The sequence below is a fragment of the Salvelinus namaycush genome, chromosome 16, assembly GCF_016432855.1.
Source record: "Salvelinus namaycush isolate Seneca chromosome 16, SaNama_1.0, whole genome shotgun sequence".
NCBI lineage: Eukaryota > Metazoa > Chordata > Actinopteri > Salmoniformes > Salmonidae > Salvelinus > Salvelinus namaycush.
In genome coordinates this window covers 26,978,986-27,051,074 of record NC_052322.1, presented here as the reverse complement: position 1 = coordinate 27,051,074, position 72,089 = coordinate 26,978,986, and the positions used below count along the sequence as shown (strand labels likewise).

Sequence of the window (72,089 nt, the reverse complement as noted above, 5' to 3'; positions counted from 1 at the left end):
GGAGGAGGAACAATGGTCTTGGGCTGTTTTTCATTGTTCGGGCTAGTGCCCTTAGCTCCAGTGAAGGCAAATCTTAATGCTTCAGCATACAATGACATTCTAGACCCACAGTTTGGGGAAGGCCCTTTCCTGTTTCAGCATGACAATGCCCCCATGTACAAAGCGAGGTCTGTACAGAAATGGTTTGTCAAGATCGATGTGGAAGAACTTGACTGGCCTGCATAGAGCCCTGACCTCAACCCTATCCAACATCTTTGGGATGATTTGAAACGTTGACTGCGAGCCAGACTTAATCACCAAACATCAGTGCCCGACCTCACTAATGCTCTTGCGGCTGAATGGAAGCAAGTCCCCGCAGCCACGTTCCAACATCTAGAGGAAAGCCTTCCCAGAAGAGTGGAGGCTGTTATAGCAGCAAAGGGGGACCAACTTCATTTTAATGCCCATGATTTTGGAATGTGATGCTCGACGAGCAGGGGTCCACATACTTTTGTAGTGTATCTGTAATTTGGAGATGGCTGCAATCTTCCTTTGCAAGATTCCTCTGATATGCGGTTTTAATAATTGTTGTAATTAAATAAACTCAATGTACACTATTATACGGTGGATTTCATCTTTTTTTGTGTACATACTAGCAACAATACTACCACCACCACTATAAATAGCCTACCACCAGTTGTAGCTACAATTACATAGAGCATACATTCATAAAATATATGACTAAAGTTGTTCAATTGTTTGTTTTGTTGATTGACTGAGCCTGTCTTTATAGGACATGTTTTGGAACACACACACACACACACACACACACACACACACACACACACACACACACACACACACACACACACACACACACACACACACACACACACACACACGTGTTAGGATCACACTGTTGAGTGGAGATAGATGCTGCATAGTGTTTCTTAACTAATGGTCATTACAGTTTTTTTTACGATTGCATACCCACTAAAATTGAACTTTTCCCACAATTAGCAAAACCTTACACTCAAGGAGCAAAACACAAGGCTAGATTTGCACAACTGTAAGCACATTGTCAGCTTCACACTATTTGCAAAACATTACACACAGTGATTTGCAAAACACTAAACACACTTGTATACATAAGACACAGAAGTATATCATGATGTCACTTCCTTGCAATTCCAAAACACTGACTGTCAAATTACCACACCTGTGAGCCAATCTGTTAAACACAGCCATCAGGTGCACAAACACATGATTGCTAAATTGTAGACACACCAATCAGGTTTAAGCACTATAAAAATGCAGCAGGTAGGTTCATCTGCCTTCAACCAAAATGGAAGGAGTCAGAAGAAGAGTGAGGGTGAGAGGAGGAGAACACAGAGGAGGAGAACACAGAGGAGGAGAACACAGAGGAGGAGAACACAGAGGAGGAGAACACAGAGGAGGAGAACACAGAAGAGGAGAACACAGAAGAGGAGAACACAGAGGAGGAGAAGAGGTAGAGGAGAAGGAGGAAGAGGCAGAGGCTGAGCCAGAGGTCGAGGAAGACCTGAAGCAGGAGGAGAACGTGCACAAAGAAGAAGAGGACCAAACTTATCAAATGACATTCGTGCAACACTAGTGGACCATGTTGTGAACCACGGATTGACGCTGAGGGAGGCTGGACTGAGAGTTCAGCCAAATCTTAGCAGATATACAGTGGCATCTGTCATAAGGACTTTTCGACAGGAAAACAGGTAAAAGAAGATCTGTCTACAGTTACAGTAATCAGCCGCTTATTGTATGTACCATATCAGCACTTGTGATACCCCTTCCTGTGACATTGTACAGTAAGTTACATGTATTATTCTCTAAATAGGATTGAGGGTCGGGAACGACAAGGAGGAAGGGGGCCCATATTCACGCAAGAACAAGAGAGAGAGATAATAAACATGGTTTTGGCCAATAATGCTATCAGGCTCAGAACTACAAGCCAACATTATCGGTGACTATGCCATTTTCAATAATGTCCATCGGGTCTCTCAGTCAACACTGGCACGCATCCTGAAAAGACATCAGGTTCAAATGAAACAACTTTATCGAGTGCCTTTTGAGCGGAATTCAGAGGGTCAAACGGCTGCGGCATGAATATGTGGAGGTTTGTATTGTTCACTTTAACACTGTGATGTTGCATACTGCACACAGGACTTTTTTACATTGACTGTATACTAGACCTATCCTGACCTACACAATCTTGTCTTTCACTGTATTTCAGGGAGTTTTGTAGATGGATGCTGAGGAAATCCTGTATGAATTCATATATATATTGATGAGGCAGGATTCAACCTCACAAAAGCAAGAAGGAGAGGCAGAAATATCATTGGCCACAGGGCTATAATCAATAATCCAGGGCAACGTGGGGGTAACATCACCCTTTGCGCTGCCATTTCACAGCATGGGGTTGTCCTCCGTCATGCCAAAATGGGCCCTTACAACACACCTCACATTCTTGCATTTTTGGACCGATTGCACCACATCGTCACAGCAGGTAATGAAATGCACCAGATGCAATACACGGTCATCTGGGACAATGTGTCATTCCACCGCTCTGCTTTGGTCCAGAACTGGTTTCAACACCATTCACAGTTGACAGTACTATACCTTCCACCATACTCTCCGTTTCTAAACCCTATCGAAGAGTTTTTCTCTGCATGGCGGTGGAAGGTTTACGATCTCCAGCCCCAGGCTCAGGTACCCCTCATTCAGGCCATGGAGGACGCCTGTGACCAAGTCGACGCCGCAGCTGTGCAAGGATGGATTCGACATTCAAGACGGTTCTTCCCGCGTTGTCTTGCTAATGACGATATTTCTTGTGATGTTGATGAAATTCTCTGGCCAGATCCAGCTAGGCGAAGAGATAATGTATAGTATGTTTACTGTAGTATTTTCGGTACAATATTGTCAGTTTTTTTCAGATTTTGTTTTATTTACTGTAATTGTAACCTGTACTGGATACAGTATTTTACGTTTGTCTGTTTGCTGAGCTAACAGTGTTATGCACACTACTGTAGTATTATGAAAACTGGGACATGTTTTGTTGTGATTCTCCATGTTGACTGATTTGGGTATAAGGAGAGAAATAAATGATATTTTCCTCAGTCTGCAGCATTGGTCTTGTGTAGTGTTTGTATAGTTGCACTTTCTCTGTGTACTTCATTTACAGTACTCTAATCACTGACAATTAGACTTGCTAAAAGTGTTTTAGGTTAGCAACAGCAGTGTAACTGGTTCAAAAAGATTGAAGTCATATGAAATGTGTGTTTCGTATGGTAACAAAATATTATTTTTATGGAGTCGTGTATAGTTTTGACAAGTGTTCCATTTTGCAAATGATCTGAAGTGTTGTGCTACTTTGGTGTAGGGTTGTGCTAATTGTGTGTCGTGTGTTGACAAACGGGGCACTGTTTTCAATTGTGCTTAAATAACTGAAAAAAACTAAAGCCAATGGCTCTTTGAAGCAGCTGCATGAACATTATTACACCGCTCTGCTCAAATATTATCACTTTTCAAATGACTCAGCAGTAAATGTCATTTTAATAAATGTATATATTTATACTTATGATAATCTGTAGGTGAATAATAAACAAAGAAAAGCATGTCAACTATTTTCAAATGAAAAGGTCAGACATCTTTGGTGCTTCTCCTGAATGTACAGTATCCTTCAAGAACAAGGGTGCCACCCTGAGTAGGAAATAGAAACGACATGATATGAGTTGTGTTTTTTAGACATGGTTTCTGGAGAGGTTGGGAGTCAGGTTGACTGACTACAGGGGCTTTAAAATCATAGAGAGGGTAGACTATTGTCTGAGTCTGTTTAGTGTGATGGATCATCCAATTGGAATGCTAGGATTTGGTATGGTCAGTAAGATACAAGTGGCTCATTGTCAAGTGCACACTTGGTCTTTGACCCTAACCTGAGAACATCAACAAAGCAATGCATCCTGGAATTAACCCCTATTTAGTCATGGATGAACACTTTCCATTTCTCTAATCAACAAGACTTAAAGTAATGTGACAGACATGGAGCGCAGGGCACCTGATATCAAGCCTTAAAACCCCCTACTGTAAGAACAGTACATTAATTTCCCAACAACACCTTAATTACGTAAGATCTGCCCATCAATACATTTATTATGATGAGATAATTATGATAAAATAAATAAATAATGATAAGATTGTTGGATACAGTCCTAATTTAATAGCTTGAATAAATATGTATTTAAGATTATATTTTGTAGTAAAAAAAACACCGGCTATTTCTGTTTCCATATTGCATAAAGACAGATTAATACAACCAAAGAAAAAACGATTTAGAATGAAAACAATTAAACCACCCACTGGCCACTGCTTTAATAATTTGAACGTTGATCCTACCTGAATACTGTATACTATGGGCCTTGATGTACTAGCATCATTTAGCGGCTAGGTGGATCTACCACATCACATCTGTTTGGATTCTGAATTATACATGTTTGATGCACAGGGACACATCAAACACATTGATGTGCTGATCAAAACCACATGCATGTCTATTGTCACTGTACACTCTCAGAGAGTACGCAGCAGGCTGGCACTGGATCTGTGTTCCTGTCCTGCCTGTGGACAGCTGAGATCCGCTCAATGTCAAGAGAAATAACAAAATAATGACAAAGCATCTCAGTCGCGCTTCTGTGTATTTCAAATTTACATCTAGAATATTTGCATACATTAATCATACAATGCATTTTGTGGAAAAATTGATATCTGGCATATTTTTCGGGTATTGCAATTCAATTATATAGCAGATGAATGTGAAACATGCTGCTGGGATTTCAGTTGGAAAACCAGGCTGATTCACAGCAAAACACAGTAGAGCTTCGGTAGATAAAGATGTAAGGAAGATAAAACAGAGCGCCTGCCAACCAGCGAGGGCGGGAGGAAGTGAGGAGGGGGGCGGGGGGAGGCAAAGAGGGAGTGGGTCTAGGGTGAGGAAATAGAGCAGAAGATTATGGGACTGACATAAAGGGATCCAGCATAACTCAGTCTCAAGATGAGTGAGGGCTGGAAAACAGCAGATTAGAGGAGCCAGAGGTCGTTCCCATGGAAACCTTTGCACAGGGAGATCAGCCACCCTCTAGTCTGACAATGCGAGCTGAGCACAGATTGTAGGTCACACATGGCACCAACAATCCAGTCAGGTCTAATCTGTCTTGATTTATGGGTCATAAATTGAACTTGGAAGCTGGTTCCCTCTCTGGCTTCCTTCACCGATAACGCTCATTTCTTTATTAATTAATGTCGATCCTGCCACACAGCCAAATTTAGCAACACAACCTGACTAGATAGGGAAGTAAAGTCGGCCACAGATTTTTTAATGAATGTTATAAAACTGATCCATGGTCAGCTCATACCCTCAAATACAAAGGGATAAAACACACACACAGACAGATACTTTCACACATGGTAACACGGTGTACAAAGAGCTACACAACTAGCGTGGTCTTGGATAAAGGTCTTTTTATCGAATTCAATAGTCTTCGGACTTACATCATGCATTACGAAAAGACACACACCCACTCACTTCCCTGATTTTCCCCGAGGCAAATGCTGAAGACTCACACTATGATCAAACAACACCCCTGACCTTTTCCTGCCTGTAATGACAAAACAAAAACATCAGGGATTGGATCATTATGTGGAAAAATTGGGCCTCCAGGCAAAAACCAGTGCTTGGGAAATAAGTATTTACTAGACAAAAAATTATTATAATTAATTAATTGCAAAGAACAAGGTTGAAATGGTCAAGGTAACTTTTCGGTGACACCTGACTAGTGCAGGCAGAGTGAGATAAGTCAGAGTGAGGCGTGAGGTGAAGAGGTGACAAGGTACATAGTGGATGTCTGAAGATATCCGAAGAGGTCCTAATATGGATGCCGTACTTAATGCCATACTCAATATATATATTTTTTCAATATTTCACCACCACAAATCCTAACTGTTTTCTGAAATGAGAAGTACAGTAAGTAAACACTACACTGACTATTTCCAGTCCCACGCACCCAGTGAACTTGTCCTTGATAATGATGCGTACTGAAGTGCGTCTGGCCTTTCAGGCCTCTGCACTAAATTGAAAAAATTGACCTTGCTGATGGAGGTGACACGAGCCTGCTCTGGAAGACATTTCCGGAGCTAAATGGTCTCTACAAAGACTGCCTCGCAGTTGCAGGAAGAAGCAAATACAGTAGTTAAAAAGTACTTTAATATCTTGTGCCAGACATTGTTCTTCTGAGAATTCACCATCTTTTTATTTGAGATTTTCCATAAACGCTGTTTAGAAGACACTAGCAGAAATAGGCAGTCAGTCGTGCATGACTTGTGCCCAAAACCTATATTCTGTAATTTTTGCATAATCCAAAATCTTAATTTAAAAAGTCCATATTAATTAAGGAATGATATAGAACATATAAATGTCAAGATGATTGTAACTGACATCTCACTTTGACTCCTGTATGATGGCAATGTGAAGAGAAACTATTCACGCTGCATGGGGTTAATGTCTATCTGTCTGTCAGTCCTGTCTGTCAGTGACCTTCCACTTTCTCCTGCTTGGCTGCAGTGATGAGGTCACAGCAGAGATAGGAGGGGTCAGAAATGGACAGCAGAAAATAGCATCTTCCTCTTTTCACTCCTTCCGCAAGTGGCTTGGCTTGTGGAGCGAGGGTGGAGAGGTGTCTAGAAAATCTCTAATTTGCATTCTCTCTCTCTCTTTGCATTTTGGTACAGTCCATAATTACTCACATAAGCACATATCTAACACAAATTGTGAATATAAGACAAGCTCTGAGACTTAGGAATTCATACTACACTCACATGCAGTAATCCATTCTGAGGATTCAGAATGGGAAAAAAGGAGCTATCGAGAACCTAATAAGGTTCTTCGGCTGTCCCCATAGGAAAACCCTTTGAAGAACCCTTTTTGGTTCCAGCTAGGACCCTGTTGGTTCTACATGGAACCCAAAAGGGCTCTACCTGGAACCAAAAGTATTGTCTTATGGGGAATGCCGAAGAACCCTTTTGGAACCCTTTTTTCTAAGGGTGTGGTTTCACTTTGTGTTTTGTCTGTAGCTACTGTATGGCCGACTGCCTGTGATACAAATTAACTTCCAAACGAATAATAATAAAGTTATGTTAGGAAGTTGGAGGTCCTTTGTTCTGGTGAGCAGCACTTCCTTAGTAGTAGAATTTAATTGAATGTTCTTGAAACATTTGGGAAAATATCTGGACGTGAGATGAATCTTCATAAAAGTCAAATATTTTGTATTCTCTCATGATGGCTCCATCAGTTTAGCTGCACTTCCATTCAAAAGGGTTCACATATCTGGGTGTCTCAGTTACCCGCCATTTGAAAGACCTCCTAAAGGCAAACAAAGTTACCATAACATACCAAACTAGACTTTGAGAGCTGGATGCTTCTTTCAAGGTTTATCCATCTATTTCAATGTGTTCCAGTTTTTCTTACTAAATCCTTCTTTAACAATCTAGATGAAGTTATTACCTCTTTCATTTTGAATATGAAAACTGCTTGCCTGACTGATGTTGTTGCTTTTGTTGTAATTATTTATTTAAAAATATTTGATTTGCATCCATTATGTGTGGATGGCTTGGTCCCGCTGAGAATCTTCTATCATACCTGTCCATATACCTCTGAGCTGTGTTTCTTGGTCCTGGCCCTCAGGACATATCTAACCTCTCATTCATTTTAGGTATGTGGAGGCATGGCCTTCTAACAATGTAAAAATGTCCATGTCCATTACCCATCTAAATATATATGGGCTGTTCCACCAGCTTGGTGCCTTTTGAGAAGTGTAACTTAGTTAAAAAATTACTTATGATTTCAATAATTTGAACATTCTGTCATGAAGTGCATAATGTCCAACTTAATAAAAAACAAGTTATCCCATCTCAAGAGGTTAAATTAAAAAAAAGACTATAGTAAGTGCCTATTAAGTGCCAAATAAAGTAACAGGGTTGACCGTAACAGGGTTTCACGATTTCATCTTAAATCAGCCATGAATCCCCATATGACAGGGGTAATGAAAGCTTGTTGTTGTGTGCAACAGGGAGTGGCAATTAAATGCAAGCTTTACAAAAAAATATGTTTAAAACATTGTGTAATGACCCATCTGACTGTATGAATTAATCTGATATTGTAAACCATGAAATGTATATGAAATATGAAGAAAACTGAAGAAAAAAAAGTAGATATATAAAGAAGTGTGTGTGCGGGGTGACATTTGTAAACAAAGACACTGCATAACATTTGCTATGGGGGGGTTGATTTAATTCCAGCCTGTAACAGACAAGTTCTAGGATAGGCCAAGGTCAATAAAGACCTGGTATGGAAGGCATGCAACACAAAGTTATCCCAAAATAGACATCAAATGTATAAGGGTCATAAAGACTAAAAAGTGCTACATTTGATTTATTTTATTTCACCTTTATTTAACTAGGCAAGTCAGTTAAGAACAAATTCTTATTTACAATGACGGCCAACCAAAAGGCAAAAGTACTCCTGAGTACTCCAAAAGTACTCCTAGGGTTGGGATTAAAAATAAAAAATATAGGACAAAACACACATCAAGACAAGAGAGACACCACAACACTACATAAAGAGAGACAACACAACACTACATAAAGAGAGACAACACAACACTACATAAAGAGAGACAACACAACACTACATAAAGAGAGACAACACTACATAAAGAGAGACAACACAACACAACATAAAGAGAGGCCTAAGACAACAACATAGCATGGCAGCAACACAGCATGGTAGCAACATCACATGACAACAACATGGTAGAAACACAACATGGCAGCAGCACAACATGGTAGCAGCACAAAACATGGTACAAACATTATTGGGCACAGACAATATCACAAAGGCAAGAAGGTAGAGGCAACAATACATCACGCGAAGCAATGAACAGTGGGACTATATACGCTGCATGCATACAAATAAGTCAAGCCCTTAAATATACTAACCAACACATTATAAAAACACACAATAGTTGTATTCAGAATACCTACTATTAACCTTACAAAAAAAAACACAGAGACTGAAAAAGGATTGTCAACCGCAAACGGAATGTTCATGGACTATAGCTGGAGCGGGGCTTTGGAGACAGCAGGACTCTACCGGGCTTGCCGTCTCCTGGCTTCAGGAAATGCACCACCATTTTGAGAGAACAGGTGGAGGTGCATTGTTCATAGTCACACCTGGAACCAGTCAGAGCACAGAAACAATTCATTTAAACTGACCAATGGGAGAGCATACACAGTTCACATGACTACTGTAGTTACTCTAACTAGGTCAGGCACCTCCACCCCTTTACAAGCCTTACTTTAAATTATTTTGATAAGGCCTCCTCAATTTCTGCACTAAAAGCATACATCAGTTTAGATTTTGTAAGAGCTGTCATGGAATATCTAGAACCTACTCTGAGTAAACTAATAGAGGAAAATGTGTTTTGTTAGACACAATAATATTGTCCTAATAATATTGTTGCTGGCTTAACTCAGATCCTGGAGAAATCCAATCAATCCTTACTGGTGCTTAATGTTGCTATCATGGTTGTTATTACCAAATCCAGTTTTAATCTTTCATGATGTGATGAGTGTGCCGCAGCCTGGTTATGGCCACAGTATCTACTGCCCTCTTGTGGTCTGATTGGAACGCGTTATGACTCGAATGCGTCATGCCTGATACATTATGTAGGAAGCTACTGTATCTGTCTCTCTTACGTATTTGAGCTTCCTACCCATCTGCTTCATACCTGTACTTGTATAACTCATAAACTCTTCCTCATACATATGTACTTATATCTAGTGCTTTCATAAACCTTCTGCAGTCAGCATATGAAATGCCAAATGTCTTTTCTAAGACTGAGAACAGAAAGCTCCACTCCACCCTGTCGAACTCCTTCTCAGCATCCAGTGAAGCCAGCAGGACAGGGGTCTTCTGTGTGTTTACTTGATCAATAATATCAAAAAGACAGTGAATGTTATCAGAAGAGTACGTGTCTCTAATAAATCCAGTTTGCTCCGCCTTTATTATTTTGGGAAGAAGGGTGTTTAGTCTTTTGGTGAGCAATTTGGTAAAGATTTTGTAGTCAAAGTCGAACAAGTTTACTGGCCGGAAGGACGAGCAGGAGAGAGGGCCCTTGTCTTTTTGAGAAACACTCTAATGCAGGCTGTGTACATAGGGTCTGGGAAAGCTCCGTTTTCCAGGATTGGCATGTACATAGGGCTAAGCTGGGGCCAAAAGGCTTTGTAGAACTCTCTGGGAAATCTGTCTGGGCCTGGGGACTTGTTAGGTGGCATGGAGATAATTGCCTCTAGGACCTTCTCAGGAGTGAGTGGGAGTTCTGTTGTTCTGTTGATGTTCTTGGTTGGTCTCTGCATCTGTATGTTTTCTCTCAGAAATATATCATTTGCATAAAAAAATCATAAAAAGTTAAATGTATCTTATTTGGATCATATGTGACCCCGTCATCTGTTGTTTTGATGGCCGTGATTGTACTACATTTTTGAAATTGGTATGCAAGCGATCTTTTAGGCCTATTGCTATACTCATGGTATTCTATTTAGTAAAGAAAACAGGGGTTTTTATCTCTCGAGAATAATCCAAGTTTAGTTTGGCTTTGGCTGTTTTAAGTTGACTCCAGGAGGCACTGTCTGGGGATTGTTTATGTACTTTTTCGCAGCGTTCCAGGTCCTTCTCAAGATCTAACCTGTGTGCTTCCATTGCTTTTTTTTTTAGAGGAAGCATATGCAATCAGATGACTTCTTAGTGTGGCTTTGGCAGAGCCCCACATTGTGGCTGGAGAAACAGGAGATGTTTTATTGTCTTGTGTGTAGTTGTCTATCCATGTAGTGACAAATGTATGGTACGCTTTGTATGATAGCATGGAGATGTTGAATTTCCAGCTCTTTGACCTCGGGATGTTTTTACAGAGGTCAAAGCGGAGGCAGACAAAGGCGTGATCTGAAAGTGCTATGGGTCTGATTGTACAAGTGGCAGAATTTATGAAAATCTTAGGGGAAAAAATGTAATCTATACGAGAGTAGGTGTTATGGACATTGGAATAGTATGTATAGTCCATAGATAAGCCATTATTCTCTCTCCAGATATCTATCAGTCCCATCTCTATAATAAGAGAGTTCAACATCTTTGCCGATCTGGGGTTTGTGGTGGGGACTTGAGATGATTTGTCCAGTGTTGGGTTGAGGGTACAATTGAAATCTCCAACCAGCACATCAAAGGAAACACAATGCTTATTGAACAGGGTTATCATTTTCAACATGGAAGCAGGAGTATCTGTGTTAGGGGAATATATATATATATATATATTTAAGATAGTAATTGGTTGCCCATACAGTGACCCAGTTATCATAATCAGTTTGGAAAGATGCAACATTACCCTTGAATAAATATGTGTTGGAATTGAGTGCATATTACATATGTCATACAAATGTAATCCTTCTTCCATAGCAACATATACAGGCAGTGGTAATCTTGGCACCCAAAACCAAATCTCAGCTACAGTGGCTGTCACGTGAAGAGGTGAATTCTAATGTGTCTCTAGCTGGTGTAAATCCTCGTCCTCAATGCTGTAAATACATCACTTAAACCAGAGGCAAACCTAATGGCTTGGTGGAAGTAGAGCGAGACAGTGTGATAGATTAGTGTTATAGAGAGACAGTATTACATGTCAAACGTACATGGCCAATTTCTAATTAGACCACATCTACAATCATCAACAAGTATTTCTCCATAGATCTCTAATGGTCACACCAACAATGTGTCTGCTCTTAAATCCCAAGTGTAATTAAGATAATGGTATAGATGGTTGATTTGTGTAGTGAATCAATTTGCCCTCCCCCTGTTTGTCGTGAACTGATTTGATTGCTGAGCATGAGAGCTGAGCTTAAGGGTTCCCTCCTCTCCTAGACCTTCTCCAACATGGCTTTACAGCAGAATCTCTGCAGATTATGACATCACAGCCCCTAGTTGGCGGACAGGGAATAGAATCACCCGTTCAGGGATCACCGGCTGGGATTAAGTGTGGGTAGATAGCAATGGGTAGTACATTTGATTGCATTAGCACCTGGGATTGACAGTGTTCTGGTTTGAATTGCTATTGGCTTGTATTGCTAGATATTAGGGACTGTTGCGTTAATCAGACACTTCTTGTCCACTAATCATTTTATCCTCATCTGCCAAGGAATGCTTAGTTAGGTAAAGTCTTTGATTGAGGAAAATACTTTAAGAGGTGCAATATCTGTAAAATAACTGGAGACCAACTTGAATGTATTTTCCATCCACAGGTTGCAGGAGGAATAACACTAGGCAATTGTTTTCCCCGCAGCATCGCTAGTCTCTCGAATATCTTCCCCACACTGATGCTGTACAAGCTATGGGAGGAAGGGAAGGTGGCCTTCTTGGATGACTCTCTGGAGAAATATGCAGCAAACTTCACCATCAAAAACCTGCTGGGGAAGCGGCGGGATGATGTGGATGTCAAGGTTGGTTCAGAGATACCCAGCCTCACTCAAACCTCTGTCACCCTGATGGCCGGACAGCTCTCTTGTAAAGGCACTCTTCCTCTTCATGACTAGCTTACCCTGGCCATTACGTGATTAGAGAAGAGAGAGGCTATACTTAGAGGTTAATGAGCTCATGGCTTGTTAGCCTTTTCTCCTGACCAGATCCCTCTGTCTGTGCCGTATTGTACTGTGCTGTACTTTCACTGGATTAAACCTGAGGAAAGTTCCCTTGTACATTCCTTTGACTCCAGAACTCAGTTTTGTCATTCATTTGACCATAGCGTTTGACTCCCAAATTTGTGTTTCCATTTCAGGGTTACCGAGGCAACTTCGGGCAACAAATCTACTGTGGGGTGGAGACACAGAGGTTGCTATAGATCTGTTATGGGATGATGTCCTAGTGGCAGACCCAAGCACCAAGTAGGGTACACCTAATTCCCCTTCCTGTCAACATCTTATCCAGTACATTTTTGTAAAGGGTGGTGGGGATTTCATGTGACTGAGACATTACCAACGTTTCCTCCTGCTCCCTTACATGTCACTACAACAACGTGGCCTTTTCCTTATTGGCTAACGTCTTGGCCGAGAAATTCTCGTATTCGGACTATCAGCGCTGGGTGTCTGACAACATCCTGGAGCAGCTGAGGATGGAGGAGACAGGCTTTGCCATCACTGGCCAGATGTACTCCACAGCATGAGGGCTTACAGCCGGTCCCTCCTCTAACAAGACACCCTAAAGACCCTGCTGACCCCTCTGTTCCGCTGTCACAAGGGCTACTTCAACAACTACACTGGCACACCCTGGGAGGTCAATGAGCAGCTGGGCTATGAGGTGGTCCGTAAGGACGGAGAACAGGACGGCTACGCCGCCACCTTCTCCCTGGTTCTCCGTCTGAAGGTGGGCCTGGTGGTGCTGATGGCCGGAGTGAGGCCGCCAGCAGCAGACAGGGACCTGGTCATGCAGGCCTACAGTCACCTCATCCCTGCAATGGAAAGCACCTTCAGAGACGCACAGTGCAAACTCTCCCTGCCGCCCGACCCCCGACCCCACGCCCTACATGGGCCTCTTCAACTACCAGAACACAACCTTCTTTGAGCTCAAGGCGGCTTGGATGGGGTGCTGGTCATTCAGCAGTTTGGGTCCCAGGTGGACACCACAGTGCCAGCCAAGTACAGGACTATCAGGCTGGACTTCTTGCAGGAGAGGGTGTTCAGGGTGGTGTTCGATGGGGAGTACCACTGCAAGCTGAAGGCCAATAGCATGTCAGTGTCTCTGGAGAGCCAGGACAGGCAACTCTTTAACTTTTACAATTTCAACAAGAAGGGCGTGTCATCTGGATTTGACTCCCCTGGACTCAACACTTACAAAATGCTCCGGATAGCTCGCCGCCAATCTTCAACGGTTAAACACTGAACACTGAACTGGTTTTTATGGTGAGGAATAACATGGAATCCTGAATTTCGAGTGTATCATTTCAGAGACATCTGTTACAAAACACCAAAAAGTGTAATGACATTACACCAAAAAGTGCAATGACACACACTTGTAGTCTGAATTAATTTATCAGCGTCTTGCTGACAAATAAACCTTTTTTGTAAAAAGAAAAGTTGGGACACCTGAAAAGGGTCTGAAATACAGGACGCAAATACAGCTGTCTGTGTCTGTCCCGAGCTCAATGGCCAGTTTAAACAATGTTGCAAGCTTGCTAGCGGAAGCTCAAAACAGACAGAGAGAGAGACAGACAGGCAGAATAGAAAGAAGATGGTTTAAACCATGACAGAGTGGTGGGGGTGTTAGTTTCATTTGGAATAAGCTATTTCATATTTACCATGGTACCAACAAAATTGCATTTTAAACAAATACAGTATGAGCATGGTTAAATTATAGAGCCCCCCCAAAGTTGCAATTAGAGAAACCCCTGTCTCATTCGAGGAGGCTGAGCCATAAGTGTCACTACTATGTTTGTCCCTGTCATGTGTCTGAATGACTGAATCACTGTAAAAATGAGTCAGCCCTATTGAGTTGGTGGCTGACTAACAGAACTCATTCAAAACATTTCCTAATAAAATCAAAGTTTAATACACTATTTATTAATTTGTAAGAAATTCTGAAATAGTGTCCACTTGAGTCTCTGTCCTAAAACAATCCTCATAATGACGCTGAACAGGAAAATAAAGTTAATCTTTCTGACCTGGCACTTTGTTATTTATAAACACAGCGTACAGTACATTATGTATTATTTAGAGACAAGAAAAATATCAGTGTTTATTAACCCAATAAAAAGTAATAACTGATACCTCTCTTGGTTTATCTTCCTGTTTTGTAACAGTAGGGACAAGTTCTTTATGGCACCATATATGCCAATAACATGCTATTTAGAGATAACATGCTCTAATTATTACCAACCATATCCTTTATAAGAGCCCAGATGGAGTGCAGTCCACAAACTGATTTTGTGATCAAGAGAGAAACCTAGACAGAGAAACAGAACATATCACAGAGAAAGAGAAAGATGAAGACTGCCATATATATTGCCCTGCTCCTTCCGGGAGGTCCGTGGGGCGACGCACAATTGGCCTAGCGTCGTCCGGGTTAGGGAGGGTTTGGCCGGTAGGGATATCCTTGTCTCATCGCGCTCCAACGACTCCTGTGGCGGGCCGGGCGCAGTGCGCGCTAACCAAGGGGGGCGGGTGCACGGTGTTTCCTCCGACACATTGGTGCGGCTGGCTTCCGGGTTGGAGGCGCGCTGTGTTAAGAAGCAGTGTGGCTTGGTTGGGTTGTGCTTCGGAGGACGCATGACTTTCGACCTTCGTCTCTCCCGAGCCCGTACGGGAGTTGTATCGATGAGACAAGATAGTAATTACTAGCGATTGGATACCACGAAAATTGGTGAGAATAAATAAGAAAAACTACGTAAAATAAAAACCATAATCAATTAGATTCAGTTTTAGTATTTTTTTCATCTTAGTTTTGGGCAAAAATCTAATGGGGTTTTTAAGCTAAAAAAAAGGCTTCTGAAGCTGGCGGGTAAATGCTGCCAGGAGATGGCGATGTTTCAAATAGGCCTAGCTTGAGCATAATGGCCGAGATCAGTAGAGCATGTTGGGGGGTGATGAAACAACAGAAGCCCATTCATTTTCAATGACAAATCGAAGCTCACTATAGCTTCAAGCCCCTACTGGATTGGCTGTTGATAAATAGTACTACCTAGCATGCTAGCTAGCTTGCTAGAACCCACAAGAGGGCGAAGCTAGCGTGGCTATCAGAATAGCCAATTACCGGGAAGAGAGAAGATGGCGATGCGTGCAGACAGTAATTTATCTTACTCCGAGTAACCTAAACTTTTATCCTTCTCAAACTTACTTAAATGTAACAAAACTCAGTTTATAGTTAACACAACAGAGAACAACACTCAGTAGACTGCTAATTTAATCTGAAACTTGGCAAAAGGGAAGAAAAATATGTGTGAAAAAGCACTCAGATAATATTCCTGAGCCTTCTTGGATGGGCACTTCTAATGTAACTCTATGGCAGCACCCAAGGGGCTTGAATTTTCAAGCTCTACCTTTAGACATGGCGGTGACGTAATGTCCCCATGAATGACAGAGCACTGAGCCAATCACGGTGCAACTCTCCGTATATTTTCTGCCCTGAATGACAGGTCGCCAGTCCATACACCTGAGAGACACCGCCACCAGACTCCTCAGGAGAAGAAATGGAGGAATCTGGACATTCGGTTGATTCTGATTCTCCAGTCAGTAGTTCTGCACCCAAAAATACAAATAATTGTCTTTGTGCGAACTCCAGGTCAATTGAATCGATGAAGTCACTGCAAAGATAAATGAAAGAGCTGATGGTCTGGAGAAAATGATACTTGAAAACATAAAAAGGAGAGTATCAAAGATCTTAAACTTGCAAACACTGCAACCTCTGATAAATGTACTGCACAGGAGAACCATTGCCATCATCCAAGAGCAGTTGTCAGAAGCAGAGCAATACCGGAGAAGGTGGGGGCTACAGCTTTAAGGTGTCCTGAGGACCAAGGTGAGAATGTGATGCGCAAAGTAAGTGACATCTGTAACCGTGTGGCCCCGGACTTCCCAGAAGGATATATGGACATGGCTGTGGATGTCGCTCATAGTATTGGGAAGAAGCAAGATGCCATCGGCAGCTGCTCGATCCTCATCCAGTTTGCTTTCGCACCGCGACAGATGCAGTTTGGAAGAAAACAAAGGAAAGTGGTGAGGACCTGACTGCAGCAGACAAGGCAGCAAAGGCAAAGTTGTGGCCTCTTGTCCAACAGGCCCGAAATCAAGGAAAGGGTGGATACTACAAGGGAATCAGAGCCTTTTTCGCAGATGGAAAAGGCTCTGATTGGCTCGACTGGGGGTGATTTGCTCCACTGGTAGGCTTACAAGTTAGCCCCTTCCTCCACAATAAACTAGTGTTCTAGTTTTGAATTGTGGTGTTATGGTTTACAAGTTGACTTCTGTTAATACATTTATGAAGCATCTTTCTATAGAGAGGGTAGAGTTGAGATTGCATATGATTTTCCTTTCTATTTTGTATATATGGACTTGAAGTTTGTAAATCAATGCCAGGGGGATACGAAACTTGTTGAAGTGGAAAGATTTTCTATGTTTTGTAAGGACTTCAATGCAGATCTTGTATTCGTGCAAGAGACACATTCATGAAAAGAGGACTATATTTTTGGGAAAAATCAGTAAGGCAGTGAAATTCTCTTGGCCCACGTAATTAATCATTCAACTGGGGTTGCAATTTTAGCACACAATTTCAACTGTTGTTTTTTACTCAAATGGAAACCAATGGACATTGGCTAGTGGACATAGAATTTTTGTTGTGTAATGTACAGTACCAGTCAAAGTTTGGACACACCTACTCATTCAAGGGTTTTATATTCGTACTATTTTCTACATTGTAGAATAATAGTGCAGACATCAAAACTATGATATAACACATATGGAATCATATAGCAACCAAAAAAGTGTTAAACAAATCAAAATATATTTTAGATTTTAGATTCTTCAAAGTAGCCACCCTTTGCCTTGATAACACCTTTGCACATTCTTGGCATTCTCTCAACCAGCTTCACCTTGAATGCTTTTCCAACAGTCTTGAAGGAGTTCCCACATATGCTGAGCACTTGTTGGCTGGTTTTCCTTCACTCTGCAGTCCAACTCATCCCAAACCATCTCAACTGGGTTGAGGTCGGTGATTGTGGAGGCCAGGTTATCTGATGCAGCACTCCATCAATCTCCTTCTTGGTCAAATAGCCCTTACACAGCCTGGAGGTGTGTTGGATCATTATTCTGTTGAAAAACTAATGATAGTCCCACTAACCGCAAACCAGATGGGATGGCGTATCGCTGCAAAATGCTGGGGTAGACATGCTGGTTAAGTGTGCCTTGAATTCTAAATAAATCACTGACGGTGTCAACAGCAAAGCATCCCCACACCATCACACATCCTCCTCCATGCTTCAGGGTGGGAACCACACATGCAGAGATCATCCGTTCACCTACTCTGCATCTCACAAAGACACAGCGGTTGGAACCAAAAATCTCAAATTGGGACTCATCAGACCAAAGGACAGATTTCCATTGTTTGTGTTTCTTGGCCCAGGTTTGGTTTCTTTGCAACAATTTGACCACGAAGGCCTGATTCATGCAGTCTCCTCTGAACAGTTAATGTTGAGATGTGTCTGTTACTTGAACCCTGTGAAGAATTTATTTGGGCTGCAATTTCTGAGGCTGGTAACTCTAATGAACGTATCCTCCGCAGCAGAGGTAACTCTGGGTCTTCCATCCCTGTGGCGGTCCTCATGAGAGCCAGTTTCATCATAGCGCTTGATGATTTTTGTGACTGCACTTGAAGAAACTTTCAAAGTTCTTGACATTTTCTGGATTGGCTGACCATCATGACTTAAAGTAAAGATGGATCATAATTTCTCTTTGCTTATTTGAGCTGTTCTTGCCATAATATGGACTTGGTCTTTTACCAAATAGAGCTATCTTCTGTATACCACCCCTACCGTGTCACAACACAACTGATTGGCTCAAATGCATTATGAAGGAATGAAATTCCAATTTAACAAAGGCACACCTGTTAATTGAAATGCATGTCTCATGAAGCTGGTTGAGAGATTGCTCAATGCTTCTGACTTGCCTAGTTAAATAAAGGTTCAATAAAAATGCCATGAGAATGCAAAGCTGTCATCAAAGCAAAGGGTGGCTTCTTTGAAGAATCTCAAATATAAAAAATATTTTGATTTGTTTAATACTTTTTTGGTTACTGCATGATACCATATGTGTTATTTCATAGTTTTGATGTCTTAACTATTATTCTACAATAGTAAAAATAAAGATGAGTAGGTGCGTTCAAACATTGACTGGTACTGTATATGTATAATGTTCTAGTCCTGCAAATGACTTACTTCTATAGGAAATTGAGAAAAGTCTTCTGGGAAAATACTCATCCAGTTAGAATACAGTTGGTGGGGATTTTAATATGGTTTATTCTAATGAGACTGATAGATTGCCCCATAGGCCTAACATTGGTGTGAACAAATTGGTGAATTTCTGTCAAAGCCTGGACTTAATTGACATATGGAGAGTTAAAAACCCTGGAGAGAAACAGTACACATGTAGTAATAGAGATTGTTCAGTACAATCAATAATTTACTTATGGGTGATAACCTCTAGCCTTGAGCCCAACACTGTAGAGGTAAAAATACTGCCTGCAGTCCTGATGGATCATAACGTCATATGGCTGTCTGTAATAATGTACAGTAATGATGGTAAGAAATACTCTAGTTGTTATTGGAAATTGAATAACTTGTTGTTATTGCATGATGATTTCTTAATGATGATTAAGAATATAATTTCTGTTTATTGGAAATTAGCTACCTCTAATGCAGAATATGGGAAATATTGGGAACTGCAGAAATGTAAAATCCGCTCAACCTGTATTACTTATGGGAAACAGTTTCCTTAATAAAAAGGAGATGTGAGGTAGCTGAGCTTTCTAATAAAATTGCTGATATCACAGAGATTGAGCATTTTAATCATAATGAGAAAGCTAAATTGAATGATTTACAGAAAGAACTAGATACATTTTATGAGGAAAAAGCTAGAGGAGCCTTCATAAGGTCCGGAAGGTCCAGTAAATACTTTTTTAAAGAGGAATTTAACACACTTTGGAAAATAACGATTAATGGTGTAAACTCTGAGGATAGAGATTTGTTATCAGACTTTACCACTAAGTTTTATGAGAATCTTTGCTCCATAGATAACAGTTTCAGTGACTCTAAGGATCTCCTTGATTCTATAGAGAATGTTAACTCGGTTAGTAAATCATTCAATCGGTCTTGTTGTCAAGAGTTATCCATTATGGACATCTGTTACGTCCGTCGTTAGATGAATGAGACCAAAGCGCAGCGTGGAAAGTGTTCATGATTTTTAATACTGAACTCCGACAAAACAACAAAATACAAAACCGAACGTAACGTTCTGCAGGGCTAGACAGCAACTATGCAAAAACAAGATCCCACAATCTAAGGTGGGAAAAAGGGCTGCCTAAGTATGATCCCCAATCAGAGACAACGATACACAGCTGCCTCTGATTGGGAACCATACTAGGCCAACAAAGAAATAGAAACATAGATTTGCTCACCCAAATCACACCCTGACCTAACCAAATAGAGAATAAAAAAGGCTCTCTAAGGTCAAGGCGTGACAGTACCCCCCCCCCCCCCCCCCCCCCCAAAGGTGCGGACTCCGGCCGCAAACCTGAACCTATAGGGGAGGGTCCAGGTGGGTATCTCATCTCGGTGGAGGCTCCGGTGCGGGACGCAGACCCCGCTCCGCTTGAGGCTCCCCCCACTTCGGTGGCGCCTCTGGTGCGGGGATCGTCGCCGGGGACTCCGGACCGTAGATCGTCGTCGTGGACTCCGGACCGTAGATCACTGCTGAAGGAACCGAACCACCGATCATCGCCGGAAGCTCTGGCCTGGGAGCCCTCGCTGGAGGCTCCGGACTTGGGACCGTCGCTGGAGGCCCCGGACTGGGGACCGTCGCTGGAGGCTCCGGACTGGGGACCGTCGCTGGAGGCTCCGGACTGGGAACCCTCGCAGGCGGCTCTGGACTTGGGAACCCCCGCTGGAGGCTCTAGACTGCAGACAGTCGCTGGAGACTCTGGACTGCATCATCACTGGAGGCTTCGGGCCATGGATCATCACTGGAGGCTTCGGGCCATGGATCATCACTGGAGGCTTCGGGCCATGGATCACCACTGGAGGCTTCGGGCCATGGATCATCACTGGAGGCCGGGTGCGTAGAGCTGGCACAGGACGCACCGGGCTGGAGAGACGCACTGGAGGCCTGGGGCATGGAGCTGGCACAGGGCTTACCAGGCTGGGCAGACGCACAGGAGACCGGGTGCGTGGAGCTGGCACAGGATATACTGGGCCGCGGAGACGCACCGGAGCTCTGGACCGCAGAGCTGGCACAACCCGTCCTGGCTGGATGCGCACCCTAGCCCGGCAACTGCGGGGCACTGGCACAGGACGCACTGGGCTGTGAAGGCGCACCGGAGACACAGTGCGCAGAGCGGGCGCAGGATATCCTGGGCCAAAGAGACGCACCGGAGACCAGGAGCGCTGAGCCGGCAGAATCCATCCTGGCTGAATGCCCACTCTAGCACGGCAAATGCGGGGAGCTGGCACAGAGCGCACCGGGCTGTGGATGCGTACCGGAGACATAGTACGTGTAACCACAAAGCATGGGAAGGGTCACACGCTCCTCTCCACTGCCAACCACTCCTCGCTCAAACGGTCCAATAATTCCTCCTCGGTCTCGGACTCACCCCTCAGCACCGACGACCACGTCATCTGCCCCCCCCCCCCCCCCAAAAAAATTTGGGGGCTGCCTCTCGGGTTTCCATCGTGTCCTCTCCTCCTGACCACGCTGCTTGGTCCGTTTGTGGTGGGATCTTCTGTTACGTCCGTCGTTAGATGAATGAGACCAAAGCGCAGCGTGGAAAGTGTTCATGATTTTTAATACTGAACTCCGACAAAACAACAAAATACAAAACTGAACGTAACGTTCTGCAGGGCTAGACAGCAACTGTGCAAAAACAAGATCCCACAATCTAAGGTGAGAAAAAGAGCCGCCTAAGTATGATCCCCAATCAGAGACAACGATACACAGCTGCCTCTGATTGGGATAATGCATATTCTGGAACATATATTGTAAGCAATATCGAGGTGAGTGGCATAGGTTTACTAGATAAGCAATTCAACAATTGTTTATTAAGGGATATTTTCTACAGGAATTCTATTCCTTTTGCTATACTTTGTTGGGCTTCATCATTTGATGTGAAATGGTGCCGTGTTTGGCTCACTCCACACATATTTAAAGTGACCAATAAAGTAAAGGAGATCTACTTTAAGATTATCCATAGATTCTTCCCGTGTAATAGCTTGATTTCTAAATATATACCTGATGTTACCAGTGAATGCAGTTTTTGTGAACTAGAAACTGAATCTATTGAATACTTATTTTGTAGTTGTTTACATGGTGAGGTGTTCTGGACTGATGTGAAACTCTATCTTGGCAACAAAAGGTTTACAACCATTGAAATATCTAAGTTTGACATATTATTTTACAACACTGATTCCACAATTGAATGTCAGTATGTCATAAATCTCTTTATTTTATTAGGAAATATGTTCATACACAAATCAAAATGTATGAAAAAAAAGCCCCTTTTTTTATTATCTGATTTGGAAAACCATTTATAATCATTAAAACGTATGCAAAACAAAATGTCAAGAAAATGTAATCCCTACATGTCTGTATTTGATTTGGTAATCCCTCTGGGTGTTCTGTTTTTTGTGTTTTGCATGTTACTGTTTAATAAAATAAAAAAAATAGTAGATTACCACTAGCTAACAGTGAAGAAATCTGGTAGGTAGTTAAGGTAGCCAAAGGGCGCACAGAGCGTGAACAATGGCAGCAGCAAACCCTAAACCACCAGTGTTCGGTCAATAACGACAAAACCCCATATGGGATCATTTTGAGTACATTGATGTGAGAGACACAAGTAAATGTATTGTCGGGTTAGATGGTAGCCTGTGTGGTATAGAGTTCACCTGAACAGCGTCCACAAAGAAGCATTCAAATAATTAGAGGAAAAAGACTAAGTGAAACAGCCATCAAGTAGCTACATATCAACTATGCAAATGGCTACCTCTTCCCGCAGACAACAGAGCAGAAACCTGGAAACCTCAAATCAATGAGTATAGACAGTGCATTCGGAAAGTATTCAGACCCCTTGACTTTTTCCACATTTTCTTACGATACAGCCTTATTCTAAAATGGATTAAATAGTTCCCCCCCTCATCAATCTACACACAATACCCCATAATTACTAAGCAAAAACAGGTTTGGGGATTTTTTTGCAAATCTATAAAAAATAAATAAAATGGAAATATCACATTTACGTAAGTATTCAGACCCTTTACTCAGTACTTTGTTGAAGCACCTTTGTACAGCCTCGAGTCTTCTTGGGAATGACATTACAAGCTTGGCACACCTGTATTTGGGGAGTTTCTTCCATTCTTCTCTGCAGATCCTCTCAAGCTCTATCAGGTTGGATGGGGAGCTTCGCTGCACAGCTATTTTCAGGTCTCTCCAGAGATGTTTGATCGGGATCAAGTCTGGGCTCTGACTAGGCACTCACGGACATTCACAGACTTGTCCTGAAGCCACTCCTGCGTTGTCTTGGTCGTGTGCTTAGAGTCGTTGTCCTGTTGGAAGGTGAACCTTCGCCCTAGTCTGAGCTACTGAGCACTCAGGAGCAGGTTTTCATCAAGGATCTCTCTGTACTCCGTTGACTAGTCTCCCAGTCCCTGCCGCTGAAAAACATCCCCACAGCATGATGCTGCCACAACCATGCTTCACCGTAAGGATGGTGCCAGGTTTCCTCCAGACGTGACGCTTGGAATTCAGTCCAAAGAGTTCGATCATGGAGAATCTTGTTTCTCATTGTCAGAGTCCTATAGATGCCTTTTGGCAAACTCCAAGCGGGCTGTCATATGCATTTTACTGAGGAGTGGCTTCCGTCTGGCCACTCTACCATAAGGGCCTGATTGGTGGAGTGCTGCAGAGATGGTTGTTCTTCTGGAAGGTTCTCCCATCTCCACAGAGGAACTCTGGAGCTCTGTCAGAGTGACCATTGGGTTCTTGGTCACCTCCCTGACCAAGGCCCTTCTCCCCCGATTGTTCAGTTTGGCCTGGGGGGGGCAGCTCTAGGAAGTCTTGGTGGTTTCAAACTTCTTCCATTTAAGCATGATGGAGGTCACTGTGTCCTTGCGGACCTTCAATGCTGCAGACATTTTTTGGTACCCTTCCCCAGATCTGTGCCTCGACACAATCCTATCTCTGAGCTCTACGGACAATTCCTTCGACCTCATGGCTTGATTTTTGCTCTGACATGCACTGTCAACTGTGAGACCCTATATAGACAGGTGTGTGCCTTTCCAAATCATGTCAAATCAGTTGAATTTACCACAGGTGGACTCCAATCAAGTTGTAGAAACATCTCAAGGATGATCAATGGAAACAGGATGCACCTGAGCTCATTATCGAGTCTCATAGCAAAGTGTCTGAGTGTTTACACAAATAATCTGTTTTTCATTTTTTATAAATTTGCAAAAAAAGATAAAAACCTGTCTTTGCTTTGTCATTATTGGGTATTGTGTGTAGATTGATGAGGAACATTTTAGAGTAAGGCTGTAACGTAAAATGTGAAAAAGTCAAGGGGTCTGAATACTTTCCAAATGCTTTGTATTTCTCTGTTGCGGTTTTTCCAAAAGCACTCCTAGAGAGTGAGCTGGGCACTACTATGCACATGGTGCCTAGCTGCTGCAATGATCCATTTTTGTATTCTATTTTCTCCATAGGAAGGAGACTTCATATTCTCTCTGGAAGTGAAGGGACCGTTAAGCAGAATCCTCGTTTGGTGCAGAATCCTCATTTGGCAAAGACCAACACAGTGGCTGTGTGTGCCAAGTCCTCTCTAACCGAAGAATTCATGCCTTTGTGCCAGGCTAGGTGAGTTGAAGCTGCACTCCATAACATTTTCCACTAGGGGCACTCATGACTGGATCAGGGATCCGCGGCTTGGGGTCCAGGTTGGGAACCATGCTAATTAGCAACTAAGCTCCCAGACTAATTTTAAAGGACGTTTGAGGGAGTCACGAGAAGAGGAGGTAACCCGAGGATCGATTGGCTGAAAATATTGGTATTTTCACATTTCTCTTCAAAAGGGTAATAGTGTTGTCTAGTCCATTTGCTGATGTGGATTCTTACTGTAATCTTGTGAGCACCGATAAATAGTGTATGCTTGTGTAAATACTTAAGAATATTCAGTGGTAATTTGAATGGTTGTGAACAACATTTGTGACTGCCCATCATGACTGATATCTGCATGTTTGCTGCTTGTACTGGCTGTTGAAATAGACAGCTGCCAACCTTAAGACATTCTAGATATATTTCATTTTTCTATACAAATTGTCAGCTTCTTCCATAATATGTCTGATTGAAAAATATTAATCTTCAATTGCTGTTTTCTCACGTCTTATTTTGATAAGCTTCGTACTCTTGTACATCGGTCATGGCTTTTCAAGTTTATACAGTAGAGGAGCATATTTGTGAAAGATGTTTCTATTTTTAAAATCAGCCAGTTGAATAGGTCTTATTAACTGATTATTTGTATGGGATACACCACTCAAAATGTATTTCAATGAAACATTCACAAACAGTCAGATTTTTCCATCTGGATTTGTCACAATTGAATACATTTGTAATAAATGACAGTATGGTCTGGTGCAGAAGAGTAAACATATACCATTTAAATGTTTTATTTTTGAAGTACAAAATGTGGTATGAGAGAACTAGTTCCATAAATACAAATACTCAACCAACAAGTTTAGAACTTGAAAAACGCAATGTGAGTTTCTAATACTAAACATCAGATAAACATGATGCTGCTTTGGTTTAAGCGTTACAACAGGCTTCAATAAAGTCTATAAATGCCTACTAGACATGTTGCAGTGATGACCAAAAAAACTAAATTCAGAGCGATTTAAATCTAATAACATCTGCTTTTCCTTGTGTGAACTAACCCTTTAATTCAATACTGAGTGCCAAATGTTATTGGGAATGGTGATGGTCTGGTAAATCAATTCCTTTATCATTTTAACCCACCAATCTATTCAAAATGTCAGAGGTATTTCATCCACAACAGGTGAGGGAAACTGAACGTCCCTCCACAATGTTCCTGTCAAATTAAACCTCTAATAGTACATCACACAGAATCATTCAAAGTTGGAATGAGTTACTTGTTTTTGCTTTCACACAGAGTTCATAACAGTAAATCCATTTCCATTAGCCCTGATTTCTGGAGGCCAAGGACACTACTTTGAGTCCAGTTAGGACAATTACATTTTGTAATGGCTTGTCCCTTTGAAAATGGCCTTCACAGAAGTAGAAAGAATATTGAGAAAGTGAACAAAGTAATTCCAATTTTTTTTTTTTTTTAAGGATGCAATTGTTTTCTGAGGATATTTTGGTGAATATATACAGTGGGGAGAACAAGTATTTGATACACTGCCGATTTTGCAGGTTTTCCTACTTACAAAGCATGTAGAGGTCTGTCATTTTTATCATAGGTACACTTCAACTGTGAGAGACGGAATCTAAAACAAAAATCCAGAAAATCACATTGTATGATTTTTAAGTAATTAATTGGCATTTTATTGCATGACATAAGTATTTGATCACCTACCAACCAGTAAGCATTCCTGGCTCTCACAGACCTGTTAGTTTTTCTTTAAGAAGCCCTCCTGTTCTCCACTCATTACCTGTATTAACGGCACCTGTTTGAACTCGTTACCTGTATAAAAGACACCTGTCCACACACTCAATCAAACAGACTCCAACCTCTCCACAATGGCCAAGACCAGAGAGCTGTGTAAGGACATCAGGGATAAAATTGTAGACCTGCACAAGGCTGGGATGGGCTACAGGACAATAGGCAAGCAGCTTGGTGAGAAGGCAACAACTGTTGGCGCAATTATTAGAAAATGGAAGAAGTTCAAGATGACGGTCAATCACCCTCGGTCTGCGGCTCCATGCAAGATCTCACCTCGTGGGGCATCAATGATCATGAGGAAGGTGAGGGATCAGCCCAGAACTACACGGCAGGACCTGGTCAATGACCTGAAGAGAGCTGGGACCACAGTCTCAAAGAAAACCATTAGTAACACACTACGCCGTCATGGATTAAAATCCTGCAGCGCACGCAATGTCCCCCTGCTCAAGCCAGCGCATGTCCAGGCCCGTCTGAAGTTTGCCAATGACCATCTGGATGATCCAGAGGAGGAATGGGAGAAGGTCATGTGGTCTGATGAGACAAAAATAGAGCTTTTTGGTCTAAACTCTCCACCATCCCAACCGTGAAGCATGGAGGTGGAAACATAATTCTTTGGGGATGCTTTTCTGCAAAGGGGACAGGACGACTGCACCGTATTGAGGGGAGGATGGATGGGGCCATGTATCGCGAGATCTTGGCCAACAACCTCCTTCCCTCAGTAAGAGCATTGAAGATGGGTCGTGGCTGGGTCTTCCAGCATGACAACGACCCGAAACACACAGCCAGGGCAACTAAGGAGTGGCTCCGTAAGAAGCATCTCAAGGTCCTGGAGTGGCCTAGCCAGTCTCCAGAGCTGCACCCAATAGAAAATCTTGAGGGAGCTGAAAGTCCGTATTGCCCAGCGACAGCCCCGAAACCTGAAGGATCTGGAGAAGGTCTGTATGGAGGAGTGGGCCAAAATCCCTGCTGCAGTGTGTGCAAACCTGGTCAAGAACTACAGGAAACGTATGATCTCTGTAATTGCAAACAAAGGTTTCTGTACCAAATATTAAGTTCTGCTTTTCTGATGTATCAAATACTTATGTCATGCAATAAAATGGCAATTAATTACTTAAAAATCATAATGTGATTTTCTGGATTTTTGTTTTAGATTCCGTCTCTCACAGTTGAAGTGTACCTATGATAAAAATGACAGACCTCTACATGCTTTATAAGTAGGAAAACCTGCAAAATCGGCAGTGTATCAAATACTTGTTCTCCCCACTGTGTGTGTGTGTATATATATAAAACATACTTAATTACAACATTTCAAGGCATGAACTGTAAAATACAGTCCTAGGCAGGTTTTCAATCACTTTCCACCAAGACCAAAATGCTCTAAACACCAACTTCCAGTCAAGAACCAAAAATATATTATCTATGGAAAAGTTATACGAAGCAACTACCTCACAATTGTTAGAAACTGACTACTAGTAATGGAATTTCTGTACTTAAGTACCACCTTGTTGTCCACTTGGAGTCTGGCTGGGTGAGCTACTTGTGCACAGTACAACATCCACAGTACAACTCATACAGTAGCTAACAGTTCCTGCATTGGAGACAGTCCAGAGTCAAAGCTCTAAAATTCAATAGCGCTGTCAATATCCTGTGGACCATCATCTTCTATGGGACAGACACAAGCTTCGTCCATCCGCCACCACCCTGGAACGCACCTGCAACAGCAGTAGGCTTGAGCATGGTCTGAGTTGAGGGGTCCAGAGAACATTGCAGGAAAAGACAGTGTGTAGCGACTCCAGAGAGGGGCTACGAGTCTCTCAGCACACTGATCTGGGCAAAGATCTTGAGCGCGGGCCCCAGTTTAATGTTCATTGTGCCCATAAGGTGGTCCTCTTTCAGCAGCAGCAAGGACTGGCCGTCGATCTCCTGCGAGCGGAACTCCTCGGCTATCGCCAGGCAACCTGGGAACAAATCAAACAGCCACTGCATTGCTGGGAAAGAGCTTGGAAGGAAGCATTTCACTCTGCTGTATCATGTGCAAGATAAACGTTAACTTCAACCTCTAAATAAAGTTTGATTTCATTTGGATTTGAACTAAGTATGTTGGCTGTTGTTTTACTACAGGGCTAAAACAAAAGCCTGCACATCTCCAATACCAAAGTTAGTGACCACTGCTGTATGTGCCTGCTACTCTGCCATTTTGGCTGATATTAAGCATCTGTTGGGGTACGTGGAAAATGTGGCAGTGCCAACCTGGCAGGGAGCAGATGAACCCGTAGACGTCCTCCACGTTCCACTTGGATGGATTGCTGGGCAGGAAGTGCTGGGTGAGGGGCAGATTTTGTCCACAGCCTTCCACGTGCTTGGGCCCTCTACCCACCTGAGGCCTGTGAGCACCGGAGCTGGCAGCAGACAGAGGGGGCGAAGGAGGACCCTCATAGCTAGACATGTCCGAACACTGGCTGGACTCCCCGTGAGAGGGGTGGCTGGACGTCAACGATCCACCCCCAGTTTGTTGGCCAGTGGTGGGAGTCTGAAAACACAGGAAGGGTTTAGCTTTTAAGTGATCATTTGGGACAGGTCTGCTTTCAACCTGCCTTGCAAAGAGGGCATTAATGGAAATCAGTTTTTAAAGTCATTATGCATTTATTCTCTATATTTTGAACAGTGCCATTTCACCCGTTTTTTGGTTTCTGAACTTGAGTTCTGTTGGTTTCCATCTGACATTCTTTGCTTCTCCAGTTTCTCCATGGTGGTTTGTCGATTTGGAAAGAGGCCCATTCGCTTTGTACACCCCACATTATACCTGCACAAAAATGAAATTGTGTGTGGGGGTGGAGAATGGACAATGTATCAACAAGTAGCTTGGGTAATCAAGTATGTCAGAAGCTGAGCAAGCCATTAAATTGTGGGTCTACATTTGTCAGAGAAACAAATTATAGGCTAAAGTAAAGAACAAGCCATTTATTTGTTATTTCTCCACATATACATGTGTACTACTGCTATAATTACTACAGCAACAACTGCTGACAAACATGTCATTTAGAAAGCCTGAGTTGTATTATTTAGACCAGGGGTTCCCAAACTTTTTCACTCTAGGCCCCCCTTCCAGCATTGGAGAAAATCCTGCTTCCACCATGCACACACCATGTCTATTTCTATGGGCACAAGCACTGTTCGTGACAACTTGTTGATGTTGAGATTTGGAAGTCTGAAGGTTATTTAGTGCAATTCTACACATATTTCTTCTTGCAATTCTATACATTTTGCCAATTCTATAGTGTATTCAACTGATACTGTATTTGAGTGACAAAAAAAATCGACAAAAAAAAAAACAGCTGGCATGGGCTAGTTGATCTGGACATTTCTGATAAGTTAAATAGCTCTAACGTATACAATGACTAACATGACAAGAGGAAATGATGCAATAGCCAATTTTGAAATTGCACATTCTACTATTGCAACTTTCAAGAGTAAGTTTAAAGCTGGACTAGGGGGCATACCCCCTACAGTTTGTGAACCACTGCATTAGACCACACCGTAGCAAAATGTTTTACAATGGGAAAAGAAAATTGGTTCAAATAGTCCCTCCCTGTTGCAGTCTGTGTCCTTCCATTTGGTGCCTAATGAATACACCTCAGATTTCAGTCCCAGCATGTTCTCTACCCAGGCCTTACCGTTTGGCACATACTGTGGAGCAGAACCTCTTGGATCTCTTGAAGTTGTAGGCGAAGTCCACTCTGCCACATAGCTCACACGTCAGGGTGGGCTCCTCCTGCTGCTTCAGCTCTGCCCAGCAAAACAGATACACATCAACAAATGGGAACCAGGGATGCAGTGGTAAAAAATACAGTTGGTATGAACACTGAATCCCAGTTGACATGGCAGGCAGTGAGTGGCATGGTTACATGGCTCAGACATTTGGCTGATTTGACACATAAATAAAAAAGGTATACAAGACATTCGTACAGTATGTGCCAAATATCAAGGCACTTAAAGTGCCAATTTGTGCCAACAATGAGCCAATGAAATTCCAGCAAAAGTGAGATTATGAAGCCAGGTAGCCAATGACACTATGAGAAACTTGTAGTTCTGGGTTTAGAGTGGGCCAAGCAAGATGTCCTCCTTGGGCTGCACGATAAGGGCAAAATCATTATTATAAAAAAAGTAACAAAATATTGCAATCGGGATTTGACTTGCTGACGGGCCGCCCCCAGGTGGTGAAGGTAGGAAACATCTCCACTTCGCTGATGCCTAACACCGTGGGCCCCACAAGGATGAATGCTCAGCCTCCTCCTGTACTCCCTATTCACCCATGACTGCGTGGCCAACTCAATCCTCAAGTTCAGACGACAACAGTAATAGGCCTGATTACCAACAATGACGACAGCCTACAGGGGAGGTGAGAGCCCTGGCAGAGTGGTGCCAGGGAAAATAACCTCTCCCTCAACAAAATGAAGGAGCTGATCGTGGGCTTCAGGAAACAGAGTAGGGAGCACCCATATATATATATATATAGCCGGGACCGCAGTGTAGAAGGTGGAAAACTTCAAGTTCCTCAGCATACACGTCACTGAAAATCTGAAATGGTCCACACAGAGTGTGGTGAAGGCGCAATAGTGCCAGGAGGCTGAAGAAATTTAGCTTGGCCCCCCAAGACCCTCAAACTTCTACAAAAGCACAATTGAGAGCATCCTGTCAGGCTGTATCACCACTTGGGTACAGAAACCGCAGCGCTCTCCAGAGGGTGGTGCGGTCTGCCCAACGTATCCCCAGGGACACACTGCCTGCACTTCAAGACACCTACAGCACCGATGTCACAGGAAGGCCAAAAAGATCAACCACCCGGGCCACGGCCTGCTCACCTGCTATCATCCAGAAGGCGAGGTCAGTACAGGTGCATCAAAGCTGGGACAGAGACCAAAAAACAACTTCTCTCTCAAGGCCATCAGACTTAAATAGCCATCACTAGCCGGCTACCACCTGGTTACTCAACCCTGCACCTTAGAGGCTGTTACCCTATATACATGGAATCACTGTACACTTCAATAATGGAACACTAGTCACATTAATAAATGTTTACATACTGCTTTACTCATCTCATATGTATGTATTGTGTTCTATTCTACTGTATTTTAGTCAATGCCACTCCAACATTGCTAGTCCTAATATTTATACATTTCTTAATTACTTTATTTTACTTTTAGATTGGTGTATTGTTAGATACTTTACACTGTTGGAGCTAGGAAAACAAGCATTTCGCTACACCCACAATAACATCTGGTAAATATATGTGTGACCAATACTTGGATGAACTGGAGTCATAAAAATAGCCATTTACATTAAAACAAAATGTAGAATCGTTCTTGTTTGGGACAATCTGTTGACTGCATTTGACCTACAAGAACATCATGCAAATTTATAGTGAATCTAACAGCGAGGAAGAACTGCACTGCTTGAGTGACAGTGGGCAGGGCTTTGTATGTGTGGGAAGCAGCCGCAAGAAGAGGGAGAGACGACAAACGGAGTAAACAAAATATTGCATGCGATACGATCTTTCAATATGGATATTGCACATGTCAATATTGCAATTTTGATGTGAATTTGATTCATTGTGCAGCCCTATGTCCTCCAGGCGGCCCTTTACCTTGGTGTGATAAGTCCTCCATCTCAGAGTCTGTGGTGCTGTTGGAGGAGGTATTTTTCTCGGAGTCGGAATGTGTTTGCTGTTTGTGTTTCTTCAGGTTCTCGATCAGCAACGACAACGGACGTTCCACCTGAAAGGACAGACACTTTAGACATGCTGCTTTACCCCCATAGTAAAATGCTTAACAGTACAGAATGGAGGTTTTAGTCAAATGTTGTCCACTAGAGGGAAGTGCACTCCTTCTCGTGGACAGGGCTAACTGTGTCCTTATGGTTCAGTTGAAAGCCCACCTTACATATTTTGTGTGTTTCTGAACAGCCATGTGCCCAGTGGGTGGAAAGCTTCTTCATTATCCTACTACTTACTGGGAAAGGCTCGGCTCCCTCCTGGATCACAAATCCCTCAATGACGTGGGTGAGGATCTGGGGTTTCACTATTGCCTGGGGCGGTTTGCTCTCGCCATTATGAGGGGTGCTGCCGGTCACCGTGGGCGCATTGTTCCCATTCCCCGAGGTCATGACTGGAAGCGAGCCTGCACCTGGTTGCGCATTCAGCCCCTCAGCGTCTCCCTTACCTGCTGGGAATAATAATATTCGAACGCGAGTAAATACAATTATATATTGATATGTCAAATGACTGACATCATGCAAGAGTCGGTACTGATATATACAAAAATAAAATAGTTAAAAGTGAATGACCACTCATGTCGTTGATTAATCTGTTAACATTTTATGCAGTGGAGAATAATTTCAGCAGAATATCTGGACCACTTTGGAAATTGTTTGTTTACTTTTCTTCCCACTTAATTCTACACCTAGGCCAACAAAAAAACAATTAGTTGTATTTCATACAATGAATGTGTACTGTAACAACTAAATGATTTTATGCAAGTTGATTATCCCAAATTCGTATTGTTAATCAATAACAAAAAGCAAATGTTTCATCGACATCTGCTTGAAGAGTAAATGTGACCACATTTGAACACTAATTTAAATTGAGAAACCTGCCACAAGAAATTACAAATAGGGGATCTGATAACTGATTCAAACGCCCTGACAATGGTCAACACGGAGCGAAAGAACACCCTTTTGTCCCACTGCTCCAAACAACCTTTCCTTTCATATCCTCTCTGCCTAGGCAGCATGAAGCAAACAAATCATGTGCTCAAAAAACTCAAATATTCCGTGGAAATACGCACCCGTTACATTAGTAGAAGTTACACAAGCAATGCAATCATTCCAACGTTTTAACGTGCTTTCTTCTGTTTGTTCGGTCGCTATTACCCCTGCAGCAAATACACAGTACACTCTTTAATCCCTTTGTATGCGGGAAGTGAATAGGAAATAAAGCGCCCCCACCATTGGCCCGTGCTATTTGGAATGTGATCCAATGGCGGCGAGTATCTCAAACGGACTTCCTCTCTGATTGGTTGGACTGGCTGACTATTTTCACCTCCCACTCATTTCCAGTTTAATCTACCACATTATTTGAGAAATATAGTGGCAAAACAGAAGTGAAAGTCTATGTAAAAATACAATTTTCCTTGATTTAGAGACAAATCATTGGAATGGGAAATGTTGAAATATGGATTTTCTCAACTTTTGAGCTATGGCCCTAGAGTTAGGGCCTCTAATGTTTTCATATCTTATCATTATATCAAAAAATGACATAAATGGTAAAGACAATGTTCATTGTATGTCAGACAAGCAGACATGCTGGCCCTTGAGAATTAGTCCAAGGCACCACTGGTCTTGCTAGATCAAGGCTATAATATGGACCACCTAATAATAACACTTAGAGGAGGAGTGCCCTGATCACATGGTGTTCTAACTCAAAGCAGCCAAGTGGCACTGTTGGACACTTCAGTATATGCTGAGTAACAGCCTCCTGGCCTCTTGAAAGTACTGTATATCACAGGAGGTTGGTGGCAAGTTTTGGGGAGGACAGGCTTGTGGTAATGGCTGGGGCAGTATAGGTGAAATGGTATCAAATACATGAAACATGGTTTCCATGTGTTTGATGCCATTCCATTTGCTCCGTTCCAGTCATTATTTTGAGCCATCCTCCCCTCAGAAGCCTCCACTGCTGTATATTATTCATGTTTGAATGTGGATGGGCCTTGCGCGTATACACCTGCCAGACATTACAAGTGCTCCTTTCTTCCCCCTAGCCCATGGGGAGAATGACAAAGCCCGGCCCCTCTCCCCTAATTATGGCTAAAGCTGTCGCGTTCCCCCAAGTGGCAGGGCAGAACAATGGACTTTGGGGCGTGACAGATTTAGTCTTCCGCTTGAGGGGAGTGCTGGAGTGGGGATGGCCATTGTGCCTGGGCTGCCTAGGCCTACAGACGGAGTGAGTCTGAGGGAGGGAGGGAGGGAGGGAGGGAGGGAGGGAGGGAGTGTGAACCCCTCTCTGCCATGTGGGTGGACCTTCACATTACTGTATCAAATTGAACAGCGTCAGGGCTTCTGGTCATCCATAAGTCCAATGACTTTGAGATGCAACCTTATGTGAAATATAAAATATACAGTAATATCTACCTCCAGTGTGTGTGGTGTGGCTGCTGGGGTCTGATGGGTATTGCTCAGTAGTGATGACCTCAAGAGTACAAGGGGCTGTTGGCTGCTGTACGAGGGAAGTGAAACTGTTCTCTGTGACTACCTCAGATGTGGGCAGCTCCTTGCTGGCACTGTCCTGAACCAGCTGAGAGTCCGGGGCAGAAGCTGTTGGCTGGATTTGGAGGTTGACTGCAGCCAGCTTCCCTAGCTTAGCATTGGGCAGAGGGGCAGCCTGGGTCTGGCACATTGTGTGTAAGGATCTGGGAGCTGATAGTGGAGATAGTGGCCTGCTGGCTGGGAACAGGAGCATAAACAGGGGATTTGGACAACACAGGGACAGGGCCCTCTTGGGCTGGTGCTGGATAAACAGGGCCTGTAGCATCTGGGCTTGAGAGTGGCTGTGGATGGAGGATGTGTACAGCACTAGGGCCTGGCCCCTCAGAGGAAGCTGCTGGGTCTGGTGATGCTGGAACAAACTGCTGCTGTTTATGCTGCTGCAGGATCTGGTGTGTCTGGATTTATGTGTACTCTGTAAAAACAACACAAATCAACATTAGTCTTTGCTTTAAACTAAGAAATGTCAGGTTTCTTTCACAAAACGAACAATAAACTACAAACAGTCCTTGTACACAATTATAAGTTGAGCACATTGAGTTAGGATTTGGCCTCAAGTGTGTATGCCTATAAAGCCCCAGGTATATTGTACGATGGTTACCACAACAATAACTTCCCAAACAGACAGACACCCCAGGGCATGTTAAGTCTTGGCTTTAGTCGGTGAAGCCTGGACTGAGGCTTCCGCTCATAGAAACTGTTGTCTGTAGCTTGTGAGGTGTGGAAACACTTTGTTGCTTTTATGAATTTTGTTTGCTGCTTTTTGTTCTATGTTGCTCTGTCTTTATGCTATGTCTTGCTTGTCCTATGTTGCTCTGCTTGTGCTCACTGCTCAATGCTTGTCTATATTGTAATTGTTTTTAATAACCTGCCCAGGGACTGCGGTTGAAAATTAGCCGGCTGCCTGAAACCGGCACTTTTACTGAAATGTTGATTAATGTGCACTGTCCCTGTAAAAATAAAATAAACTCAAACTCAAAGTGTTTATAAACCAAACAATAGAAGCCCTGAGGCCTAACACATTGTCATGGTCTATGGAACTTAACGAAAACAAACATCTGGGGATAAAGATTTAACTGCTTTTAATAAACTGATACTTCAGCTAGCAATATCCTTGTGTAGCCATCCAATGCCTTCTAACTACCCCCATCCTCGCATAGATTGCTGGGTAACGTAGTCTTCACATATGAACACATATTCCTTCCTTTAAAAAAACACATTTTCTCTCTAACTAAACATGTCACATATCAAATCTCACATTTGTTTACTCAACCTGCATAATATACCATTTTCAATAACATACATTTCTTCCTTTTTCTTTTCAAAATCGCTCTCATCATTTAAGAGGAAATGAACATTTTTATTTTTCACCTAAACACATTCTGTCCAACAATACTCTATTGGGGCTCTATTTGTTTTCACATAAATGAAAACATTCAGTCCAGGTGCTTTTTTATTTTTTAGCAATTCTCAATAAGCCTTTCTGGGGCTCAGACAGTCCTTTTTGGTTGTTCTGCTGAAGTGCATACTGAAACAGTTGGACAGTAGTCGTTGTCACTCAGGGTTGTTCTGACTCTTTTCTCCATTGGTAAAGACACTTCAGCAGTATCCTCCTGATGATCCTCAGTCTCTTACGTGAATGGCTGAAGCCTTAGATCCACTCTGTTTCGTCTCAGTTGTGATCCATGCTCTGTTTGGATCTCATAGGATCGCAGTGCAACTTCTCTCTGCATGCGTCCTTGCTGCATTCAGGTTCCTGTAGTGATATCTCAGAGTCATACATGATCTCCAGGTTTCAGTTCAAAGAAATGTCTTGCACTGTTGTCATGTCGCTGTTTTTGTTTGTCTTTGTTTTTCACTTTGCGAGTGAAATGTGCTCCCCCCACCTGTGAGTACCTCTGGGTGTTAGCATGTCCTCATGGATGGGTAGGTTGGTTCTGATGCAACGTCCCATCAACATTTGTCCGTGCTGCAGCTGTGCGCTGCGGTAGATCAGACTTTTTACTTTTTACGATGGAAATTCTCCTTTCCATCGTGTGCCTTTTTCATCAGACCTTTGACAATTTTGACTGAACTCTCCGCTAAGCCGTTGGACCTTGGGTAGTTGGGGCTGGAGGTGTTGTGTTGGAATCCCCAGTCGTAAGCGAACGATCAGAATTAGGAACTTGAGAACTGCGGGCCATTGCATAATCCAGAATCACCAGGCTGTATTGGTGCCCTCGGATGCTCTTGGGTAGAGGTCCCACCAGGTCCATTGCGATCCTGCTGAAAGGGACTGAAATAATGGGTAGGAGAATTAAGGGGCTGAAAAAGTGTGGTTTTGGAGACACCTGCTGGTACTCCAGGCAACTGCGGCAGTAATCTTCCACTGCTCTCTTCACACCTGGCCAGTAAAATCATGCCTTGATCTTGTCTAAGGTCTTCTCCACCCCTAGGTGAGGGCCAAGAAGGTGGGAGTGCGCCAACTGCAGGGCAGATTGTACAAAGGGACGGTGCACCAACTACAATGCCATACATTCGTCATTCTTCTTCATGACCTGATACAGCAATTTCTTCTTTATAGAAAAATGGGGGTAGGTGATCTGACTTACCCTCTCCATGGGCTTTCCATCCACCATGGCCACCTGCTGTAGAGCGCTGGCCAGGTTAGGATCCTCCAATTGGGCCGTGCCGAACCGGCCCGCTAGAGAGGTGGGCTCTGGCACCACCTCATGGTCCATCGGGAACATGTCTTCCAGACTCGCCACACCTTCCTCCAGTCTTGCTTCACCCGAGTCACCCTCCGAGAGGGGTTCTGTTGACGCCTGGGGGTCCACTTCCTGGAATCCACACATCCGGGCATCCCTCCTTCTGGCATCCCTCCCACCTCTCCGGCTTCCTCCTCCCTTCTGGTTCCCCACGTCTCCGGACATACTGGTCCACAGTTGGCGGAACATCAGGAAATCCCTCCCAATAAGGACCGGCACAGGCAGGTTCGGGGACGACTCCCACTGGCCCTGTGTGTTGTTCCTTAGTGGTCTGTAGATGGAGGAGTGTGGTAGGGTAGTCCTTGGTCTCACCGTGTATGCACGTGATGGCCACAGTGTCAGTCAGGTTTGATCAGGGTCACCATACTCCCGGAGTCCAAAAGTGCTGTGGTGTCCTTTCCGTTGGCTCTTACCGGGGTGACAGGGGAAGAACCACTCTCCTTAGCCCAGCATCCCATCAGCAAGCCGCAGAGACTCCCGGTGGCTACCTCAGTGGCTAAGGCATCGGGACATCGCGGTTTGGACAGTTCCAGGTGCTGTGTCCCGGCTCGCTACACTTGTAGTTCTTCCTGTTGTCCAGGTTCAGGAAGGGGCGTCGTCTCGGGGAGCTGGCTGTTGTTGGGGGTCCTGGCATGGTCTTTGGCCGGGGTCCCGCCGTTGTCCTCCGCCCTTTTCCGCTCCATTGGGCGAGTGGAGGGTTCAGCCTTCCGTGGTTGTCCGCTGCGCAGGACCTCCAAAGCCACCTGTTGACCTTCCACCAGTTCCACCAGCTGATCTGCGCTCTGCGGGTTAGCTTGCTAACTTTTTAGCTTTGAACTGGATAGAGCATAGAAATGTATCTATGACCACTTTCTCAATGGGGGTGAGCGTCAGTGGTTCAGCAGTTAGCCAGCTCTTGGCCAGCCTAATTAGGGTGTAACCATACCGGCTCAGGATTTCCTTTTTCCCCTCGTAATGCATCACCTGGTCAGCCGTCAGATCCTGATAGGTCTTCTGTGCTGCGCCTGACAGGAAGGGTGCTAGCAGTGCTAGCAGGTAATTACACAGCTAATTCTCTCTTCTCACACTCTCCATAACACTCTCAATCCTCTCCCAATAAGTGCAGCCCGCTTACTCTTTTATCCCCAAGCACTCCATGACTTAATGATGCACAGGCTTGCCTCGTTGGGTCAGGAAGTCCATATAAGGCACGAGGGTGGAGCCAGCGGGTTGCAAGATATCTCCCTTCAATCACCACTCCCCTCATCTCTCCCTGCCATATATTTAAAATCAAATACTTTTACTCAAGTAGAATTTTACTGGGTGACTTTCAACTTTTACTTGACGATTGGGTACTTTTTCCACCACTGATCGGCTGTAGCTGAGATTCTAACATTAGCTAAATCCAACTCTTTGTTTTCGAATCCTCTTCTCTATATTCTGTTTGAATATAGAACATCAAAAAATAGTGATGCACCGATATGACATTTTTGGCCGATACCGATATCCAATATTTTTCTTGCAAAAAAAAAACTAAAACCTAATACCGATAACCGATATAAAAAAAATGTTGCATCCTTTTAAGCATTCTATTACAGTTAAATAGTTAACACACTGTCATGACGTGCCCTGGGGGGAGGATCATAGCCCCCCCCCCCTCTCTCTCTCGCTCCACAGTTTTATGACTTTACGACAGGTCATAAATACCTGGTAGAAACTGGCATGCAGCATTGAGAGAGTCTAAGAGAATAAAGACCCTCTCTTGGCCAAACTCCTAAACCCCAAAATGGGAGAATTAAACAATATTTCTACTTTTGAGAATGGTCCGTGGACACATAGGGGACAGTTATGACGAGTGTGTTTCATTTGGTGATCTCATGAAGGACAGGAAACACACATAACTGCATCTCTTCAAGTGTACATTTCCCAGCTGTTAGGTTTACATCTAAATATTGTGAAACATATGTGATTAAACATGAAGCTATTTGTGAAAAGATGTAATGTGATGTTAACGTTCTAAATGAGAGTATGGGGTTTCATATACGGTTAACCAAATCAATGGCCACGCCCACGTGAGCGTAGACATCAGGTTGAGAGCTTCAAATTCCTTGGTGTCCACATCAACAACAAACTAGAATTGTCCAAACACACCAAGACAGTCGTGAAGATGGCATGACAAAGCCTATTCCCCCTCAGGAAACTAAAAATTGTCAAAGACCCCAGCCACCCCAGTCATAGACTGTTCTCTCTACTACCGCATGGCAAGCGGTACCGGAGTGCCAAGTCTAGGACAAAAAAGCTTCTCAACAGTTTTTTCCCCCAAGCCATAAGACTCCTGAACAGGTAACCAAATGGTTACCCGGACTATTTGCATTGTGTGCCCCCCCCCCCAACCCCTCTTTTACGCTGCTGCTACTCTCTGTTTATCTTATATGCAGTCACTAACTATACATTAATGCACATACTACCTCAATTGGTCCGACCAACCAGTGCTCCCGCACATTGGCTAACCGGGCTATCTGCATTGTGTCCCACCACCCGCAAACCCCTCTTTTTACGCTACTGCTACTCTCTGTTCATCATATATGCATAGTCACTTTAACCCAGTCCTTCTCAAATAGTGGGGCGCGCCCCCCTGGGGGGGCTCGGAGCGATGCCAGGGGGGGCGCGTGTGACCCCGGGGAACATGCTTTTTTTTTGCCGCATGATCCCGGGGAACATGCTTTTGTTTTGCCGGAGTAGTTTTTTTTTGCACCGAACAAGAGCACACAGCACAGAGCAGGAGATATGAAGTGCAGATAACAAACCCTTAAGAGACACCATGGAAAAATATTTAACAGGGATGAAAAGAAAGGCGGAGAGACGGAGATAATGAGACAAACGTAAGTCTCCCGAAAGCTAAGACGAGGAAATATGACGACGCGTACGTAGCGCTTGGCTTCTCTGTGACTACGGTGGGAGACGAGGAAAGACCGGTATGTTTACTGTGTCTAAAAATGTTGGCAGCGGACAGCATGAAGCCAAATAAATTAAGGCGTCACTTAAAGACATTACACCCCAATCACGCTGATAAGTCGCTTGAGTTTTTTCAGCAAAAACGTGCCGAATATTGCCAACAATCGTCCCGCTTTGTGAATGCTACTTCAGTAAACCAGCGAGCACTGTTAGCATCATATAAGGTGGCTTACCAAATTGCTCAGTGCAAAAAACCACACTCCATAGCAGAGGAGCTGATACTGCCTGCAGCATTAGACATGGTCTCTGTCATGCTGGATGACGCAAGTGCTGCAAAAATAAAAACTATCCCTCTGTCCAATGACACTGTCGCCAGACGTATAAATGACATTGCTAACGATCTTAAAGAACAGCTGGTAGATAAACTCAAAGACAAACGTTTTGCCTTACAGTTATATGAAGCAACTGACAGCAACAAAGACTGTTTGTTTATCGCTTATGTACGTTTTGACATGACAAACTCCCTGTGTGAGGATCTACTTTTTTGTAAATATGTCAGAGACAGAGCCACAGCTGAAGAGCTATTCAAAATGCTGGGCTGCTTCCTGACTGAGAATGGGCTAAAGTGGGAGAACTGCATTGGTGTTTGCAGTGATGGTGCACAGACCATGGCAGGGATGAGAAAAGGACTTTGGGCACTCATCAAGAAGGCCTCACCTAATGCTGAGTGGACACACTGTGTTATACACAGAGAAGCAATGGCATCAAGGAACCTTTCCTCTGAATTAAGTGAGGTTATGACTGACATTGTAGGTGTAGTCAATTTTATAAAGACCAGACCACTAAAAACAAGAGTCTTCTTTGCTATCTGTGAGGAGATGGGAGCTGAACATCAAGCTGTGCTGTTTCACAGTGAAGCAAGGTGGCTGTCACGAGGAAACGTCTTGTCCAGAGTTTTTGAGCTCAGAGAGCAGATAAGAATGTTTTCGGAGCAGGAGCACAAGTATGACCTCGCAGAAAAATTTAGTGATGAGAACTTCCTGGCAAAACTGGCCTACCTGAGTGACATATTTGGAAAGCTAAATTAACTAAATCTACAGCTTCAAAGGAAAGATAAACACCTCCCTCAGGTCACAGACAAGATCAGCTCTTTCACTCGAAAGCTTGCAATGTGGGGCAGGCGACTTGATGAAGGAAATACTGATTCATTCGAGAACCTGCATGAATTTGTTGACACTACTGACTATGATGCCACCTCGGTGATTCCATATATTAAGGAGCATATTTCATCACTGATGGGATTCTTTAAAAAGTAGTTCCCTGAAAACAGTTCCCAATATGACTGGGTGAGAGATCCTTTCAATGCACCAGCTCCAACTGGTTTCAGCTCTGCAGAGGAGGACCAGTTCATTGATATGACGTCTGACTCCACATTGAGACTGAGGTTCACATCACAGACACTGAGTGAATTCTGGCTGAGTGTAGAGGCAGTATCCACTCTTAGGGCAGAGGGCCATGGGTATTCTTCTTCCTTTTGCAACATCTTATCTTTGTGAGACTGGCTTCTCTGCTGTTGCTGCACTGAAGACCAAGTACAGGTCCCAGCTAAACATTGAGCAGGAGCTGAGAGTTGCAGTATCCTGCTTCAAACCCCGCTTCGAAAAGCTGTGCTCTGCAAAACGTGCTCATTGTAGCCATTAATCCTGACTTCCTCATTTTGATTTTAAAAAATCAGCACAAATTGTTTTATTCATTTTTGTTTTATAGGTCAAAGTGTTTCATATATTGTGCTCCTGAGTTAATGTTGCTGATCAATTTGAATTTATTATTATTTATTGATTATATTTTATTTTTCAGTATCAAATGGTCAAAAAATGTTTACAGTTTAAATAAGTTTAAATTTCAGGCAAATTGATGCTCTTTAAGTCTTTTCTGTTACAGACTAAAAAACAATGTTAATAAAGTTATTCTTTGTTGTAAGTTGATCTATATTTCTTTCTTTTTTCTTTTTTTTGTTTTCTTTAATGTTAATAAGGATACAATGTTATGCAGAGGTGTACTTATAACAATTTTATAGACAAATGATACTATTTACAGTCGCGGCAGAGTTGGGAGGCGCGAAATGTTTACTTCTTCCTAGGGGGGGCGTAACAGAAAATAATTGAGAAGCACTGCTTTAACCATACCTACATGTACATACTACCTCAATAAGCCTGACTAACCGGTGACTGTATAAAGCCTTGCTACTCTTATTTTCAAATGTCTTTTTACTGTTGTTTTATTTCTTTACTTACCTACACACACACACACACACACACACACACACACACACACACACACACACACACACACACACACACACACACACACACACCTTTTTTTCGCACTATTGGTTAGAGCCTGTAAATAAGCATTTCACTGTAAGGTCTACACCTGTTGTATTCGGCGCAAATGACAAATAAACTTTGATTTGATTTGATTACGGAGGCGTCATGGAACCGGCCTTTTCTACTGAAGTGTATAAAACCCACTCCTGATGAAATTCACATTAGACTAGAAAACATGTAGCTGAAGCTACGTGTGAAATGGTTTAAAACTACAAGATTGGAGACCATACAGCTGTAGTTTGGAATGGATAAACTCTGAGACTATCGATCGCTACAGAATAAGAGCAAATCTTAGACGTAAATTACTAGTCTGCAGCTAGAAATTACGTAAATCTAGAACAAGAATACCGACAACCGCCGAAGCATCTATCTATTGGAACATTTCCGATTGGTACTCTGAAGTATCCATTCCAACCACCTACAACCACGAAAGCTATTGTGACTTCTGGGAAAGTTAACCAGAGACTCTGATGAACCCTACAGGATGATCGAGGATTCCAACAGAGAAGACAACAACGAGATACAAGCGTAAATATAGATACATTGCAATTATTCTCGAATGAGCGGCCGTTCATGTGCAAAGGATTAGCATTTCAATTAATATAATTAGAGACTGTGTGCAATGAATCCATTTGTTTTTTTCCGCTCTTTCTCAGTCCCCACTCCTTTCCTTTGACTACCAAGCCGTCATATCAGCTTAACCCACTAAGGACTTTTCTATCATTGTTCGTAACCAATACCTACTGTTTGTTTGTTATGTAATTCTGTGTGATTATTTAGTTAGTTAGTAAATAAATAATTAAGCCAATTTGTATATTGCTGATTCATTATGGAAACTAAGGTTTGTGCAGATAACCATGAATTTTCTGACGTTTGGAATGAGACTAATAGGGTAACGATTCAGAATTCATTAATAGAAGACTAATTGATCAGATATTAAAATATCTGAAGAGTTACACTCGGAAAATTATAACTTTGTAATCAACATTTTCCGTGGTGCCCCGACTTCCTAGTTAATGTTTACATGATTAGTTTAATCACGTAATAATTAAACCTAGAGAACTGATTTGATATACAGTTGAAGTCGGAAGTTTACATACACCTTAGCCAAATACATTTAAACTCAGTTTTTCACAATTCCTGACATTTAATCCTAATAAAAATTCCCTGTCTTAGGTCAGTTAGGATCACCACTCACATAATTGAATAGATCATGCTAAACGAAGTTGGAATGTTGTTATATAAAAATCAACAAAAGGCAATCATTTGTTAATTTGACAAAAATCTGTTGAAATCACACTGGATGTATTATACTTTAGAATTGCATTGGGGGCATAATTATTTCACTGTACAGCCTTACCTATGGATTTTGGATCAATGACATAGGGTATCAGTCTACTCAGTGACACCCAGAGATCATTAGCATCGTTGCTCTTATTGCGGGACTCTGAAACAACTGTGAATGGAGACACATTTATTGTCAACCTACTCTGTATATTGAACAGTATTCCAGAGGAAAAACAATACTGCGTGGATGTTTTGAAGCCTGATAACTCTGAGGAGGACGTTGGGAAAAAAATATCTTGGGTTTTGAGTAGACTGTTACCCCATTTCATTGATTCCCAATCCTTAGGTAAAGCTGTACAGTGCAATATGAATGTCAATACACACAATAGGCTGACTGGGGAGGTGATTTCACACAGTCACAGTCCCGCGATAAGAGTTACAACGCTAATATTTGCGCAAGCTTTTCACAGTTGTGTTCTGTGGGTGTCACCGAGTATACTGATACCCCATTTCATTGCTTCACATTCCAACCTTGTTTAACATTATCTAGTCTAAATATGGCATGATTCCACCAATTGTAACCTTCTGCATCACTTTCAAAGAGGTACTTTTATTTTGAAGGCAAACCGCAATTCCACTATTGTGCCTAATCCTTATTGTGGCTAGCTTCACAACACATAACCCGGTCAGGTCACTCCTCACTAGCCAGATGAAGCTAGCTGGCTGCTTATAACATTAGCTTTGGACAACAGGGTTAAACTTCTTGGGGATATAGGGGGTGCTGTTTCGACTTAGCGAAAATTGGTCTCCAATTAAACTGCCTAGTACTCAATTCTTGCTCGTACAATATGCATATTATTGTTATTATTGGATAGAAAACACTCTCTAGTTTCTATAGCCGTTTGAATTATGTCTCTGAGTGGAACAGAACTCATTCTACAGCACTTTTCCTGACAGGGAGTGAGATTTCAGAAATCTTGGCCTCTGGTCCCAGGTCAGTTTTAATGTCCCTGTAAATGCTATGAGGATACAAACACTGCCCACGCCTTCCTCTAGATGTCAGTAAGAGGTGACAATTTGAATGGAGTCGATTGCGCAATCAGGGCCTGTATAAAAGAGCACAAGGCGGAAGTAGCTTTCTTTTCTTGCTGCGCCTGACGCACGATGGACGTCGGACTGGCTCTCTTTCCAAGCTTTGGTTTAGCCACTTATATATCGCCGGTCATGTTTTTACTCGTTATAGGTGTTAAAAACATCATAAGGTAGTTAATTTAAACCGTTTTATAGCAATTTATATCCGTTTAGTGCGATTTTGAGGCATTTCTTTGTGATGCACTTTGAAGTGCTGGGCACGTTTCCAGTACCGGTCGAACGTTAGTGGCCATTTCGACGGACAAGAGGACATCTTTCGACCAAAAGACGATTAGACCCGAGAAAGGATACATTGCCCAAGATTCTGATGAAAGATCAGCTCATAGTAAGAACTATTTATGATGATAAATCGTTGTTCTGTAGAAAAATGTTAAACGCATATTCCGCCATTTTCTTTGGGGTAGCTTCGCTTGGCGAACCCTGTATTGCACAGTAAGGATAATTTTAGAAATGTAATTCAGCGATTGCATTAAGAACTAATTTGTCTTTCGATTGCTGTCCACCCTATATTTTTTAGTAAAGTTTATGATTAGTTATGCATTACACTAGATCACTGTCAAAGATGGCGGCCGATGTTTTCGGCCCAGGTTGGCTACTATTCTCATTGTATAACCACGTTTTTTTGTGGCTAAATATGCACATTTTCGAACAAACTCTATATGTATGTTGTAATATGATGTTACAGGAGTGTCATCGGAAGAATTCTGAGAAGGTTAGTGAAAAAATTACTATATTTTGGCGATGATAACGATATCGCTCTCTTTGGCTTGAATCAATGCTCGGGTAACGTTTGCACATGTGGTATGCTAATATAACGATTTATTGTGTTTTCGCTGTAAAACACTTAGAGAATCTGAAATATTGTCTGAATTCACAAGATCTGTGTCTTTCCATTGCTATGCGCTGTGTATTTTTAAGAAATGTTTTATGATGAGTAAATTGGTAATACACGTTGCTCTCTGTAGTAATTCTAGTCGCTTTGGTGAGATTTGTGATGGTGGCTGCAATGGCAAACTATGATTTATACCTGAAATATGCACATTTTTCTAACAAAACCTATGCTATACAATAAATATGTTATCAGACTGGCATCTGATGAAGTTTTTTCTTGGTTAGTGGCTATTTATATCTTTATTTGGTCGAATTTGTGATAGCACCTGATGGAGTAAGAAACTGATGGAGTTAGAAAAGTGGTGTCTTTTGCTAACGTGGTTAGCTAATAGATTTACATATTTTGTCTTCCCTGTAAAACATTTTAAAAATCAGAAATGATGGCTTTATTCACAAGATCTGTATCTTTCATTTGGTGTCTTGGACTTGTGATTTAATGATATTTAGATGCTACTATTTAATTGTGACGCTATGCTAGCGATGCTAATCAGTGGGGGGTGGGTGGGGGGTGCTCCCCAAGTGGGACGCAAGCGTCCCGCGACCCCAGAGAGGCTAAGTAGCTGCCTAGCTATTTATTTTTCATGAACTAAAGTTACATTTCAATTGGCAAACAACAAGTGGCTACCTAGCTAATACTTACTCAAAAGGATTCCTAAATCATTGCTAAGATTAGTGAAAATGACTGCAGTTTCTACTGGTCATTGTTTTCAGATTGGTTGTATTGGTGCTAGCTAGGTACCAAGCTAAAGCTAGCTAGCTACCCCAGAAGTTGTGGTCAAACAAATAATGCTTCATTACCAACGCGGTATTGTAAACACATTGTTTGTGGCCGGTGTTTGCTTGTTTGCAGACTTTTTTGTACAGCTTTGACAGTGCTACTGATAGTAGTGGTGGGGCTTGGCTGGCACATGCAAATTCAAAACACCCAACAATCTATCATATAACTGTTATTTGATGTGTCAAATTAAAAGTGAATTTAACACGTCAAATAGTGTTATTGTCAAATAGTGTTATTTGACATGTATCTTTTTTGATACACAAAGACCCAAATGGCGTTCCATAGTATGTCGTGAAGCTAATAGCAGTGAGCTATTACTGTAACTCCGGCAGGGCAAAATCTGAACAATAGCGCACTTGGTATCTAGTGTGTACCGGTGCTTAACCAGTCGCGAAAGCCATCACCCACGACAGAACGGTTGATTGTCAAGGGCAATGAATTCCATTATCTTGGCATTAATGGATTTTGTCTTTGTTGTCTCACTGAAATGTTCTTACTCTTTCAAATGACTGCTCGACTTGTTGACTGCTCGATCCACACAGCAGACATTGTGGGCTAGGTTAGGAATACTGTGTTGCAGGTGCAGCGCAAAATTTTACGTGGCGTCATAACGTCATGTACCTACGTTATATATGTATGCATGTCAGCTTTGACATCGGTTTTTCACAACGGCGTTAAACTAGACATCGGCCGATACCGATGTTGTCATTTTTAGCTAATATCGTCCGATTCCGATATGTTCACCAATATATCGTGCATCCCTATAAAAAAATGCTCCATGGTCGAATTCCTATTGATAAGAGGAACCACTTGAAGCCATTGCATCTGGTCAGTTCTTTCAGTTTTGCCCAAACGATTTTGTTGTTAGTGTCCGCCTCCTTTTCAAAAAGGCCCGCCTTGGGGGAGGGATGGGGGCCAGACCACGAAGCACCGCCCAACACAAGTTGTAGGCTTTCAGAGACTGGGGGAAAAATGGTCTGCTTGTATATTTAGCAATGAATCAGAATATCGCTGAAAGACGTCCAATGGCTCTATCGAACAAGGACAATCATATCTACATGCACAAAAAAGTATAGTGCAATTAGTATAACATAGAGCCTTCGCGAAATGCAATAAAGCAGGACTACATTTATTTTTAGATCTCATCCCCTCCCCCCCATCAATACACCTGAAGCCATCATCAGTGCACGAAGCCCAGACATACCTTCCTCTTGGGCAATTATGTGTGTAACACATTTCACTGTCCTACAAATAAATGCCCCAGACATGATGAAAACAAGGCCAGATTCCCCCAGAGTGAAATTCCCCTTTAAGTTCGTAACATATCGTACGAATTGGATTCATAATGTATCATACGAATTGTAGCATATCATACGTAATGGATAACAAAGTACACAATTTTACAATTTTTGTGGACCATTTTTTCCTTGTGAGCACCACTTTCAAAACAACTGGCTGAAATTATCCAAAAGTTTGAGAGTACACCTTTAAGTGACAAAAGCACACCTTCAGACCAATATTCACATACCACTGTCTAGCTGCGGGCAGGCTGTTTTGCATCCAATTCAATATTGCGACTTTGGGTCCAGACCGCAGTCTACTTTTGGTTTTAAACATATCAATAAATAATAGAATCCAGCACACAATGTTCCGTACATGAACCAATTGAGCCTGTCAAAATAACCCACCAAATGCAACTAAATCAAAAGGAAATACCACCAAGCGATTTTTAGCAAAACAGTAGCGCAACTATCGTGGCATGCATTTTTATCGAAAACAGAGGATCCTGCCTCTGATCTATTGATTTTGGTCCCTGAGATGAGGGGGGGGGGGGGGGGGGGGGTTCCTGTGCGCACATGGTGGCAGAGAGGAAGATGTGCTGCGCTGAGTGGCGTGCACTCAGCCAACCCCCATCTGGGAGTAGCTGATTAGGAGTACCTTAGCTCGGTTGTGGAGACCCATGGGTCAGGCCTCCGCTGCAAGCTTGTCCTCCTCACCTTTGGCTTCACTACGGAAACAGTCTGGTTCTGCTTAGAGCTTCTTAAAGCTATACTGCTGCAGGAAGGAGGTGATTGTGTAAGACAGTGTTTGGGAGATCCCCTTTATCCCAACTTCTAATTAGATCCTCATGAGGAAAAAATTGAGCGGAGAGGTTCAGCACAGAACTGTCAACATTTCTAAAGAATTCTACCAATACCAAGATTGAAGGATGGAATTGGATCACTGTCTGCACATAGTGTTGCATACTGCACACAGGCAGTAGAGGTTGAATGTTGATGTTGATGGACTATTGGAAATCTAGTTATAGTCAAGGAACTCTTCATATTAAAATTATGCTGAGTGTACTGCTGCTGCTGCTGTGTTTTGAAGCTGTTATTACTCTTGCCATTAAGATACTTTTAAGACTCATCTCTGCCATGTTTGCTCAGTATAGGAGCTGTTACTGGGGTCTGGCTGAGGCTTTCTGTCTGATTAGGCCATTTCCCCTTTAAGTCCTGTAATAATAACCCATTTCCTCTGTTAGTGGGTTCACGTGGATAGGGCTGTCTGTCTAATGAAGGGCTGGCCTACATTTACAGAAAAGCCTTTGGATAGGTCTGACAGACAGCCCTGTGACTCCCTGGTGATGTGGTTAGGAAATACGGTAGAACTCAAAAGGCCCTATAGTGGAGACGAGGTTATGAAAGTGCCTTTTGACAAAATGATGAAAGAACACGTCTTTAGACTTGCCCTAACTGGGTGTGAAATTCGATGTCTATATCACAAAAGTAAAAAATCAACAGCAGAATGATTCTCTTTTGAATGTGGACACTCATGTTGCTTAACACTTCTCCAAATATGTTCAGCATGGCACAGAAATAGCAGCTCTGGCTGCAGCTACATGCACTACAGTTATCATGTTTATGAAAACCTATGCTTCTCTGTTATGCTAACCTAATAATGCGTTTGAGCATGGAAGTCATGACCAGGGTGCTTTGAATGTTATCTACCTGGGTTGACTGCTGACAGCCGTCAAACTGCGTCTCACGCTCACCAGGTGGGCACTCAGCTCCATGTGGCCCTCGCCCTTCTGCCCGCCCTCTGAAGGGGCCTACAGGGGCCCCAGCTGGGCTCCCTGTGGCCCCAGGGTGAGACTCCTGAGCTGGCCAGCCAGGGAGAGCTGGGCCTCTCCAGACATCTGTTTGAGATACAGGCCCTGGAGCTGAGAGGAGGAGGAGGGAGCCTCCTGCTGGCTACAGATGGCAAGGTTCTGCACCTGTGGGAATCAGGGGATTTAGAATGACAATATAGTGTCCATGGTATGTGTGTGGTGAGGATGTGTGTTGTGTGATAATGTGTGTGCCTGTGTCTGTGCATACAGTATGTGTGCTCATTGAGGTTGTGAGTGCACATGGATGCGCATGTTGTGGGGTGAATATTACCTGTGCACTATTAGACTGTTGGTTGATGGCGAACTGTACAGAGGCCTCTGATTGGATAGTGGCAACAGCTGCAGTTGGGGTGAAGATGAGCTGGGGGGACAAAGAACAACAAATATTGGCACTAACACTGCTCCAAATCAGGACCAGCTAAGCCCTCAGCCAAGGTTGTGTTATCCCACTGTGCTAAGACAAAAAATAACAACAGTAACAAAGCTCTTTCAACTGGATCTCGCACTCCATGTACTACATGGCTAAGGCATTTTCTTCCATGGCAGCAATTTGATTTTGAATAAAGCCAGTCATGTGCAGCATTGTACCTATTGTGTTACTCTGATCTAAGATGGATAGCAACTCAGTGGCGCTTGATGGTTTCAGATTGCAACGTTGTCAAAAAAAAAAACCTTACTCCAAAAATCATACGAGGAACCTCAGTATTTCTACCAGGAAAAATATGACTGACACTCAAGTCTTGAGTTTTGTTTTCCACCTAAATTAGCCTCTGCTGTGCCACAGTTCTATACCCTGGCCACATGAAGGAAAACATCATATTGAATCATATGGAAAACATAAACTAGATGGAGTAGACAGAGGAAGGAAAGTTTTCAGAAAATAAAGCCATATCCAAACTTTCCATCACTATTCAGATGAATGGTGCCCATCTAGTCATGTGGAGAGGAGATGACTATTGACCTAGGTGAAATAGGAATGAGAAATGTGGAGTGTGTGTGCATGTGTGCCATTTCCTTACCATCTGAGTCCGCAGATACATCTGAGCTTGGCTGGTGGTGAGGGCGGTACTGGAGGCATTGCCCAGGAGCATGGCCTGCTGGAGGATACATGTGGGGACAGAGCTAACATTTTGGGCTCTGCTGATTAGCTGGGCTGCTGCTGGAGGCGTGGCCAGGTTTACCTGGGAGAGAAGGAAGGAAGTGTACTGTTATGACTATACTAACACAATTCCAAACATATTTCTTCAGCACAATATGTTAATGTGATGAACGTTTTGTAAGATTGCCCCCTCATGAACATGCCCTATATATAAGAAGGGTTCCCATTCAGATTGTAGCGCTGTCGTCCTGCCACTATGGTAGCCTGGGAAATGTAGGAAATGAAATGGTTCCAATATCAAATCCATCAATAGATACTTTGTGCCACCCTGCAATATACTAAACATTCATTGATGTTGTCCCTTATAAGTAGGCCATGCTATAGATTAGCGTCCTGTCCAGAGAGTGTACTTGTAAGCTGCCTCAGGCCACAGAAACAGGACATGGGCTAATGCTCTATGGACTATTCTGGCTCTGAATGGCTCTACTTACTTTATTACTTATATTTGCCACTACGTAGGGAAAATCCAATACAGGCCAGAGTAATGGACAGTGTTAGCCTTCAAGTGTAGCCCACGCTTCTCTAATGGAGTGTAAAGACCTTCATAAGATGTAAGATGAGTGTGCCACCAGGGAGGGACTAACACGTCAGCCATCAAGAGCCCATGTTGACCAGCCAGGCCTCATACTGATGGAGAACCAATTCATGTTATGTTGGGGGAAACTATACGGGAGTCTTAACTTGGCTAGTTGTGAGCAACCACTAGTTCTCTTTAGCTATAGCTGTAATGGGGCTCATACATGCTTATAGCAAGTTATAAAGCATTATACCGCTGTGAAGTGTTACTGCTATAATGACTACTGTCAATGCTGGACTGTTCATTGTTTTAATCAATGTTGTTAGGAGGATAGATACGCGATTCACTGACCACTGATCAGAGAGGTTAACTATTAACCATCCCTACTGGGCACAGGCGGCCGGCGGCACCGTAGCCCTTTCCTTCAGTCAAATGACCATATTGCCCTCTAGTGGCCTCATGTGTGTAACGTTATTCATATTTTTCATAATTTCATAATTAATAAACATACAAATAAAAGAAGTGCTGAAAATCAAACGATTTTGTTAGATTTCAGTCTTCTGTGATATATATCAAATGTAATGTTGAGATGCAAATGCTAAATGTAATACATTTCAACTCTATATCCGACATGGTAAAGGTTTCCTCTTTTTTTAAGCCCATAACCATGTGTGTGAGATGTATACTTTTGTTTCAAAGTAGATTTGTTTAAGACTACCAAGAAACTGTGACCCTAATTTAGCCCACTGCAGTAAAATGTTAATGGGGAGGACGACCTCATAGAAATGGCTGGAATGAAATAACTGGAATGGTATCGCACACATCAAACACATGTTTTCCATGTGGTTGATACCATTCCATTTACTCCATTCCAGCCATTAGTATGAGCCGTCCTCCCTCAGCAGTCTCCTGTGCTATTAAGATATACTCTCAATTCAATGTCATCCTATTGAGGTCCATTTCTATGTCACTGTCATTTTTCACAGATTTCTAAACAAAAGTTGATGCCTTGAACCCCAGGATAGTGAGACAGAGACAGAGACACAGGCAAGAACATTGACTCCATTCAACTGATGTGTTTACTTGGACATACTGCGAGAGCTATCATCTCTGTGTGTTTAGGAAATGGCCGACCTTTGTATTCCTGTTTCTGGACCTTCCCTCATTTCCCCAAACAAAACAAAACCCGTTCTTTCTGACAAGGTACTGTATATGACGTATGCTGTGTGCTGTGTGCTCCCCCACGGGGGGACCAGGGTTCAATTCCCACAGGGGGACCAGGATGAATATGTATGAACTTTCCAATTTGTAAGTCGCTCTGGATAAGAGCGTCTGCTAAATGACTTAAATGTAAAATGTTAAATGTCTGTGGGTCCCTTGACACTGGTATATGCCTTGTAGTCTCCCAGGTATACATACATTCATCACTGTCAAAGCTCAGGAAGCCTGGGGGCATTCTCAGAGAGAGAGAGAGAGAGAGAGAGGCACAGAGGGCTCTCCATCCATCCACACATTAGCCCCACATTAGCCCACAGGAAGCATCGCCATCGCAGGTAAAAATGGAGGGAAGGAAGGCAGCGTGGAGAAGTATTTTTGGCAGTCTGTCAGCTAGAAAGTCAATAGCGCACACCACCTATGCCTTGTTTTGAAATGTCCCTTAAAACCATAAATGCTATAAATGACACTGTTTCGCTACACTCGCATTAACATCTGCTAACCATGTGTATGTGATAAATAAAATGTGATTTGATTTGTTTTTGAATAGGTTTGTTTGGCTCAAAGGGCACCCCCTATTATTAAGGTCATTAATATGCACCCGATTTCTAATTATCTTCTTAACAACTAACGCTCCAACAAATACAGACAGACACACACACAAACACCTGCTGCACAGCGACTAGACTTTGGAGCTGAGCGTTGCTCAGTTGCTGCTGCTGTTGGAGGGCTGCTGTCTGTAACATGAAGTGTTGCTGCTGGACTGCGTACATCTGCTGCAAGTACTGGGCTGTCTATGATGCGCCTGTTGCATCACCTGCAAAGAGAGAGGGATAGAAAGAGAGAGCGAGATAAACAGAAAGAAATAATGACAGATAAAGAATGAGGGGAGAGAAAGAAAAAACGAAAGAGAGAAAGAGAGGGAGAAGGAGCAAAATAAATATGGAGGCAGGATTTTACATTACATTTAGCACATATCACAGTCGTAGTAAGTACATTACTCCTCAATAAAGAAGTTATCAGCAAAGTCAGTTCTAGTTGGGAAAGAGGAACAGTGCGGCAGATAGCTTAGGGATTAAGAACATTGGGCCAGTAAACAATAGGTCACTGGTTCAAATCCCAGAGCCGACTAGATGGAAAATCTGTTGATGGCCCCTTGAGCAAGGCACTTAACCCTAATTGCTCCTGTAAGTCGCACTGGATAAGAGCTTCTGCTAAATAACAAAATTATATGAAAGATGGATAATAAACATAGAGATATGAGTCCTCAACTGGCAGCTTCATTAAATAGTACCTGCAAAACACCAGTCTCAATGTCAACTGTGAAGAGGTGACTCTGGGATGCTGTCCTTCTAGGCAGAGTTGCAAAGAAAAAGCCATATCTCAGACTGGCCAATAAAAAGAAAAGATTAAGATGGGAAAAAGAACACACACTGGACAGAGGAACTCTGCCTAGAAGGCCAGAATCCCAGAGTCACCTCTTCACTGTTGACATTGAGACTGGTGTTTTGCAGGTACTATTTAATGAAGCAGTTGAGGACTTGTGAGGCGTCTGTTTCTCAAACTAGACACTCTAATGTACTTGTCCTCTTTGCGTTTATCGTCGAAGGAATGAGCGTTACATCGAGGCCTATACTCTGCAGCGGGATCGATTTGGAGGTGGAGGGTCCGTCATGGTCTGGGGCGGTGTTTCACAGCATCATCGGACTGAGCTTGTTGTCATTGCAGGCAATCTCAACGCTGTGCATTACAGGGAAGACATCCTCCTCCCGGTACCCTTCCTGCAGGCTCATCCTGACATGACCCTCCAGCATGACAGTGTCACCAGCCATACTGCTCGTTCTGTGCGTGATTTCCTACAAGAGAGGAATGTCTGCCATGGCCAGCGAAGAGCCCGGATCTCAATCCCATTGAGCACATCTGGGTCCTGTTGGATCGGTGGGTGAGGGCTAGGGCCATTCCCCCCTGAAATGTCCTGGAACTTCCAGGTGCCTTGGTGGAAGAGTGGGGTAACATCTCACAGCAAGAACTGGCAAATCTGGTGCAGTCCATGAGGAGGAGATGCACTGCAGTACTTAATGCAGCTGGTGGCCACACCAGATACTGACTGTTACTGTTACTTTTGATTTTGACCCCCCCTTTGTTCAGGGACACATTATTGATTTTCTGTTAGTCATGTCTGTGGAACTTGTTCAGTTTAGGTCTCAGTTGTTGAATCATGTTATGTTCATACAAATATTCACACATGTTAAGTTTTTTAATTAATTAATTAATTTTATTTCACCTTTATTTACCAGGTAGGCCAGTTGAGAACAAGTTCTCTTTTACAACTGCGACCTGGCCAAGATAAAGCAAAGCAGTGCGACAAAAACAACAACACAGAGTTACACATAAACAAACGTACAGTCAATAACACAAAATAAAAAAGGTGAGAAATCTATGTAAAGTCTGTGCAAATGTAGAAGAGTCGGGAGGTAGGCAATAAATAGGCCCGAGAGGCAAAAATAATTACAATTTAGCATTAATACTGGAGTGATAGATGTGCAAGTAGAGATACTGGGGTGCAAAAGAGCAAGTGGGTAAGTAATAATATGGGGATGAGGTAGTCGGGTGTGCTATTTACAGATTGGCTGTGTACAGGTACAGTGACCAGTAAGCTGCTCAGACAGCTGATGCTTAAAGTTAGAGAGGGAGTTATAAGACTCCAGCTTCAGTGATTTTTGCAATTCGTTCCAGTCATAGGCAGCAGAGAACTGGAAGGAAAGGCGGCCAAGGGAAGTGTTGGCTTTGGGGATGACCAGTGCAATATACCTGCTGGAGCACGTGCTACGGGTGGGTGTTGCTATGGTGACCAGTGAGCTGAGATAAGGCGGGACTTTAGCTAGCAAAGACTTATAGATGACCTGGAGCCAGTGGGTTTGGCGACGGATATGTAGTGAGGGCCAGCCAACGAGAGCATACAGGTCGCAGTGGTGGGGCTTTGGTAATAAAATGGATGGCACTGTGATAGACTGCATCCAGTTTGCTTAGTAGAGTGTTGGGGGCTATTTTAGGATAGTCAGTTTTACGAGGGTATGTTTGGCGGCATGAGTGAAGGAGGCCTTGTTGCGAGATAGGAAGCAGATTCTAGATTTAATTTTGGATTGGAGATGCTTAATATGAATCTGGAAGGAGAGTTTACAGTCTAACCAGACTCCTAGGTATTTGTAGTTGTCCACATATTCTAAGTCAGAACCGTCCAGAGTAGTGATGCTGGGCGGGCTGGCAGGTGCGGGCAGCGATCGGTTGAAGAGCATGCATTTAGTTTTACTTGCATTTAAGAGCAGTTGGAGGCCACGGAAGAAGAGTTGTATGGCATTGAAGCTCGTCTGGAGGTTAAGTGGTGTCCAAAGAAGGGCCAGATGTATACAGAATGGTGTCATCTGCGTAGAGGTGGATCAGAGAATCATCAACAGCAAGAGCGACATCATTGATGTATACAGAGAAAAGAGTCGGCCCGAGAATTGAACCCTGTGGCACCCCCATAGAGACTGCCAGAAGTCCGGAGAACAGGCTATCCGATTTGACACACTGAACTCTGTCTGAGAAGTAGTTGGTGAGCCAGGCGAGGCAGTCATTTGAGAAGCCAAGGCTATTGAGTCTGCCGATAAGAATGTGGTGATTGACAGAGTTGAAAGCCTTGGCCAGGTCGATGAATACAGCTGCACAGTATTGTCTCTTATCGATGGCGGTTATGATATTGTTTAGGACCTTGAGCGTGGCTGAGGTGCACCCATGACCAGCTCGGAAACCAGATTGCATAGCGGAGAAGTTACGGTGGGATTCTAAATGGTCGGTGATCTGTTTGTTAACTTGGCTTTCGAAGACCTTAGAAAGGCAGGGTAGGATAGATATAGGTCTGTAACAGTTTGGGTCTAGAGTGTCTCCCCCTTTGAAGAGGGGGATGATCGCAGCAGCTTTCCATTCTTTGGGGATCTCAGACGATGAGCGATGTATTGTCTCTAGAGACACCATTTAAACCAGGTGAGGTCAATGCATATGTGGGAGCTGGAACAAAAGGGTTAGCTAAGGCATATTGAGCAGGGCTGGAGGCTCTACAGTGAAACAAGACAATAATCACTAACCAAAACAGCAATGGACAAGGCATATTGACATTAGGGAGAGGCATGTGTAGCTGAGTGATCATGGGGTCTAGTGAGTAGCTAGGCGGGCTGGAGACACGGCGATTCAGACAGCTAGCAGGCCCGGGGCTAGCAGCAGGCTAGCAGATGGGCCTCAGGGGAAGGTCGCAACAGGAGAGTCTGTTGAAACCCCCTCGGACGGTTACGTTGGCAGACCAGTCGTGATGGATCGGCGGGGCTCCGTTTCGGCAGCAAAGGGCCCAGGCCAATTGGCAGAAGAGGTATTGATGGCCAGGAATTATCTGATGTAATTCTTCGGCTAGCCGGGAGAAGGGCCTAGCTCCAGGCTAGCTCCAGGCTAACTGGTGCTTGCTTCGGGACAGAAACCCCCTCGGACGGTTACGTTGGTAGACCAGTCATGATGGATCGGCGGGGCTCCGTGGCGGCAGCAAAGGGTCCAGGCCAATTGGCAAAAGAGGTAATTGAAGCTCAGGGATTGCTTGATGGAATCTCTTCGGCTAGCCAGGAGATGGGCCTAGTTCGAGGCTAGCTCCAGCCTAACTGGTGCTTGCTTCGGGACAGAGACATTAGACGGAGTAAAGGTTCAGACCTTGCAGTAGGAATCCGGAGATGTGGTAGAGAAAAGCAGTCCGATATGCTCTGGGTAGATATCGCGCTGTGCAGGCTGGCAGGAGTTGCCTGGGCTGAGGCAGCCAGTCCGGGTTAACGGTGATGACCGCTAGCAGCGGCTAACTGACTACTAGCTAGTAGCTAGTTAGCTGGCTAGCAGGAGAGTATGTTCAGTCCGTAGATGGAAAATGAGATTTAAAAAATAATACAAATAATTACGAAGTATATACTTAGAAAAACGATGTATACAAGGGACGGAACAAGACAATCAAAACAGACATCCCCACTGCTATGCCATCTTGGATAAGTTTGCTGAAAATAAATGCAGTTGAGTTTATATATATATATACATACAGTACCAGTCAAAAGTTTAGACACACCTACTCATTCAAGGGTTTTTATTTATTTTTACTATTTCTACATTGTAGAATAATAGTGATGATATCAAAACTATGGAAATGTCACACCCTGGCCTTAGTTATCTTTGTTTTCATTATTATTTTAGTTAGGTCAGGGTGTGACATGGGGAAGTATGTGTTTTGGTTTGTCTAGGGGTTTGTAGGTTTAATGGGGTAATGTCTTGTCTAGGTGTTTGTATGTCGATGGCTGCCTGATTTGGTTCTCAATTAGAGACAGCTGTGGTTTATTGTCTCTAATTGGGAGCCATATTTAAGGCAGCCATGGGCATCATGTGTTTGTGGGTAATTGTCTATGTTGAACGTTTGTTGCTTGTCTGTGCACTTACGTTATTTAGCTTCACGGTCGTTTGTTGTTTTTGTTAGTTTGTGTATAGTGTTCGTTTTCGTGTTTTTTCTCTCTTCCACAATAAAGAGATGTATTTTGCACACGCTGCGCCTTGGTCCAATCTCTCACAAGAAGACGATCGTGACAGAATTACCCACCAACCATGGATCAAGCAGCGTGAGAGGAACCAGGACTCGTGGACTTGGGAGGAAATATTGGACGGAAAGGGACCCTGGGCTCAACCAGGAGAATATCGCCGCCCCAAAGCTGAGCTGGAGGCAGCGAAAGCAGAGAGGCGGCGATATGAGGAGGCAGCACGGAAACAAGGCTGGAAGCCCGTAAGTCAAACCCAAAAATTTCTTGGGGGGGGGGCTCTCGGGTAATTTTGTTGGGTCAGTCGGGAGACGTGAGCCAACTCCTCCTGCTTACCGTAGGGAGCCGGTGAGGGCGGATTTGGAGGTGAGCGACGCAGAGACAGTAAAGGAGTTAATGGAGAAATTGGAGGAGAGAGTTATGAGGGATGTATTGGTTTGGTGCATGAGGCACGGCATCCGTCCTAACGAACGTGTTGGTGAGTTAATGTCACCGGGAACAGCTCTCCATACTCGTCCTGAGGTGCGTGCTAGCCGTCTGGTGAAGACAGTACCTACAGCACGCACAAAGCCTCCTGTGCGTCTCAAGAGTCCTGTACGCACTGTTCCTTCTCCCCGCACTCGCCCTGAGGTGCGTGCCCTCAGCCCGGTACCTCCAGTTCTGGTACCACGCACCAGGCCTATAGTACGCCTTGAGAGTCCAGTGTGCCCTGTTCCTGCTCCACGCACTCTCCCTGTGGTGCGTGTCTCCAGCCCAGTGCCTCCAGTTCCGGCACCACGCACCAAGCCTCATGTGCGTCTCCAGAGCCCTGTACGCACTGTTCCTTCTCCCTGTATTCGCCCTGATGTGCGTGCCCTCAGCCCGGTACCACCAGTGCCGGTACCACGCACCAGGCCTATAGTACGCCTTGAGAGTCCAGTGTGCCCTGTTCCTGCTCCCCGCACTAGCCTTGAGGTGCGTGTCTCTAGTCCGGTACCACCAGTTCCGGCACCACGCACCAAGCCTCATGTGCTTCTCCAGAGCCCTGTACGCACTGATCCTTCTCCCCGCACTCGCCCTGAGATGCGTGTCCTCAGCCCGGTACCACCAGTTCCGGCACCACGCACCAGGCCTACAGTGCGTCTCAGCCGGCCAGAGTCTGCCGTCTGCCCAACGGCGCCTGAACTGCCCGTCTGCCCAACGGCGCCTGAACTGCCCGTCTGCCAAACGGCGCCTGAACTGCCCGTCTGCCCAACGGCGCCTGAACTGCCCGTCTGCCCAACGGCGCCTGAACTGCCCGTCTGCCAAACGGCGCCTGAACTGCCCGTCTGCCCAACGGCGCCTGAACTGCCCGTCTGCCCAACGGCGCCTGAACTGCCCGTCTGCCCAACGCCGTCTGAACTGTCCGTCTGCCAAGCGCCGCATGAACTGCCCGTCTGTACTGAGTATTCAAAGCCGCCCGTCTGTACTGAGCCTGCAAAGCCGCCCGTCTGCCATGAGCCTTCAGAGCCGTCCGCCAGACAGGAGCCGCTAGAGCCTTCCGCCAGACAGGAGCCGCTAGAGCCTTTCGCCAGACAGGAGCAGCCAAAGCCTTCCGCCAGACAGGAGCAGCCAAAGCCTTCCGCCAGACAGGATCAGCCAGAGCCTTCCGCCAGACAGGATCAGCCAGAGCCTTCCGCCAGACAGGATCAGCCAGAGCCTTCCGCCAGACAGGATCAGCCAGAGCCTTCCGCCAGACAGGATCAGCCAGAGCCTTCCGCCAGACAGGATCAGCCAGAGCCTTCCGCCAGCCATGAGCAGCCAGAGCCTTCAGCCAGCCATGAGCAGCCAGATCCGTCAGCCAGCCATGAGCAGACAGATCCGTCAGCCAGCCATGAGCAGCCAGATCCGTCAGCCAGCCATGAGCAGCCAGATCCGTCAGCCAGCCATGAGCAGCCAGATCCGTCAGCCAGCCATGAGCAGCCAGATCCGTCAGCCAGCCATGAGCAGCCTGAGCCGTCCAGCCAGGATCCGCCAGAGCCGTCCAGCCAGGATCCGCCAGAGCCAGCCAGCCAGGATCCGCCAGCCAGCCAGGATCCGCCAGAGCCAGCCAGCCAGGATCCGCCATTCAGTCCGGTGCTGCCCCTCAGTCCGGTGCTGCCCCTCAGTCCGGTGCTGTCCCTCAGTCCGGAGCTGCCCCTTATCCTGGTGCTGCCCCTTATCCTGGTACTGCCCCTTATCCTGGTGCTGCCCCTTATCCTGGTGCTGCCCGTTATCCTGGTGCTGCCCCTTATCCTGGTGCTGCCCCTTATCCTGGTGCTGCCCCTTATCCTGGTGCTGCCCCTTATCCTGGTGCTGCCCGTTATCCTGGTGCTGCCCCTTATCCTGGTGCTGCCCCTTATCCTGGTGCTGCCCCTTAGTCCGGTGCTGCCACTTAGTCCGGTGCTGCCCCTTAATCCAGTGGGGTTAAGTTGGCGGGTGGTCATTTGGAGGAGGCTACGAAAGCGGGTAGTGACTATGGTGGGGTGGGGACCACGACCAGTGCCAGAGCCGCCACCGTGGACAGACGCCCACCCAGACCCTCCCCTAGACTTAATGCTGGTGCGCCCGGAGTTCGCACCTTAAGGGGGGGTTATGTCACACCCTGGCCTTAGTTATCTTTGTTTTCATTATTATTTTAGTTAGGTCAGGGTGTGACATGGGGAAGTATGTGTTTTGGTTTGTCTAGGGGTTTGTAGGTTTAATGGGGTAATGTCTTGTCTAGGTGTTTGTATGTCGATGGCTGCCTGATTTGGTTCTCAATTAGAGACAGCTGTGGTTTATTGTCTCTAATTGGGAGCCATATTTAAGGCAGCCATGGGCATCATGTGTTTGTGGGTAATTGTCTATGTTGAACATTTGTTGCTTGTCTGTGCACTTACGTTATTTAGCTTCACGGTCGTTTGTTGTTTTTGTTAGTTTGTGTATAGTGTTCGTTTTCGTGTTTTTTCTCTCTTCCACAATAAAGAGATGTATTTTGCACACGCTGCGCCTTGGTCCAATCTCTCACAAGAAGACGATCGTGACAGGAAAAACACATATGGAATCATGTAGTAAAAAAAAAATTGTATGTGTTATACAGAAGATAGCCTTATTTGGTAAAAGACCAAGTCCATAATATGGCAAGAACAGCTCAAATAAGCAAAGAGAAATGACAGTCCATCATTACTTTAAGACATGAATTCAATTCGGAAAATTTCAAGAACTTTTCATATTTCAAGTGCAGTTGCAAAAACCATCAAGCGCTATGATGAAACTGGCTCTCATGAGGATCGCCGCAGGAAGGCAAGACCCAGAGTTACCTTTGCTGCAGAGAATAAGTTAATTTGTGTTAACTGCACCTCAGATTGCAGCCCAAATAAATAATTCATAGAATTCAAGCAACAGACACATCTTAACATCAAGTGTTCAGAGGACACTGCGTGAATCATGTCTTCATGGTCGAATTGCTGCAAAGAATACTAAAGGACACCAATAAGAAGAAGAGACTTGCTTGGTCCAAGAAACCCAAGCAATGGACATTAGACTGGTGGAAATCTGTCCTTTGGCCTGATGAGTCCAAATTTGCGATTTTTGGTTCCAACCACAGAGTCTTTGTGAGATGCAGAGTAGGTGAACGGATGATCTCCATAAGTGTGGTTCCCACCGTGAAGCAAGGAGGAGGAGGTGTGATGGTGTGGGGTGCTTTGCTAGTGGCACCATCAGTGATTTATTTAGAATTCAAGGCACACAAACCAGCATGGCTACCACAGCATTTTGCAGCGATACGCCATCCCATCTGGTTTGCGGTTAGTGGGACTATCATTAGTTTTTCAACAGAACAATGATCCAACACACCTCCAGGCTGTGTAAGGGCTATTTGACCAAGAAGGAGAGCAGCATCAGATGACCTGGCCTCCACAATCACCCGACCTCAACCCAGTTGAGATGGTTTGGGATGAGTTGGACCGCAGAGTGAACGAAAAGCCACCAACAAGTGCTGAGCATTTGTGGGAACTCCTTCAGGACGGTTGGAAAAGCATTCCTCATGAAGCTGGTTGAGAGAATGCCAAGAGGGTGCAAAGCTGTCATCAAGGTAAAGGGTGGAGAAGAATCTCAAATCTAAAATATATTTTGATTTGTTTAACACTTTTTTGGTTACTACATTATTCCATATGTGTTATTTCATAGTTTTGATGTCTTCACTATTATTCTACAACGTAGAAAATAGTAAGAATAAAGAAAAACCTTTGAATGAGTAGTTGTGTCCAAACCATTGACTGGTACTGTATATATAGCTAAAGTCAAGTATTTTATTTCAGTCACTGATCTGGAGAAAGTTATACATGCTTTTATTTGCTCACACTTAGATTACGGTAACTCTTTGCATACATGTCTCAGTCAGAAATCACTCAATCATCTACAGTTAGTTAAAAAAAGCTGCAGCTAGGCTTTTAACAGGCACCATAAAATGTAACCATATCACACCTATTTTAGCTTCTCTCCACTGGCTACCAGTCATGTTTAAAATAGATTTTAAAATTGTACTAATCACGTTTAAGGCTTGGTTTAGCCCCATCCTATATCTCTGATTTTTATCTCTCTACGAGCCAGGACGCAGCCTGAGATCTTCTGGCAGGGAAAGGTTGACCATTCCAAAGTCTAGGTTGAAAACTAAAGTAGACTGGGAATTTGCAATTAGGGCCCCTAGACTTTGGAATGGTCTACCAGAGGATATCAGGGTTGCAGCTTCAGTGCCTCTTTTAAAATCCCTGATGAAGACACACTTTTAGAAAGATGCTTTTAATGTACGATTTCAATGTATGATTTTAGTTCTCCTTTTAGTTCTCCTTCCTCCTCCTGTTAGTTTTTTTGTAGTACTTTTATATATGTTTTATTGTTTTATTATGTGAAGCACTTTTACCTGAAAAGCGCTGTACACAAAGTTATTATGATAAGGATGATGATGATGATGATTATTATTATTATTATCTTAACCTGTTCCCATGTTCTTTTTTTTAACGGTTCTGATTCTATTCCTTGAAAAAAGTCTTTCTTTTCCAGTTCTTAGTTCTGTTCCCTAAACCGGTTCCAAGCGCTGCTTAATAACGTTCTTGTACGTTCCTCACTTTTTTTTCCAGTCCCACATAAAATATAACAAAGCGCCTATGCAAAGCCCTCCCTTTGTCAATCAGAAACCTCTTCCAGCGTCTGCCTGACAGCTGCAAATCTTTGCCAGTGTGTGTGCATGTATGCTACCTGCCCCTCCCCTCCAAAGCATAGCTGTAACCTACTGACATTACAAATGTGATTCAGAAGATAGGGAAAGAAATGTTTAATTAGAGAAGGATGGATTAACTTTTTCAGTGCTAATTATGGATACTATAGTTAGCACATTTCACATTGGATTTATTAACTACAAAAACGTAAGACGTGTTTTTAATTCTGGTGCCGCTTTGTACACACATGCTTCTTAGCTTGCTAGCTAGCTCTGGACCAGCGTTAAGCCAACTCTGAAGTCAAAGACATTCAAAGTTCTTCCAAAGAAGCCGCTCCTCCGTAGGTATAATTCTGTGGGCCTAATTCAGATAATGTATGTCATCACAAGATTCCCAGCGCTTCAAGCCAACCCTCCTCCTCCACCATCTCTTGCTCTTCTCCACACCAGAAAAATTTCTGTTGCATCTCATGCCCTACACTTGTCTTTCCATCACCCAACTAAACAACTCACTGAGCTATACTTTGCCCGCTCCATAGCAAGCTGCTCTATCAGCACTGCATGATTGGTGAAGTAATTTAATGTTGAGCTTAATGCAAAAACAATAATGATTTCAGAGGTTTAAAATATATATACTATATACTATATAAACCGGTAATTGTTTGGGATTCAAACTTTATTTTGCTGGTCGGAACAGAACGCAAAAAATAAGCGTTCTTTTCAGAACGAAACGAATGGAAAATTAGTTCGCTTCCAACCCATGATCTTAAGACTTAGGTCTTAAACTGGCTACTAGATGGCTACTAAAGACCTGGCAAATTCAGATTGATCTGCACCACTGAGCAGGGCTGAGGATCAAATCCATTTCAAAACCATTTCATAACATTTTACAAACTCCACCACCTATTACAACAGTATTGCTTTCTGAAGACATTGGCAGCATTACATGTTTGAAAAGTCACTTTATTCCACAATCCTATTTTTGTTGATGTTGTGATGCAACAAAACATCCAAATTCACAAGCTGCAATGGTGAAGAAAACAACAGCAACTACCAGACAAAGGTTGAACTACCACCATACTGCACAGGCTTTTGAGAGATAGAAAAAAAACATGCGTAGGCTACTAGTGTACCTGAAGAGTCTGTCTGTCTGGGATCCCAGTATAGACAGAGATGTAGGGTAGTGTTGGCCTCCCAGTGCTGCTGGTGGTGACACTGGTGTTACTGGGAGTCGTACTGCTGCTCCTGGCGCTAGTGGCCACCGGGCCCTGGGCCTCATTTGGCATGGCGCCCTCCGCCTCCATTTCTCACAATCCACGGCGACTGCATAGCGGGGGGTGCAACCATACGGCTGCCAAATAGGAGTGCGTCAGGCAGAACATCTACTGATGTGTGACAAATACATCCACCTGCATGAGTACACACACACAGATGCTTACACACACACACACGTTGTGCATGCCGTACGGCACCTACAAACACACGGTTGTATCCTTGTACATCACACACATACAAACACACCCAGTGAAACAGAGGCCATGGACATGAATTTGTGAAATAAACGTATGGTACATCTAATGAACCCTCCACAAAAGCAGAGGTCTCCCAGCTGGTTAGCACATGCTCTGAGTAATCTGTCTGGCCCTGCAGCCTTGTGAATGTTTAAAGGTCTTACTCATATTGGCTACGGAGAGTGTGATCACACAGTCATCCGGAACAGCTGGTGCTCTCATGCATGGTTCAGTGTTGCCTGCCTCGAAGCAAGCATAGAAGGCATTTAGCTCAGCTGGTAGGCTCGCGTCACTGGGCAGCTCGCAGCTGGTTTTCCCTTTGTAATCCATGTATTGACGCTTTGCCTCTTAGGTGGTTCGTCAGAGGGAGTAGCGGGATTTCCTATAAGCGTTCGGATTAGTGTCCCGCTTCTTGAAAGCGGCATCTCTAGCTTTTAGCTCAGTGCGGATGTTTCCTGTAATCCATGGCTTCTGGATATGTACTGTACGTACAATCACCGCAGGGACAACGTCGTCGATGCACTTATTAATGAAGCCGTTGACTGATGTAGTGAACTCCTCAATGCCATCGGATGAATACCGGAACATATTCCAGTCTGTGCTAGCGAAAGAACTACCATATATGCATATATGAGCGTGTCACTGGTAATTCCTGTTTGAGTTTTTGCTTGTAAGTAGGAATCAGGAGGATAGAGCTTCATGGTCAGATCTGCCAAATGGAGGGGGAGCTTTTTATTCTTCTCTTTGTGCGGAGTAAAGGTGAACTACAGTTTTTTCACAGATGTAAGACATTTAAACAGGTTAACACTCACAAGACTGCAGGGCCAGACGGATTACCTAGACACGTACTCAGAGCATGTGCTGATCAGCTGGGAGACCTCTGCTTTAATTAGACATACCGTACGTTTATTTCACTAATTCATGTCCAGTTGCACAGGTGACATGCTGGTAGAAATGAGGTACGACGGATTTCAGTTTTCCTGCATTAAAATCACCGGCCGCGTGGAGTGCTGCCTCTGGGTGAGCATTTTCTTGTTTGCTTATGGCCCTATACAGCTCGTTGAGTGTGGTCTTAGTGGCAGCATCAGTTTGTGGTGGTAAATAGACAGCTCTGACTAATATAGATGAAAGATCTCTTGGCAAATAGTATGGTCTACTGCTTATCATGAGGTATTCTGAGTCAGGGGAGCAAAACCTCGAGATCGCACACCAGCTGTTGTTAACAAAGAGACACACACCACCACCACTGAGCTTACCCGATGCTGCTGTTCTTTCCTGCCGATGTATAGAAAAACTTAAGATCAGCGCAAAAAAATAAAAAATAAAATAAATAAATAGCCCAATTGGTCAGGAGCCCGTAAAATGTCTGCTATTCCCTCCAGCTCCATTATTTTGAGCATGCGTTGACCAGCTGGCAAGTGTCTTCACTGACATTTTCAAACTCTCTCTGGCCCAGTCTGTAATACCTATATGTTTCAAGCAGATAACCACAGTCCCTGTGCCCAAGAACACCAAGGTAACCAGTCTAAATGACTATTGCTCCGCAACACCCACATCTGCAGCCATGAAATGCTTTGAAAGGCTAGTCATGGCACACATCATTGCCATCATCCCAGACACCCTGGACCCACACCAAATCATATACCACCAAAACAGATCCACAGATAATGCAATCTCTATTGCACTCCACTGCCCTTTCCCACCTGGACAAACGGATCACCTACGTGAGAATGCTGTTCATTGACTACAGCTCAGCGTTCAACACCATAGTGCCCTCCAAGCTCATCAACAAGCTACGGACCTTGGGATTAAACACCTCCCTCTGCAACTCGATCCTGGACTTCCTGACGGGCTGTAGGGTAGGCAACAACACATCCGCCACGCTGACCCTCAACACAGGGCTTCTCAAGGGTGCGAGCTTAGTCCCCTCCTGTACTCCCCGTTCACCCATGGAGTTGTGGCCGGGCACAACTCCAACACCATCATTATGTTTTCTTACGACACAACAGCGGTTGGCCTGATCACCAACGACGATGAAACAGCCTACAGGGAGGAGGTCAGCGACACGTGCCAGGACAACAACCTCTCTCTCAATGTCAGCAAGACAAAGGAGCTGATCGTGGACTACAGGAAATGGAGGGCCAAACACGCAATCATTCACATTGACGGGGCTGTAGTGGAGTGGGTTGAGAGCTTCAAATTTCTCGGGGCCCAGATCACTATGAATCTATCATGGACCAAACACACCAACACAGTTGTGAAGCGAGCACGACAATGACTCTTCCCCCTCAGGAGGCAAAAAAAGATTTGTCATGGGCCCGCATATCCTCAAAACGTTCTACAGCTGCACCACTGAGAGCATCTTGACTGACTATATCAGAGCTTGGTATAGCAGCTGCTTGGCTTTCGACCGCACTGCGCTACAGAGGGTGGTGAATATGGCCCAGTACATCACTGGGGCCGAGCTCCCTGCCTTCCATGACCTCTATACAAGGCGGTGTCAGAAGAAGGACCTAAAAATTGTTCACGTTTTACGATACTTGTGAGTACCAGAAGTCCTACTTGTGAGTACCAGAAGTCCTCACAAGAATTAGGGTTAGGTTTAGGGTTACAGGTTGAGGTTAGGTTGAGGGTTAGGGAAAATAGGATTTTGAATGGGAATCATTTGTTGGTCCCCAAGAAGTCCTTACAAATATAGTATGACATAATTGTGTGTGTGTGTGTGTATGTGTATGTGTACTTCAGAAAGTATTCAGACCCCTTGACTTTTTGCATATTTTGTTAGGTTACAGCCTTATTCTAAAATGTATTAAATCGTTTTTCCCCCTCATTAATCTACACACAATACCCCATAATGACTAAGCAAAAACAGGATTTTAGAAATTTGTGCAACTTTATATATATATATATATATATAAATAAATAAAAATATCACATTTACATAAGTATTCACCCTTTACTCAGTACTTGGTTGAAGCACCTTTGGCAGCGATTACAGCCTCGAGTCTTCTTGGGTATGACGCTACAAGCTTGGCACACCTGTATTTGGGGAGTTTCTCCAATTCTCTCTGCAGATCCTCTCAAGCTCTATCAGGTTTGATGGGGAATGTTGCTGCACGGCTATTTTCAGGTCTCTCCAGAGATGTTCGGTCAGGCTCAAGTACGGGCTCTGACTGGGCCACTCCTGCGTTGTCTTGTCCCGAAGCCACTCCTGCATTGTCTTGGCTGTGTGCTTAGGGTCGTTGTCCTGTTGGATGGTGAACATTCGCCCCAGTCTGAGGTCCTGAGCACTCTGGAGCAGGTTTTCATCAAGGATCTCTCTGTACTTTGCTCCGTTAATCTTTCCCTCATTACTGACTAGTCTCCCAGTCCCTGCCACTGAAAAACATCCCCACAGCATGTTGCTGCCACCACCATGCTTCACCGTAGGTATGGTGCCAGGTTTCCTCCAGACGTGACGCTTGGCATTCAGGCCAAAGAGTTCAATCTTGATTTCATCAGACCAAAGAATCTTGTTTCTCATGGTCTGAGAGTCTTAAGGTGCCTTTTGGCAAACTTCAGGTGGGCTGTCATGTGCCTTTTACTGAGGAGTGGCTTCCGTCTGGCCACTCTACCATTAAGGCCTGATTGGTGGAGTGCTGCAGAGATGGTTGTCCTTCTGGAAGGTTTCTCGCATCTCCACAGAGGAACTCTAGAGCTCTGTCAGACTGACCATCGTGTTCTTGGTCACCTTCCTGACCAAGGCCCTTCTCCCGCGATTGCTCAGTTTGGCTGGGTGGCCAGCTCTAGGAAGAGTCTTGGTGGTTCCAAACTTCTTCCATTTAAGAATGATGGAGGCCGCTGTATTCTTGGGGACCTTCAAAATGTGTAGAATTGCAGGGAATTAGCTTTAAAATTGCCAAATGTTCACTCCGCCGCATGGCAAGATGTGTAGAATTTCAGGAAATTTGCTTTAATATTATTCTTGCCATTCTAATTCATCTGATAAGACAAGACATCTGAAAAAGTTTTTTGCTAACATATGATGGAGATCCCTGGGTCACCGGTTTGCCTGAGCGGGGGTTCCTGGGCAAGAAAAGTTTAAAACCCCTGCTTTACAGTATTGAGGAAAAATGTACTTACTATGACAGTGATATGTGTCACGTTCTGACCTTAGTTCCTTTTTTATGTCTTTATTTTAGTTGGTCAGGGCGTGAGTTGGGGTGGGCATTCTATGTTGTTTTTCTATGTTTTGTTCTGTTGTTATATTTCTATGTGTTTGGCCTAGTATGGATCTCAATCAGAGGCAAGTGTCAGTCGTTGTCTCTGATTGGGAGCCATATTTAGGTAGCCTGTTTTCTATTGTGTTTTGTGGGTGGTTGTTTCCTGTGTTAGTACCATACGGGACTGTTTCGGTTGTTTGTTTGTACTTTTGTTATTTTGTTCAGTGTTCTGTTGAGTTATTAAATATCTCATTATGGACACTTACCACGCTGCACATTGGTCCGATCCTTGCTACTCCTCCTCAGACGAAGAGGAAATCCGTTACAATATGTGCTTGTCTCAGATGAATGCGTGTCACGCCCTGGCCTTAGTATTCTTTGTTTTCTTTATGTTTTTTAGTTAGGTCAGGGTGTGACATGGGGAAGGTATGTGTTTTGTAATGTCTAGGGGTGTTGTATGTGTATGGGGCAGAGTAGAGTAGTGTTGTCTAGTTATGTCTATGGCTGCCTAGATTGGTTCTCAATCAGAGACAGCTGTCATTCATTGTCTCTGATTGGGAGCCATATTTAAGGCAGCCATAGGCAGTAGGCTTTTGTGGGGTGTTGTCTATGTTGAACGTTTGTTGCTTGTCTGTGCACTTACGTTATTTAGCTTCACGGTCGTTTGTTGTTTTGTTAGTTTGTGTATAGTGTTCGTTTCGTGTTTTTTCTCTCTTCCAAAATAAAGAGATGTATTTTGCACACGCTGCGCCTTGGTCCTTTCTCTCTCACGAAGACGATCGTGACAATGCGCTAAGTCGTTCTGGATAAGAGTGTCTACTACATGCCTAAAATGTAAATGAAAATATATGTCAGTTTTACTGGGAGAATTAAAATAAAATTGCTAACAAAATAATCTGTGTAAGAATACATATATTGCAATATACCTAAAATGTACATTTCATTTGAGTGCTTTTCGATCTGTGTTCCCATATTCAGGAGTTGTTTGTAAAGTTTTCATGGTATTGTGAATCATGCTGTAGTGTTGATGTGTCTCAGCCTCATCAAGTGAGAAGGGTTCAGAAGCACAGGTTTAGTCAATCTGATACATTGACAGAAACAGATCAAATTATGATATTTTTATACTGTTGCTAAAAGGCCCAGCAATGGAACAGTAAAGTGAATAATTATTATGATCAAATTGAATCAATTATGCACATTGATACTAGAGATTGAGATCAAACATAATACTTTGGCTAGCTCAATATCTTTTTTTAACTACAGACTGGGAACAGGGACGTTTTCATAAATAAACTCAGCAAAAAAGGAAATGTCCTCTCACTGTCAACTGTGTTTATTTTCAGCAAACTTAACATGTGTAAATATTTGTATAAATATAACAAGATTCAACAACTGAGACATAAACTGAACAAGTTCCACAGACATGTGACTAACAGAAATGGAATAATGTGTCCCTGAACAAAGGGGGGGTCAAAATCAAAAGTAACAGTCAGTATCTGGTGTGGCCACCAGCTGCATTAAGTACTGCAGTGCATCTCCTCCTCATGGACTGCACCAGATTTGCCAGTTCTTGCTGTGAGATGTTACCCCACTCTTCAACCAAGGCACCTGCAAGTTCCCGGACATTTCTGTGTGGAATGGCCCTAGCCCTCACCCTGCGATCCAACAGGTCCCAGATGTGCTCAATGGGATTGAGATCCGGGCTCTTCGCTGGCCATGGCAGAACACTGACATTCCTGTACTGCAGGAAATCACGCACAGAACGAGCAGTATGGCTAGTGGCATTGTCATGCTGGAGGGTCATGTCAGGATGAGCCTGCAGGAAGGGTACCGGGAGGAGGATGTCTTCCCTGTAATGCACAGCGTTGAGATTGCCTGCAATAACAACAAGCTCAGTCCGATGATGCTGTGACACACCGCCCCAGGTCATGACGGACCCTCCACCTCCAAATCGATCCCGCTCCAGAGTACAGGCCTCGGTGTAACGCTCATTCCTTCGACGATAAACGCAAATCTGACTATCACCCCTGGTGAGACAAAACCGAGACTCGTCAGTGAAGAGCACTTTTTGCCAGTCCTGTCTGGTCCAGCAACGGTGGGTTTGTGCCCATAGGCGACGTTGTTGCCAGTGATGTCTGGTGAGGACCTGCCTTACAACAGGCCTACAAGCCCTCTGTCCAGCCTCTCTCAGCCTATTGTGGACAGTCTGAGCACTGATGTAGGGATTGTGCATTCCTGGTGTAATTCGGGCAGTTGTTGTTGCCATCCTGTACCTGTCCCGCAGGTGTGATGTTCGGATGTACCGATCCTGTGCAGGTGTTATTACACGTGGTCTGCCACTGCGAGGACGATCAGCTGTCCGTCCTGTCTCCATGTAGCGCTGTCTTAGCGCAGTACTGTCCTCACAGTACGGACATTGCAATTTATTGCCCTGACCCCATCTGCAGTCCTCATGCCTCCTTGCAGCATGCCTAAGGCACGT

General features: G+C 43.8%; 2 pseudogenes; one reads left to right on the top strand and one right to left on the bottom strand.

Annotated features, from left to right (window-relative positions):
• Positions 1–12,520: 12,520 nt before the first annotated feature.
• LOC120061601 lies at positions 12,521–14,035 on the top strand (annotated as a pseudogene).
• Positions 14,036–28,336: 14,301 nt separating this feature from the next.
• Positions 28,337–65,198, bottom strand: LOC120061600 (annotated as a pseudogene).
• Positions 65,199–72,089: the final 6,891 nt, after the last annotated feature.